The sequence below is a fragment of the Lissotriton vulgaris genome, chromosome 1_2 (assembly GCF_964263255.1).
Source record: "Lissotriton vulgaris chromosome 1_2, aLisVul1.2, whole genome shotgun sequence".
In the NCBI taxonomy this organism is placed as follows: domain Eukaryota; kingdom Metazoa; phylum Chordata; class Amphibia; order Caudata; family Salamandridae; genus Lissotriton; species Lissotriton vulgaris.
Genome location: NC_141686.1, coordinates 262,914,981 through 262,987,069, shown reverse-complemented (window position 1 = coordinate 262,987,069; position 72,089 = coordinate 262,914,981).

Sequence of the window (72,089 nt, the reverse complement as noted above, 5' to 3'; positions counted from 1 at the left end):
GCAACGTTTTACAACTTTGCCTGATTAGAAGTAAAAATGTTTCAGATTCACCGGCCGCTACGTAATACACTTAAACAGCAGTGAGAGGACTAGTTACTTATGACTAAACCGCACTAAAGATTACCAGACAATTAGGATCTCACTTGTTTAACCTTCTCAACGTTTTAGAAATGTGTAGTTGTATTTGTGTAGTAGAAAGATAGTACTTGTCTTAGTGCTACTTTCAATAGCAGTAATTTCAGATGCCAACAGATAACAATTATATTTTTATTTTTTATTTTTTAGGTCTTCCTTAACCGCACTGTTATTGCACCGAGTGATCAATTTTGTAGTTTTTACCGGAATTTTTGATGCAACATGTTCAATATACCATGTAAATTACTTGTGTTGATTATTACCCCGTTAATAATTGCTTTGGAGTTATGTTTTTGGAATGTGATATGTGATTTATCATATGCATAACATCCATTGCGTTATTAAAAATAGTAGAATGTTTAATGAGAAATTACTGGAGTGTAAAATACAGGTGATTATTTGATAGATGATTGATCTTTTTGCATATAATTGATTATTACACTTCAAGTTTTCTCTTTGAATTATGAATTTTCCGCGATGATGGAATAACTGTATACTTGAAAATGCAATTAGGAGTTAAGGGAATTCTTAATCAGGGAGCAATAACAAATTATAAATTGCATTTTTTTTTTCCTAACAACAACCTTCATTCAATACATTGTTTGACCCTCACCTAGTCCTGACTCCTGACGATGGCCCCGAAGAATAAGAATACCTAAACCGGAGTTTGAGGAACTAGCCCCTTTTTTCCATGACCTTTGGATGTGAAGTCCCCCTTTTGCCAATTGATGACCTCGGGCCCGATTCACAGAACTAACTTAAGACAAAATCCTAAACTTACTACTTTTGCTATTCACAGAAGTTAGGATTTTGTCTTAAATTTGTCTTAAGACAGACTTAAGACAGACTTAAGTTAGGATTTTGTCTTAAGTCTGTCTTAAGTCTGGGGCAATATTCCCCCCTCCTGGGGCCAATCGGTTATCATCCCCTTATTTAAAAAAGGTAGCAAATCCGAGGCCTCCAATTATCGACCCATTTCTTTATTGGACGCCTCAGTAAAGGTCATGAGCAGAATTCTGCTCAAAAGACTAGAAACTTGGGCTGAAGATATGAATATTTTAACTAAAGTGCAATATGGTTTTAGGAAAGGCATGGGTACACTTGAGCAATGTGTAAATTTGGATCTTTTAATTAATAAATACACAGTAGCTAAAAAGGGCAACCTTTTCTTATGTTTTGCTGACTTGAGCAGCGCATTTGATTTAGTTGATCACTGTATTCTTTGGCAGGTCTTATTGGAGTTAGGGGCACCGAAAGAAATAGTTCACTTTTTGGCAAGGCTCTACGAGAAACTTTCTTGTAAAGTTCGATATGGTACCCTAGGCGAATGTACACCGTTTCTTAAAGTTGCAAGGGGCATCCGCCAGGGATGCGTGTTAGCCCCTCTTTTATTTTCCCTTTTTATCAATTGTATTGACCGCACTTTGGCCGCTATACCAGCAGACGCTCCGCTGATTGGAGGCAAACCTGTCACAATCCTACTATATGCGGATGACGCTGTCCTTTTATCCCGCACTCAGATAGGTTTACAGCGTCTCATTGACAGCTTCATGCTGTTTATTCAAAACAGGAGACTCTGCGTGAATAAATCTAAGACGTATGTAATGTTATGTGGCCAGTCAGCTAACAAATTGAAGTCCAGTTTTTATCTAGATAGTGACAAAATGTTACAAGTCAAATCATTTTGTTACTTGGGAATCACCTATGCCAATGACGGGTCTTGGAAACCCAAGCTTGATAATATCAGGATGAAAATGTTGCGAACCACCAGCAGCGTATTCCGATTTGCTTCCAAGCTCGGATCGAGAAGCATCCGAGATATGATTAACATATACAACATACGCTTTGTTCCCTCTGCACTGTATGGGGCAGGTGTGTGGGGTCACATTGATGGCCCTTCCTTACAAAAAGATGAAAATAAGTTTTTAAAAAGAGTGTTATGTGTCCCCCATTCTGCTTCCGTTCAACTAATCCATGACGAGGTCGGGATCGAGTTTATTTCTGACTTAGCAGCCGTTCGTCCACTCTTATTGTGGCGCTCTATTTGGGCTAAGTCAGAGACTTGATTCACTCAAGAAATTATTCTTGACTGTATAGGATTGGACTTCTCATCACGCATCCTTTGGTTGAAATACATTCACTTCTGGTATAAAACTCTATTTGAAATTGGCGTTTTCCTTGACCCCGATTTGGCGGTTGAAATCCCCAAAAAAGAAATCAAACAAACTTTTTTAAAGTATAAAAAGAAAGTGCGAGATGAGGTATATGGCAAGGTGGCCACTGTGAAGTTCTATAAGGAACTAAATCTACCATCGGGGTTCCAAGCCTACCTTTCGAAAGTTTCCCGTCCCTCTCATCAATTTGTCCTGACCCGTGTTAGGCTGGGTATTGTACATCATCTTGTTGCGTTCCCAGTACAGAAACTTAAATCAGAAACTCCCTGCCCTTGTGACAACATTTCACGCCAGAGTTGCTGTCATTTTCTACTTTTTTGCAAATGTTATCACTTTTTAAGAATAAGGTACCTAAAACCCATTTTTATTAAATATAACATACGGTCTTTTAAGAATGCCCTAGCGCTACTATCATCCCTTGAGAATGTGGATATTTGCTTTTTTGTTGCCACTTTTATTTTGAAATGTACAGCTGCCACGAAATGTATTCTACTGCCATAATTTCATATACTCCTGTCTGTACTTATTTGTCTTTTTAACAGTACTTTGCAACTAAATACGTAACATGCCTTTTTACTCTGGGTCTGATTTAAAATGTATAGCTGCCAGGAAGAGCACTTTGTGTGATAATTACTTTTATTCCTGTCTGTACATGTATCCCCCCCTGCCTTTTAGCCTTTTAAACGTTCTTATTACTATAAAACGTCGATATTTGTCCTTGCAGTTACTTTTATTTGAAATGTACAGCTGCCAGGAAGTGTCTAGTGCTGATATAATTCTACACTTTCCTGTCTGTACTTACTGTCCTTTAATTATACTTTGCAATTCACAACGTCCCATGCTTTTGGCTTGGTGTTTGCTTTAAAATGTACAGCTGCCAGGATAAGCACTATATGTGATAATCATTTTTATTCCTGTCTGTACATGTATGATCCCCTCACCTTCTAGCTTTTTATCATATCCTCAATCATGTATTGATCCCAGTGCCTGTCTATATATGTCACCCCCCTTATGAAATATTCCGGAGTTCATTTGAATAACTTTGTTTTTTAAAAATAATTTTAAATGTAATGAATTGTTTTATAAGTTTATGCTTGTATGATTTGTACTTTCAAATCGAATAAAAGCTTATGACTTGACTCTTCGACTGGGAAATATTCAGGCCTGGCCTGGCAGAGGTTCCCTGTCATCTGAGCATTTATTGTATTTTCATATGTTCTTTTGTCCTCAAAAGCAAGAGGAACAATGTTGGAATGACGTCTATGGATTGATTAGGTTGATAGCAATTTAAGCGACCTATTGATGACACCTCTGACTGAAGTCCCATCAGATTCTTGGAGTAATCGCCTCAGTTGACTTGCCAGAGTATATCCTTTATGCCACTCGTTTAAATGGACGGTCTCTTGAGCAGAGCTGGGCTCCAGGACGCCTCGTCTAGATTAACGCTTTTTCCATCTTTCCATTCACCGATCATTCTCTAATTCAGTTCTTGATATCTACGGATTTTAATAAATCATCCCATCTGACCTCTTCAGTTTCACATAATGAGAGGGCAATTACTTCCCTTTAGAAAGAGACCCAATCAGACCAGAAAGGTTTAGCTGTGTTTACAGACGTGACTTGATGTTTGGCACTTTTTTATTAGGACGCCTCTAAGTATTCTGGATCAAGAATTACCTGTAGAGATAGTTTTAGGATCCGTTGCATAAGTCTTATCCATCAGTGGTCCATGACTTCTTTAAGAGAAGCTAGACTCCTGGCAAGACCAGTGGAAAGGTAATGGGGGCCACCCAGGAGAATGACGCTGCTAACTATAAACATTTAGGGCCATATGTATGAAAGTTTGGTTTTGCGATTCTCAAAATGCAATTTTTTGGGAATCTCTGTTTGAGAATCGCAAAATGCTATGCATGTAGGATTTGCAAATAATTTTGCGAATCCTACATATTCCTTAATTGCGAATTGCAAATTGCAATTCGCAATTAAGGAATACCTCCCCATTCCTTCTTATGGGCCTATAGGAATGAATGGGAAGACATTCTCAATTTGCGATTCTCAATTAGAGAATCGCAAATTGAGAATGCAATTTCAAGGGTGCCAGGGTGTCAAAAGGACACCGTGTTGTATCCCTGAAATGTGCATGTGTGCACATGTGGTACACATTCATGCCCTGAGGGCACGTATGTGTGTCACATGGCACTTTGAAAAATGCAAAAAAAGTGCATTTTTCTGAGAAATCGCATGTTACTACCAACTTGAAGTTGGTGGTAATTTGCGATTCCTTAAGCCCAAATTGCACTTTTTCTGTGCCTCTTACATTGCATTTAAGGAATCGTAAAATTTACGATTCCTTAAATGCAATCGCAAAATACGGAATCAGAAATTTTGCAATTCCTTATTTTGCGATGCAGTTTTACCTTAATACATCCCACTTAGCTAAACTGCGATCGCAAACACCAAAATTCTGCGAATTTCGGCGTTTGCAATCACAATTTTGAATGATACATATGGCCCTTAAGGACTTTTAGAAAGAACTCTGCCCATCAAAAGAAAACGATTTGAGTCTTTTCATTCTAAGCTCTCACAACTCAGTTAGGGAACTCTTTCTTTCTCTAAAGTCATTTAAACAACCTAGCTGCGAGACACGTCGGAGTTTTGTAACGACAGCCCAGCCTTTAATGGGTAAAATTAGATATATCTATTTTAAAATCAAAGCAGTCAGCACTTTGTTGATCACTGGCCCTAGGATCATCTCTTCTTCAGCCCCTCTGTGTCTTTGCAGCTAGTTCAGGCAGATGAGGCCAGAGACAGGATGCTGAAGGCCAGGTCCAGATCGCCAGATGTTCTAATCCCCGGAGCTCTGCATCACAAGTGTGTCTCGGGTACGGTCCCTTTTGTAACAAAAGGCCCGATTCACAGAATGAACTTAAGACTCAATCCTAAACTTACTACTATTTTGGTATTCACAGAATGCACTTACTACTTTTGGCATTCACAGAATGAACCTACTACTTTTGGTATTCACAGAAGTTAGGATTTTGTCTTAAGTTTCTCTTAAGACATCCTAACTTCTTAAGACAAACTTAAGACAGACTTAAGACAGACTTAAGACAAAATCATAACTTCTGTGAATGCCAAAAGTAGTAAGTTAATTCTGTGAATGCCAAACATAGTAAGTGCATTCTGTGAATACCAAAATAGTAGTAAGTTTAGGATTGAGTCTTAAGTTCATTCTGTGAATCGGGCCCAAAGATTGTCCATCTGTCTTTAGTCACTGGGGGGAACTATTTATGAGAGGCTTGTGCCACGTTTGCACTATGCAAAGTGGTACTTGCGTGACGCAAGCCTAAAAGTCAAATTTATGAAGCCACGCAAAGTCCCTTTGGGGGGCTTTGAATAGCTTCATAAATATGGCGGAAGGCAACGCAGCACAGATCATTGCGATGCCTTGCCTTAAGCAGAGGTGGCATTCCATGGGCGTTGTGGTGGGTGTCCCCACACAAATCCCACGTTTTTTGATGCATTCACAGATCTACCAAGCCTGGCAAACCTGGGAACGCACACAAATTATACGCCCCCCAGATGTGGCATAACAAGGAGAAATATCTTTATTTCCCCTCATTTTCTCCTCTTTCTATGTGTGCTGCATTCTACAGCACACATAGAAAGAGAAAGACCCCTCTATGGATTGTTTTTGTGCAGGACGGTGCCCTTTTCTTTACAAAAACAATCCTACCTACAACCCAGGCGCCCTTGCACTATAGTGTAAGGGGGCCTGCGTTGGCGCTAGGCTGCTGAAACGGTGCCTGTGCAGGGGGAAAGTTTGGGATTGCACTCTAGTGCTTAAATATGGCACTTTCCCACCCTTTCCCTCCGGCACAGCCTGGTGCAGCAATGTCAGTATCTCATAAATACGCCCCTGGGTTCTTCCAAGTGATTGGAGGAAAGATGGCTTCAAGCCTCTCTGAAATAAGAGTAATTTAGATACTTCCAGTGTGGATACATGCAGACCAATCACCTTGTCACCTGCTATGAGTAAAGTCACAGACACAGTGGTCTAACAAGGGTCCATGAGGTTTTGGGTGGGGAAGAGGGCCAGAGACCACACTGACTCTCACACTGGGTGAGTTGTGTATAGTTGTGGACAAGGGTGACACTGCTCCCTGGTCCTATGGATTTGTCTGCAGCATTCGACACAGTCAATCACGATACTTTGTTCAGGCTCTGTGTTGATTCAGGATTAGCAGACACTCTGCTGGCCTAGTTAACTTCTTTTCTGAAAATTATCTCCAATCAGTGGTGCGACCCAGAGAGGGCTGTGAAGTGGAGGAGTGTAAAATTATTGCTTTTATTCTTAGCAAGTGAGGACATTTTTTCAGAGTGAGGAGCAGCTGAAGATGTTTCTCTTTGTGAAGCACTGTTCTCAACGGCTGTAGCCCGAACAAGCATCTCAGTGGCGGCTCCTCCGCTAAGGCGGAGGAGCGTCACCCCCCCTGCCAGCAGCCTTAAAAAATGAAAAATCTGAATATAATAACCCAGAAACACGATTTATTATAAAAAAAAATTCTACCAGCCGAGTTTTGGGGTCGGGCTATCATGGGGGTGGGATTGTGGGAGGCAGGCACTGCAGGAAGTGTTTTGCACTGGTATCAGTGCAAATGTGGGTGTTGGCCGGCCATTTCAGGACGTCCGACATGCGCACTGCAGCTGTCTCCAACTTGAGCTGCGTTGCCGGGTTAGAGACAGCAGACCCAGTCTCCCAGTCTTACTGGGAGTGCAAATTCAGCAGACAGGGCATTTGTTGATGGGTAATCCTGCTGCCAAATACAACAATAACATCTTGCTAGTTCATTAACTCCCTCTCTTTCGTCCTCTGAAATGGTTATGTCCTTTGGTGTGCTTATGGACAGGGCCACTAGATTTATGTGATTGTGCGTCCGCAGCATTTTTTTCCGCATACTTATAGATGTGCCACATTTGCCACATAATCCATCATCTGTAGCATGATCAGTAGATTTTACCCCCCAAAAACTGTTCCTTCGAGCTCAAGCAGCTAAAAAGTTACTAAAAGTGCAGCAACACGTGTTGCAGCGCAGTTGAAGGCTCTTTGCAAAGCTTGAGTGGTCACCTTTCTGTTGCTTTTTGATATATTTGGGTTTTAAACTGGTACTAATGAGGTGCAGTCAATGCCTTGGCAGTGTTAAGAAGTGTAAAAATGAATATATAATGAAGTATTGCAATCATAAAATATTCCACATTCTTTGCCTATTTTGCTGCATGATTTACTCAACTCTCCTGCCTAATTTAACACTTCCCTGCCACATAATTCCAGTGCTCCCTGCTTATAGAGGACAATCTTTAAGTGAATCTGCAGATCAGAGCCCATAACCATTTGACTGTCCTCTCTGACAGCCTTGAGTAGAATTCTAGGGGCATATTACCAACAGTTAGCGATATTTATCGATAACTGAGCTTAGCGTTCGTTTTTTTAACGCCGCACTTCGCCCAATATTATCGCTGAGATAACGTCCTATTACCAACTTTTATCTCAAAAGCGATAATATTGCAGGCGGTAGCGTTAATATCGCTGGGAAACCCGCGGTGTTCACGCATTAGCGTGCAAATGCTGTTAGCCATGTTATCCACCTACCATTGGATAACATGGCTAAGAACTGGTATTTGCAGGCATTAGCGTTTGGCGATATTCGCGCTCAGCGCGAATATTTCCATCGCTTCGCCTTTCTTTGTAATAGGCGATAGCGATGTTAGCTACTGCTGTCAATCGCTAACGGGTTGGGTACGCCCACTTTGCATGTCATTAGCGATAAATATCGCTGGCATGCAAAGCGGTCCCCTAACCGCCTGCTATCGCTTACAAGCTGTCGCTAACTGATGTTAGCGACAGCTTGGTAATAGGGCGATGGAATTATCGTCGCTTAGCGGCTGAAAGGCGAGAATTCATTATCGCCACCCTTTGTAATATGCCCCCTAGAGAGATGGGGTAAAAAAAATTCCTGTTTTTCCAGCAAGAATAATCTTACATTGCCCGAGTGCCAAAAAAATGGTTGTCTTCAAAGCAAGGTTTTCAAATGCTTAGAAAAAAAACCCTAACAGCTGCAGCATGTTGTCACTATTCAATTGTTACCTACCATTTGCTTTGTAACACTTACCAACACTGCTTTGGAATGGACAACCAGTTGAAACAAATCTGGCAGTTGCTGGACTTAATTACTGCACCCACAACCAAATAATAATACAACTTTACCTTTACATGCAAAAAAGCATATAACCAACTCATAAAAGTGAACTTGGAAAACTATCAGGCAATCAGAGAGGTGATGATTTTGGGGTCCCCTCTAACCTAGGGGGAGGACCAAGCAGATGTCTTGAACACAAAGAGCATATCATGCTGAACAATTCGGTTGTGGTCCCACCCCCCTAGGACCACCCCAAGCAAAGTTATGGGCAAAAATACAAGCCCAACCAAAGACCCTGCAAAGCATTATGGGCCGATATTCTGGAGTGCAGTGAATATTGTAGTATTAGCTCTTACTGAGCCCCAGAGCCTGCCTCTAGATGAATGTTTTGATATTGGATACTATAATATTCACTGCACTATCCCATAATGCTTTGCTGGGCCTTTGGTTGGCATTGTATTTTTGCCTATAACTGTGCTGGAGGTGGTCTCAGGAGGATGGGACCACCACTGAATCGTTGAGCATGATGTGCTCTTTGTGTTCAAGGCATCTGCTTGGTTCTCCCCCTACGTTAGCGAGGACTCCAAAATCATCACCTTTCTCACTGGTTTAATTTTTGTGAGATGATTTTTATGTATTTTAGCATGTGAAGATAGAGTTATTTTTTGTTTAACTAAATACTGCTTCCTAAGTTTTCATGTTCACTTTTGTGAGTTGACAATATGCATATTTGTTGGTTTACGTAAGGTATGTGAGATTTCTGATTTTTTATTTGAGATGAGGGAAGTTTCACACAAGTGGTAAAACACAGAGTACATGCAAAAACTCTAGAGTTAGCTACTGCAACCACAACCCTTTGATAAAACATCTTTACCTTTACATTCTAAAAAGCATATAATCAATCACCTCTCTCACTTCTTGCTGTATTTTCATTTTCACTCTTGTGAGATGACTGTATGCATTTTTGCTTGTAAAAATAGAGTTGCTTGTTGTTTTATCAAAAGTATGTGTGTTTTCTGTTTTATTAATTGGGATAAGATGGAACAGAGTTCCCAGAGTGTTTGTTCTTAGTGGTACTCAACCAACTATGCCCCCCCTTACAATTGTCCCTTTCAGCACCTTTATTACTGGTGGCATCATGAGAGGTACAGAGATGCTGCTTGAGAAACTACAAATGGCTTCATGAGAGGGTATAGAGGGGCTTCATGAGAGGTACAGATATGCTTCTTGAGAGACTACAAAGGGCCCTCATGAGAGGGTACCAAGGGACTTATAGAGAAGGTACAGAGAGGCTTCTTGAGAGACTACAAAGGGGATTCATGAGAGGGTACAGAAGGGCTTCTTGAGAAGGTACAGAGATAGTCATTTAAAAAGCCATCAACGCCCAGCTCACTGACTTTATCGACACCAACCACATCCTGGACATCTCCCAATCTGGATTCTGAAGCAATCATAGCACAAGACCAGCCTCCTCGCCGCCACTGAGCACATCGACTCCCTCCTCAACCAGGATGAAACCGCTGCCCTTGTCCTACTGGACATCTCAGCGGCCTTTGACATCGTCTTCCATCACACCCTAGCCACAAGACTCTACCATGCTGGTATCCAAGACAAGGTCTCCCACCATACCGTTCAAAACCGGCAGAGATCAGCTGTGGAGTACCCCAGGACTCCTCCCTCAGCCCCACTCTCTTCAACATCTATATGGCCCCCCTTGGTGCCATCGTCAGGAACCATGGGCTCAACATTGTCTCCTACACAGACGACACTCAGCTGATCCTCTCCCTCACCAACAAGCCCACTATTGTCAGGAACAACTTCCATGAAGAGATAAAAGCTGTTGCCGCTTGGCTGAAGGACAGCTGTCTAAATCTCAACTCGGACATGACAAAAGTCTCATCCTAGGAGCCTCCCCCTCCACTTGGATTGACTTATGGTGGCCCTCTGCTTTAGGAAGTCCCCCTATAACCACAAATCATGCACGAAACCTCGGCATCATACTGGCTTCCTCGCTCACAATGGACACCAGACAAATACCTATTTCAAACACAATCTGCCTGCTTTGACCTTCAGATGGATCCCCACCGAATCCAGGAAGACAGTCATCCATGCTGTCATCAGTAGCAGACTCGACTACAGCAACGCACTCTATGACTGCATCACCGAGAAACTCCTCTGAATACTCCAGAATGTCCACAATGACGCAGCAAGACTAATCCTCAGCATCCACCGTCACAGCCACATCACTCAACCCCTCCACACCTCCACTGGGTCCCAGTCGACATAAGAATAACCTTCAGAATCCTCACTCACGCATACCAGTCCCTTTGAAACACCAGGCCCGTATACCTGAATCACCGCCTCACATTCCACATACCTAACAGACACCTCCTCTCCACCCAGCTTTCACTGGCTACCGGACCACGAATGGGCAAGACCAGAACCCGAGGAATGTCCTTCTCCTACCTTGCCTCCAAGACATGGAGCACCTTGTCCATCCACTTCAGGAAATCACCCTTGCTGATGCAATTCAGGACGGACCTTTGGATAAACTCGGCACTTAGTCTGATCTGTTGTGGCCCCTACCTCTCACATTGCCTTGAGACCTTCACAGATGAGTAGCTGTGCTTTACAAACCCTGATTAATTAATTGACTTATTGAGGGCGCAGGGAGGCCTTTTGTACAGGGTACAGAGGGGCATCTTTTTTTTTTTTGCAGAGTTTTATATAGCACGAAATTGACCCGAATCGGGTATTAAAACGCTTTACATAGCACCAGTTACGTTACATGAGGAAACACATTCATTTTTGTTAGGCACGGGGAGATTAAGGGTCCGATACACAGAATGGACTTAAGACTCAATCCTAAACTTACTACTATTTTGGTATTCACAGAATGCACTTACTACTTTTGGCATTCACAGAAGGAACTTAAGACTCAATCCTAAACTTACTACTATTTTGGTATTCACAGAATGCACTTACTACTTTTGGCATTCACAGAAGAAACTTAAAACTCAATCCTAACTTTACTACTATTTTGGTATTCACAGAATGCACTTACTACTTTTGGCATTCACAGAAGGAACTTAAGACTCAATCCTAAACTTACTACTATTTTGGTATTCACAGAATACACTTACTACTTTTGGTATTCACAGAAGTTAGGATTTTGTCTTAAGTTTGTCTTAAGACAGACTTAAGTTAGGATTTTGTCTTAAGTCTGTCTTAAGACAAACTCAAGACAAAATCCTAACTTCTGTGAATACCAAAAGTAGTAAGTTAATTCTGTGAATGCCAAAAGTAGTAAGTGCATTCTGTGAATATCAAAATAGTAGTAAGTTTAGGATTGAGTCTTAAGTTCATATGGCTGAGATACCCGCCACCCCCTCTCAACACAATCCCCAAGGATGGGACACCGGAAACGGTTCTGAACTTTTGGAAGACGGGAGGGAGTGACCCTCCCGGCCGTATTTATTAAAATATGAAACAAAATTAAAACATTAAAATAACAGTTTCATATTAATGTACAATTTCATTTCCACATTGCGATGTTTGGCTAACCTTAACATATTCTCTAATACAAAGGTTCTCCTAGCCGAACTAACATCCTACAAAACATTTAACTTGAAATTGTACATCCTAACGTTTAAGGGCCAACGGCAAGGTCGTAACCGGTGTCAAGATCCCTAAACCAGACATATCCCCCTCACTTGTGAGGGGCGACCGCACAGAGGTGTACCTCAAGTGCATTTTCCAATTTCCCTTGACTTGACGGGGGCCCCAATAAACTCGACGCCATTTAAAGGTCGTCCGAGGACTCGTGTGAGGTATCTAGAAGGTAGCGTAGACCCCCTCCCAAACCCCACACAACTTACCACATCTGCCGTCGCAGATGACCTGGCCCCGGGAAATTCCCCAGGAGGGGGCTGTAGCCCCTCCTACCCAGGAAGGGGCCTTGACCGCCTTTCCTTTTCTTTCGGCGGCCCATCCTTAGAAGGGACCGCCTCCCCGTTGAGGGGCCAATGGCCACCTCCCTTGAGCGCTCCCATCCGTAATGGGTGACGCCCACCCATAGGGATCTTCCAATTACTGCTCACCGATCATGACCTTACCGCCCGACCAAAATAAATACGACAATTCTAACTAAAGTACTAAAACTAAATTACTAAAAGACAGTAATAATTACAACTTATTAAAAGGCATGATTACTGATCAATACTATTGCAACATTACTTTATTTGCAAAACAAACTACAATTTGACCATTCTTTATTGCATATTCAAAGTTATCACGACAATCATCACAACCTGCAAAAAATTAGCGTTACCACATCAAACTTTATTCAAAACCACTTGCTGTCCTCAGGGGCTGGTGGGTGGGTCAAAATTGGCTCTTCGTTCCGTCTCGAGCTCACGTGCAGCGAGGAGGTGCAGCTTTAGAGCACAGGAACAAGAGGATGCTTTCTTGGCTTGTTGCTCCTTTTATCCGTCTTCAGGGCGGGCGTAAACCCGCCCCTGCCTGCCCCAAAGGGCGTGGCCGGCCACGTCAGTGTCTAGGCCAGCCCACTCCAGGGCGGGAAAAGAGCGCGCCCCGGCTACGCCGCTTCGGGCATACCAGCCGAGACTCGCCTCCCGCCCAAGATGGCTTCCCGGGGGGATCGTGGTACTCCGCCATACGTTCGGGGGGACCGAATGGTCGCCCCTTTCCATATGGCTGAGATACCCGCCACCCCCTCTCAACACAATCCCCAAGGATGGGACACCGGAAACGGTTCTGAACTTTTGGAAGACGGGAGGGAGTGACCCTCCCGGCCGTATTTATTAAAATATGAAACAAAATTAAAACATTAAAATAACAGTTTCATATTAATGTACAATTTCATTTCCACATTGCGATGTTTGGCTAACCTTAACATATTCTCTAATACAAAGGTTCTCCTAGCCGAACTAACATCCTACAAAACATTTAACTTGAAATTGTACATCCTAACGTTTAAGGGCCAACGGCAAGGTCGTAACCGGTGTCAAGATCCCTAAACCAGACATATCCCCCTCACTTGTGAGGGGCGACCGCACAGAGGTGTACCTCAAGTGCATTTTCCAATTTCCCTTGACTTGACGGGGGCCCCACTAAACTCGACGCCATTTAAAGGTCGTCCGAGGACTCGTGTGAGGTATCTAGAAGGTAGCGTAGACCCCCTCCCAAACCCCACACAACTTACCACATTTGCCGTCGCAGATGACCTGGCCCCGGGAAATTCCCCAGGAGGGGGCTGTAGCCCCTCCTACCCAGGAAGGGGCCTTGACCGCCTTTCCTTTTCTTTCGGCGGCCCATCCTTAGAAGGGACCGCCTCCCCGTTGAGGGGCCAATGGCCACCTCCCTTGAGCGCTCCCATCCGTAATGGGTGACGCCCACCCATAGGGATCTTCCAATTACTGCTCACCGATCATGACCTTACCGCCACAGGCCGGATAGTTGACCGGCTATCCGGACCCCCCACAACACTCCTGCCTAAAGGTCATGTAATAAAGTTTTTAACCAAGCTATCAGGTCTCCTATGAGCAACTCGTTCCCCATCCGAGACAAATGAACACCATCCCCCAAATACATACTGTCCCCTTTAATACAACCATGCGAAATAGAATGCAGTGTACTTGAACGGAACAGTCTACTCACTTTATTATTAATTTTCCTTACTGAATGATTCAGAGAAGAGACCGAAAGAGCCCCCCGCCACACTTTCCGTGGGATCATATGGGACCATGCAATTGTGCACCCTGGAACTCTTCTTGCTAACCAACTTACCGTGGAAAGCATTGCCTCAAGAAGAAGTCGTCTACCAGTGGTCACCAAATCATTGCCCCCAAGATGTACTATGACTACAGACGGCGGTGACCTTGTCCGCCCTAACAAACCCTCGAAAAATGATCGAAACTGGTCAATACAGAGCCCGCCCTTTCCGTAGAAGGACACTCTGTACCCGTATTCCCCAGCCACGTGAATCATGTCACCTGCTTTGAATACGTCCGCGGCACGCCTCACGTATGAGTGGCCCACGACCCACACCTCTTTTGTCGCAGCTGGTGATGTCTGACCGCTGGCCCGGCGTTGGGTCGACTGCACAGTCCGCCCCGCCTCGTAGGCTTGCGTAACTGAAACCAAACAAAAACAAGAAGCGTGAGTACATCATTACAGCTTCACAACATGTGCAACCGCACATACTTTTTATAACAATTCGAGGACCAACGCCCCACACGTTTTACTTGATCGACATTCAGACCCCTGGCTGTAGCCTCGGTAGCAGCCCCTATCCGAAAGGAATGGGTCCCAAACTCGCCGGGGTTCATGCCCGCGGCAGAAATCGACATCGCAAGCACCCGCTGAAACTGAAACCTCGTCAGTGGGGTGGCGTCAGCGTGTCTCAACAAGGTCCCCCCCCATGATGCCACCCTTTGCGCTAAATATTCCTCAACGCAACCCACCGGGCACATGGACGACCCGGGAATCCTTTGTATCATTATGCAGTCCCCCATCGAACCCTGATCGGTCTTGGACCTGACAAATGAGACAGTCATTGTCTCCCCCCTGACCTGAACGTGCTCTCGGCACAGTCCCCCCATGGTATCCTGCTTGTTCCTTGCCACTAGTTCGCTTACCCGCATAGCCCCATGGAATGCTAGCACAAAAGCGGCTCGGAATAACACTGCTTCATACTGGGATGAACACGTTGCAGGAAGTACAGATAACAACAAAGCCAACCTATCCAGACCTATCGGGCGCCTTTCATCTACTCTGCGACCCTCAAGGCGTTGCCACCCACGTAGCGCTTTTTGCACAACGAAAGACGCAGTCGGGTCCTGGATCCCATGAGCCCTTGCCATAAAGGAAATGGCGGCCCGATGCCTCTGGGCCGTAGCCACAGATTTACCTGCCTGATGTAAGGACAGCAGAAAATCCACTACTAGCTCCTCCTGGCCCCACAGCTCCCTCCTAGCATCTCCCACAAAGGCCCAGTAGGATCGGAATGCCCCTTGGTATGCCTTCCTCGTCCTGGGTGCTAAACTCTCTCCCACGAGGTTCTGTAGTTCGGGGCACCGAGAGACCAGAGAGCTTCGGGGAAGGGTGCCGCCACCGGGTCCGCTGTGGGCAGAAAACCCCAGAAGGCCTGCATACGAAAACGAGAAAGCGCATCAGCCGCTTTATTCATTACTCCTGGCACATGTCTTGCTTTGAATAGTACGTTCAACTGCATACACAATAACACAATTTCTTTGAGCAATCTCAGAATCCATTTGCATCGTGCTGCCTGGCTGTTGATACACTCAACCACGGTCATGTTATCTGACCAAAACACCACAGAGTGATCTCTGAACCCTTCGGGCCAAGTTTTCAGGGCCACAAGAATGGGAAAAAGTTCCAAAAAGGCAATGTTACTTGTCAATCCACACTCATGCCACCATAACGGCCTTTTTTGAGCCGTCCATCGTGTGCCGAATATGGCACCAAAACCAGCGCTCCCTGCCGAATCTGTCCACAACCCCAGCTCCTCGGAGGACACCGCCGGTTTGTTCCAGACAATTCGACCATGAAATCCGCCAGGAATGCCAACCAAATGCGCATGTCCTGACGAACCTCCGCCGATAACCGTGTGCGATGATGACCCTCCTTCAGGCCGACCATGGCTTGAGCGATCGAGCGGGAAAAGGGGCGGGCCATCGGCATGACTCTCAGGGCAAAATTCAGCTGTCCCACCAATTGTTGCAACTGATGCAGCCTGACTTTGGACTCGCTAATACAAGCTTCCAGGGCAGCCCTGAATCTTATCACCTTCTCTTTAGGTAATCTAAAACAACCTTCCACAGAGTCGAGTTCGATCCCCAGGAACTCGAGGCAAGTCGAGGGACCCACAGTCTTACCTGGTGCCAATGGCACACCGAAATGCTTCATTAAAGTACAAAATTCATTCAAAGCCTGTCCGCATTCCGGACCCCCGGCCGCCCCCAGAAACAAAAAAATCATCGAGATAATGCATGACATGCTGTAAACCCGTCTTCCTTGTGAAGACCCATTGCAGAAAACAACTGAACTGTTCAAAATATGCACAAGAAATAGAGCAACCCATTGGCATACATCTATCCATGTAATACTGACCCTGAAACATGAAACCAAGGAGACGCTGATCGTCTGGGTATACCGGGAGCAACCGGAACGCTGACTCAATATCTGACTTTGCCATCAGCGCCCCGGGCCCTAGGCGATTCAACATGGCCACGGCCTCATCGAAAGATGCGTACCGCACCGAACACACATCCGGGTCTATTGCATCATTTACGGACCGACCACGTGGGGCTGATAAATTATGTATCAGTCGAAACTCACCCGGGTCCTTCTTAGGGACCACCCCCAAAGGAGAACAAACAAAGTTAGCACACGGTGGCTCATCAAATGGACCGGCGACTCGACCTCGAGTAACCTCTTTCACAATCTTTTCCTGTACCACGGTCGTATGTTGCAAGACCGATATTTGATTTTTACATTGTCCTACACCCTGAAACTCCCCCACTGGGATGCGGAAACCATATGAAAACCCGTTCCGCAACACCCCAGCGGAGGCGTGATCCGGGTATTCGCTGAGCCAAGGAATCATTGCCATGGTATCAACCGGAGTAGGTAAAGGCGCCCCTCGGACTATTTTAGACCTGTTTGGCGCCTCCTCTCCCCCCGTTATCACCCGTTTTGGCTCTGCACATGGACTCCGGATGGGATGGCTGCCCACACCCTCCACATTCGTGACGGAATTTACATGACCCCTGGGGCCTCGTACATTTACCTCTGTTGAAGTTCCAACAAATCCCCCTTTTACCTGTGTTGCCGTTCGGCCTCGAGTTGTATTCGTTACCTGTACTTGATCGAAAGGGGGTCCCGACATATTGGCGGGAGGATTCACCCCCGCTACTCCCTACTAATGGTACTTTTAACGGTGTGCACCTGTTACAACGCATTTTTTACAACGCACTACTGTTACAACGCATCCATTACAACGCGGATACTGTTACAACTCATGTTTTTACAACGCATTTTTTTACAACGCAGGTACCTTTACAACGCATACCATTACAACGTAAGTATTGGTAAGTATATAGTTATTTTTTAAATGTTATATGTTTGGGGCAAAGGGGTATTTTTAGGGGTTAGGGTCAGTTTTGGGTTTTTGGGTAAAGGGGTATTTTTAGGGTTCAGGGTCATTTTTCAGTTTTTGGGTAAAGGGGTATTTTTAGGGTTCAGGGTCAGTTTTCAGTTTTTGGGTAAAGGGGTATTTTTAGGGTTCAGGGTCAGTTTTCAGTTTTTGGGTAAAGGGGTATTTTTAGGGTTCAGGGTCAGTTTTCAGTTTTTGGGTAAAGGGGTATTTTTAGGGTTCAGGGTCAGTTTTCAGTTTTTGGGTAAAGGGGTATTTTTAGGGTTCAGGGTCAGTTTTCAGTTTTTGGGTAAAGGGGTATTTTTAGGGTTTAGGGTCAGTTTTCAGTTTTTGGGTAAAGGGGTATTTTTAGGGTTCAGGGTCAGTTTTCAGTTTTTGGGTAAAGGGGTACTTTTAGGGTTCAGGGTCAGTTTTCAGTTTTTGGGTAAAGGGGTATTTTTAGGGTTTAGGGTCAGTTTTCAGTTTTTGGGTAAAGGGGTGTTTTTAGGGTTCAGGGTCAGTTTTCAGTTTTTGGGTAAAGGGGTATTTTTAGGGTTCAGGGTCAGTTTTCAGTTTTTGGGTAAAGGGGTATTTTTAGGGTTTAGGGTCAGTTTTCAGTTTTTGGGTAAAGGGGTATTTTTAGGGTTCAGGGTCAGTTTTCAGTTTTTGGGTAAAGGGGTATTTTTAGGGTTGAGGGTCAGTTTTCAGTTTTTGGGTAAAGGGGTATTTTTAGGGTTTAGGGTCAGTTTTCAGTTTTTGGGTAAAGGGGTATTTTTATGGTTCAGGGTCAGTTTTCAGTTTTTGGGTAAAGGGGTATTTTTAGGGTTTAGGGTCAGTTTTCAGTTTTTGGGTAAAGGGGTATTTTTAGGGTTCAGGGTCAGTTTTCAGTTTTTGGGTAAAGGGGTATTTTTAGGGTTCAGGGTCAGTTTTTAGTTTTTGGGTAAAGGGGTATTTTTAGGGTTCAGGGTCCGTTTTCAGTTTTTGGGGTACAGGGTAAAAATAAATTAAATTTAATTTTAAATTAAATTATTTAATAGTAAATAAATTAAATTAAATTACATTGCATTATTTTTGGGGTTGAGGGTCAGTTTTGAGTTTTTGGGGTACAGGGGTACAGGGTAAAAATAAAGATATATTTTTTTAATTTTCAATAATTAATTTAAATTATATTTCATAAAATTACTTTAATTTATTTTTGGGGTTTAGGGTCAGTTTTCAGTTTTTGGGGTACAGGGGTACATGGTAATAATAAAGTAATATTAATTTAAATTTAAAATAATTAACGGAAATTAAATTATTTAAAATTACATTAAATTATATTTTAAAAATTAAGTTACTATTATATTATTAATATTAACATATACTTACCAATACTTACGTTGTAATGGTCTGCGTTGTAAAGGTACCTGCGTTGTAAAAAAATGCGTTGTAAATACATGCGTTGTTACAGTATCCGCGTTGTAAAAACCGCGTTGTAACGGTATGCGGAGTAAAAGTCCGCGTTGTAACATCATATATCCACTTTTAACATACCAGTACTCTCCATTTTTGACCATGAAACAGAATCGTAACAATCCCAAGTTAAGTTTTTATCGTGTTCCTTTGCTTTTCTAAAAATATTATCGTAACAGAACCACTGATTGCCCCCATATGATACGGAATATTCCATGATCCGTGTCTGGTATATCGGCAATTCGGACAGCAACTCGGGTCTACGTTCGCCCATGATGGAGGTAAAAATTCCCCACGCCTTCCCCCAAGTGCCAATGTTTTCATCAACTTTAAAGGCGGCCATCTTTGCGCGCCAAACACTCGGATGCATGAGCTCCTTTTGGCTCTTAACATGCTCCATCTCATAATGATCGGTAAGCAACGAGAAGATGTTTACATACTCATTTGCCCATATCTTCTCCTTAATAGCCAGAGGGACATGTTGACCCAACTTTTCCCTTCGTGAAGGTGCAGACTCATCCCTCGCAATCGGCAATGGCTGCTTACCTGAACCTGAAGCAGTATCTGCGGCTGGACCTGTTCCTGGTGGTTTTTCTACTGCCGCAGCCGGCGTGATAACTGGCGATGATGCCTTCGCCGCCTCCCTCGTTTCACGCAGTTGCTTCATCAACACCCGTGCGTCGTCAGCCGTGGCGCCCTCGCTTTCTTTCCCCAACCACGCTGCTAATTGTGCTGCCAGCTCGAGCGGCATATCCCCCCCGGGAATCGGATTCCCCTCTGCCGGCACCGGAGTTGGCTCTTCGAGTGGGGTACAGGGAACCGGGATGTCCCCCTCAGCTGCTCCCCTTCTGGGCCTCTTGCCTTTTCCTCCCGGAGCAGCTCCTGCCAAAGGTCGTTTCGGCCCCCCTTCCCCGTCTCTATCCGCCACCCGCTTCTTCAGATCGGTCACTTCTTTCATGAGTACACGCAGCATCTGGTCGGTAGTCATTCGCTTTCCGACTTTCTTAGGCATTCTCCGACAGAGTATCTGTAAGACAAAAAGAAAGATTACCACGTTCAAAATTGGCTCTTCGTTCCGTCTCGAGCTCACGTGCAGCGAGGAGGTGCAGCTTTAGAGCACAGGAACAAGAGGATGCTTTCTTGGCTTGTTGCTCCTTTTATCCGTCTTCAGGGCGGGCGTAAACCCGCCCCTGCCTGCCCCAAAGGGCGTGGCCGGCCACGTCAGTGTCTAGGACAGCCCAGTCCAGGGCGGGAAAAGAGCGCGCCCCGGCTACGCCGCTTCGGGCATACCAGCCGAGACTCGCCTCCCGCCCAAGATGGCTTCCCGGGGGGATCGTGGTACTCCACCATACGTTCGGGGGGACCGAATGGTCGCCCCTTTCCATTCAGTGAATCGGGCCCTAAGTGATTTGCCAAGAATCACAGGATGTTTTAGAGTCATTACCGATACTCGAACCAAGTTCCCCAGGCCCGAGGTCGAGCGCCCTAGCCGTTAGGTGCTTCATTAGCCGGTATAGAGGGGCTTATTGACAGGCACATAGAAATGTTGTGAGAGTAATTTTGAACAGGTGGGCTTCTTGAGAAGTACAGATAGGCATTCTTGAGTGGGTACAGAGCAGGTTTTTGAATGGTTGCAGAGGGGCTTGATGATGGGTACAGATGGGCTTCTTGAGAGGGTATTGAGGAACTTTATGCACAGTTACTTAAGAAGTATTGGAGTGGGTATGAGGGGCTTCTTGAGGGAGGTACATAGGGACATCCTGAGAGGGTACTGAGGGGCTTCTTGTGCAAGTAAAAAGGGGTGCCTTGAGCAGGTGCAGAGGATCTTCTTACAGAGAAATTTCTTGAGAGCGTTCTTGAACAAGTACAGAGGAGCTCCATGAGTGGTATAGAGGGGCTTCTGGAGAGGGCACAGAGAGGCCTTCTTGAGGAGGATATAGAAAGGCCTTCTTGAGAGGATACAGAGAGTCCTCCTTGAGAGGGTATAGATGACATCTTGAGGATCTCATCTTGAACAGATACAGAGGAGCTTCTTGAGAAGGTACAGAGGGGTTTCATGAGGAGGTACATATGGGCATACTGAGAGAGTACTAAGGGGCCTCTTGAGCCAGTACAAATGGAATTCTTGAGAAGACCTGAGGATCGTCTAGAGCAGGTACAGAGGGGCTTCGTGAGCAGGTAAAGAGGGGCTTCCAGAGCAGGTACAGGGGGCTTCTAGAGCAGGTACAGAGGGGCTTCTAGAGCAGGTACAGAGGGGCTTCTAGAGCAGGTACAGAGGGGCTTCTTGAGCAGGTACAGAGGGGATTCTTGAGCAGCGATATAGGGATTTCTTAAGAGGGTACAGAGGGGTATCTTGACAGGGTACAGAGGGTATTGTTGAAGGGATACAGAGAAGCCTTATCAAGAGGGTACAGAGGGGCTTCTTGAATAGGTACAGAGGGGCTTCTTAATGGGGTGGAGAGGGGCTTCTTGAGGGGGTACAGAGGGGCTTCTTGAGGGGGTGCAGACAGAGGGGCTTCTTGTGAAGGTGCTGAGGGGCTGCTTTATCCAGTACAAATGGCATTCTTGAGAAGGCCTGAGGAGCATCTAGAGCAGGTACAGAGGGGCTTCTCAAGGGGGTGCAGAGGGGCATCTATGGGGGGTGCTGAGGGGCTGCTTTAGCCAGTACAAATGGCCTTCTTGAGAAGGCCTGAGGAGCATCTAGAGCAGGTACAGAGGGGCTTCTTGAGCAGGGATACAGGGACTTCTTGTGAGGGTACAGAGGGGCATCTTGACAGGGTACAGGCAGTATTCTTCAGGGGATACAGAAGGGCCTTATCAAGAGGGTACAGAGCCTCTTCTTAAGCCACATTCAAATGGGCTTCTTGAGAGGTGTTTGGACAGGATGGTCCTCTGCATGATAAGAGATGTGTACCCCTGCCCTGCGTACCCAACTGTACTGTTGTCTGGATCCCTAATGCAGATTTTTTTGTTATAGGCGAACACAGATTTTGCGTGTGCACCATGAGATAGGCATGTCTCATGGATTGCAGTGTTGTTGGACTGAGAGGGGGCCCAAAGCGCTACCCCCATAGTGGTGGAAGACGACCGCCTTCACTAGGAGTTAAGCAGGACAAGTGTGGTGGTGGTAGCATACTGTGCAGTGATCAGTAGTGAACAGGGACTTTTTACCCTATGTCACTACAGGCTCACTTACCTTCTTAAATGGTCTGCTGCCGTGTGCTTAACTTACACTCGGGCTTCATCAGGAAGATGTGGAGTGCTGCTTAGTGCAGTAGTGACTCTGCTTTAGTTGTATGTGTGCCTGGGAAGTGTACAGTACAAGGATGGAGTAGTACTGTGCAGGTTAGTAAATGTACTGGGTGTATGTATGCCTGAGAGGAATACATTACATGAGAGATGTAGTTCTGTGCAGCGTGTGTGCAGGGAAAACATGTGCTGGACGTGTGTCTGCTTGCATGAAGGACAAAACATGAAGGGGGAAGAGTTGTGCAGCAGTGTGTGTTCTGGCAGTGGTGTGTTTTGAAATACCACACCCTGGTTAAAGATAGAAAAGCTTCAGTGCTGAACAGTGTGTGCTGAATGCATGTGTGCATGTGAGAGTACGATGTACAGATTTATCAGTGTTGAACAGAAAAGTGTGCTATGAATGTATACTGAGTGAGTGTGCCTGCAATGGTGCATTGTATGGAGGACCCTGGTTTCCATTTTGAGAAGCGGAGGCCTTCCTGGTAAAGACATGAGGAGGAGAGAAATTCCCCCAGACAGATTAGTTTAGTGCTGCATTCCTGTGAACTGAGTGGAGATACACTAGAGGGAAGAGGTGGGGTGAGGATGTAGCCTTACGACGAGAGTGGTCGACCTCAAAGCTTGGGAATCGGGTTTGAGTCTTGGCAATGACGCTCAACATCCTGTGATTCTGGGCAAATCGCTTAATCTTGCCCGCTCAACATCCTGTGATTCTGGGCAAATCGTTTAATCTTGCCATGCCAAACAAAAATGAATGTGTACTTGTGTAACAAAACTGGTGCTCATGTAAAGCGCTCTGATACCCAATATCGTCGGGTCTAGTTTGTGCTATATAAAACTAAAAAAAACAAGCATTTACAATGCAATAGGTCTTGCATTAATTAAGTTTGAGCTACTGGCATTGCTAAATATTGCAACACCAATTGCAACAAAAGTCTATAAATTGTAGGCCAAAAAATGTGTATTTATTTTTGAAGCAATGGTGGCATGCTGCGCTTTAAATGAATATGTTTAAATGTAAAGTGCGCCATACTGCTATTGTTACAATAGTTAATTGTGGATGTGTTAACAATTGATGTGTGCACTGGTGGCTGGTGGTGTGTGTGTCTGTAGAAATTGTGCACTGATGGCTGGTAGTGTGTCTGCCTGGTAGAAGCCTGCACTGACGTCTGATGGTGTGTGTGCCTGGTGAAAGCGTACACTGACAGCTGGTGGTGTGTGTCTAATGAATGCGTGCACTGATAGCTGTGGGTGTGTGTGTGTGCTTGGTGAAAGTGTGCACTGATGGCTGGTGGTGTGTGTGTGTGCCTGGTGAAAGCGTGCACTGACGGCTGGTGGTGTGTGTGTGCCTGGTGTAAGCATGCACTGACGGCTGGTGGTGTGTGTATGCCTCCTGAAAAGTGTGCATTGACAGCTGGTGGTGTGTGAGTGCCTGGTGAAAACGCGCACTGACGTCTGGTGGTGTGTGCCTGGTAAGAGCATGCACTAATGGCTGGTGGTGTTTGTGTCCGGTGAAAGCGTGCACTGATGGCTGGTGGTGTTTGTGCCCGGTGAAAGCATGCACTGATGACTGATGGTGTCTGTGCTTTGTGAAAGTGTGCACTGACGGTTGGTTCTGTGTGTGGTTGTGTGAGTGGGGTTGTGTGTGTTTGTATGTGTGGTTGTATGTATGGTTGTGTGTCTGGTTGTGTATGTGTGTGTGGCTGTGTGTGTGTGTGGGGGGCGGGTGAGGGGGCAGATAAGCGTAATGTCGTCAGCTCTGAGGAGCACAAAGTTTATGCTCATATCCTGAAGCATGTGCTTCCAGACTCCCTGCTCCCCCTTGACGGTCGGTCCGAGTTATAACTTGCACTGCTGTTAAGCCTCAATAAATCCCAGGCACACTTTTGCTTTGCATCTATCTCCACTGGGAAAACGCAGTGTACCAGTACATTGATTAATTAGCCGGCTGATGGAGACCCTCCTGTGAAATCTAAAGCATTTAATAAAATAACCCTCATGTTAGCTCTTAAAGTGATCCTCACATTATATCCTCAAATGACCTTCATGTGAGATAATAAAGCGACCCTCCGGTGAGACCCGAGAGTTAGCCTCTGGAGATCCAAGGGTGATTATACCTGAGACGCCAAAAGAAGCTGCTGCGACATGTCCAGGAGCCACCTAAATGACCCAACTGTATTTACAAAAACTACCGAAATGTGAGAAAATAGATGCAAAATAGGTCATGTGCAAGACCATGACACGCCGCCCCTACGCTAGACGATTACAAAAGTATGCACATGTCAATTTCTGAGCTTTTAAACTCTCCTGACATAGAAATAGAGGTCTAACTAGAACATTATATCTAGGACCACTGGGACTATGTGGCAGTGATGGACCAAAGTATGCCGCTAAATTATATGGCAAGAAAAGGCAAATTATGTGGCATAATGCAACACATTTTGTTATATTACTAAACTATTCTGTCTTTTGTACTCACGGTAACACCATCTGGGCAAAGATTTCACCTTATTAGCAGTACCGGTTTAACATCCAAATGCACCAATAAACAAATGAAAGATAACTAGTCAACTATTGTAAACGGTCTTCTACTGCGCTTGAACTCATCGTCAAGCTTTAGTGAGGCTTTAGTGAGCTAAAAGCATAAAGCACTAGGAGAAAGCAGCTGTGTGCAGAGCGAGGCGCTACGGGAGATAGATGTACAGAGAAGGAGAAGGGAAGCCATGTGCGCAGAGCCATCAGGAAGGAAGCAAGGACTTTGGTATCACCCTACAGTACACTCTTCATTTCATGCCATCCACATTAGCAGAGCAGAGGCCGGTAGAGAGGTCCTGGCAGGCTCGGCTCAGCTCCCTGAATACTGAAGGGGGGGGATGCCTTGCTCTGGCTCAGCCCGAGGTCCTGTTGGCACCTCAAGCCCATGACGAGCTGAGCCTCCATGTGGCATTGCCTGCCCCTCTCCCCTTACCCCAGGATGCGGTGTAATGGCCAGACCTGCTGACTTTAGAACTGGGAATTGGGTTCGAGTCACGGAGTCGCTCATCATCATATAGTTCTGGACGAATAAGCTAATATTCCCGGGACAATAAAAATGAATGTGATCTTGTGTAAGGTAACTGGAATGAATGACGCCCCTCAACAGAAGACACGCCCATCCAATACCTGCCCTCTCTGAAGAGAGCACGCAGCGATGGTCCGCTATGTCCAAGTGTGTGAAGGGGTGCACAGCGCTGAAGGAGGTTACAATGGGTTGAGAGGGGGTGAAGGGTGAAAAACTTGCAATACCACCTACCATCGTCCTGCCCTAACAGCCCAACCCAATAAAGGGTTTGGTCTCTTTCTCCCCGAGTGCGTTGACTAAGATGCCTCGATAGTAACTTTGCCGAGAAGCCTATCTATACCCATGGACCCGGGAATCCGAGACTGCCTTCCTGATATTTGTTTTGCCTGGCTCCTTGATGCCCTTGGGCTAAGTTGCGCCCTATAAATTGTTTTCATTCATTCATTCATAGTGTGCTGCCCCACTTGTATTTTGGCTGTTTCTGTCATTGCATCCAGATATATGATACAACGAGTAGCAGCATATTGACAATAAGTCGGGTCTATTGGCTTTGTCAATGGTTGTTAGTTGCATAAGATAAATAAGCAGCAACAATGGCTTGGGCTATAGTATGCGGCAGGAAAGGGTATACAAAAATAAAATTTTAAAAAAGAGGCAAAATTATGCGGTATAATGCAGCACATTGCACCACCTACCATCGTCCTGCCCTAACAGCCCCACATAACGCCTTAATTTTCTAAAATGTGAGGTACAGTACAGCAGCAAAAGTGGATTGAAAGGATAACGCCAGCAGCGTGGGTAATGTAATAAAGGGAGTGGCTTAAATAACGTGCAAAAAAAAAACGTGATTAACTTAGTGTGCTGCCCCACTTGAATTTTGGCTGTTTATGTCATTGCATCCAGATATATGATACAACGAGTAGCAGCATACTGACAATAGGTCGGGTCTATTGGCTTTGTCAATGGTTGTTAGTTGCATAAAATAAATAAGCAGCAACGATGGTTGGGCTATAGTATGCGGCAGTGTTGGGTTTAAAAAAATAAAATTAAAAAAGCCACCAAATTATGCGGTATAATGCAGCACATTTGGGTGCATGGGGGGACTAAACAGGCGCAAGCTGCGGAAAGATAGTGGGAACACAAGTCACTTGGGGGACATTACCTGGCCTGTAGTCACATCACACGGCTGATGTACACCCATCCAATACCTGGCCTCTCTGAAGAGAGCACACAGCGATGGTCAGCTATGTACGAGAGTGTGAAGGGGTGCACAGCGCTGAAGGAGGTTACAATGGGTTGAGAGGGGGTGAAGGATGAAATAACTTGCAATACCACCTACGATCGTCCTGCCCTAACAGCCCCACATAACGCCTTAATTCGCTAAAATGTGAGGTACAGTACAGCAGCAAAAAGTGAATTGAAAGGATAACACCAGCAGCGTGGGTAATGTAATAAAGGGAGTGGCTTAAATAACGTACAAAAAAAATAATAATCGTGCTTAGCTTAGTGTGCTGCCCCAATTGTATTTTGGCTGTTTCTGTCATTGCATCCAGATATATGATACAAAGAGTAGCAGCATACTGACAATAAGTCGGGTCTATTGGCTTTGTCAATAGTTGTTAATTGCATAAGATAAATAAGCAGCAACAATGGCTTGGGCTATAATATGGAGAGTGGGCTTGGACACAAGAGAAAAGGGTGGAACATTACCTACAGGATGAGTGAGGTGCAAACAACATGCTGCAGGCGGAGGAAAAGGAGGCATTCTTCAGTAAAGAGGTACATTCCATACGCCCCCCAAAATGAGTGCAGTCCACAAGAACGGGAAAAGGATGCTGCTGACATAAACAACAAGTGATGCGCGCTCTGTGCTGGGGGAAGGGGAGGACCATTAAAGTAAGGGGGCAGAGAGGAGCCTGTGAGAACTCGCCCCGAAAGTTAAAAGAAAAGCGGAGATCAAAGGAAGGGTGGGAGGGACATTGACGAGGGAGCATATGTCGAGTGGAGATGTAGGTGCTTTAGCAAGCTCTCAACATTGCGTTGTGGGGGTGGGGGAACAGATTGCTTTGAAGTCTAATGTGGAGGCTCACAGGCTGCCAAATGGTGTACGATGTGAACGTGCCCGGCGCACATGCACTGTAGGCAATCTGCTTGGAAAAGCCTTTGGTAGCATTTTTTTTGAAAGCCATTTTACTTAAGTCTCGGAAACAACGCAAACAAACTCAGCGAGACCTAAAAAGAGACTCCCCTGGCATCTCAAAAGACTGCTCTTTGTTTCAGTGATATATAACAAGGAAGGGGCCTGAACATATCTCAGGAAGGGAGATGGGGCTGATAAGAGGATCATAAAGAGTAGATCTGGAGGTTTGGTATTAACCCTTTGATCCACATATCACTGTGGGTGATATCCAGGTGAAACTTTGGTCACTTCCATGAATTATCTTGAGTACAATCTGCTTCAGAGTTATTCCTGCTGTGACAGACCGCTTTCATGATAGAAGATGAAAAGGAGAAGTGCCCACTTGAACAGGAGCAGAACCCCAACATTAAACTTGAAAGACCCAGACCGAAATCGGATTTGGTGTCTGGAAAAGGACTATAAGAAGGAGAGGTTGAGTCCCAAAACTTTGACATCTGCCAAAGCAGTCAGATGTGCTGTGTGAGAAGGGTAAGCTCTGCAGACATCTGCCTGTAACCAGGACAGGTGTAAATGGCCTGCTAGTCTCCCTGCTGGTTTGAGAGGACCCAGGACACCAAGATTACCAGCCCTGAAGCTGGGAACATCTTCGCCCGGCTGCTTGCCAAGACTAGTGTGCCCTGTAAGGGAGAAGAGAGAATTGGAGAAAGAGAGGTCCTATGGGGAGTCATTCACTAGGATTCCCAGAGCGGAGTGTGAGGCTGTGCACCGTTCGGCCATTGCCTGTTTGAAGTTTCGGCTATGCTACCCTCGTATGCCAGGAGATGGCCATGTTGTTTGAAGTTGTATTGGAAGCGCTAGGTGGGGAGCACACCACATCGCACCGCCATGGTGACCCCCCCGTATGCCAGCGGGGTCAGCGGTGAACTACGTCGGGGCAGGTGTGTTGGACTTTTGACTGCAAGATTAGCAACACCCATGTGCCAGGAAGAGGCACCGTAGTGAGGGCGATCATTTAAGGAGAGTCTGCTCCCTGATCGTGAGTACCGCGGCAACCCCATAAGCCAGGAGGGGCCACCAGGACCACTTTGGCCCAGGGTTCAGACCGTCACCCTCGATCGAAGTAGAACTGTTTTGACCAGCGGGTCGAGGCCATGCGACGTGATCTGCACCTGGCAAAGTCCCCAAAGTTTACTGAGTAGCTTCCAAGGATGTTGCACCATCATCGGAGCTCCGGTCGGAAGCTGGAGGATCGCACCAGCACCCATCCTGTTAAGGGGAAGAGCAACTTAACTTTTGTGTCTGCCAAGCGGCAACAGATCTGGTCACTGGCAACCAACCAGCTGTACTGTTTGACAAGAAGAGCCTGCACTGCTTGGAGCTGCCTCATCCATCGCGCACAGCCTGACTTTGTCTTACAGGATCCAGACTTGGGAACGCTCGAGGAGAGGGTTCACTCGCTGCACCACTGAACACTGCCATACCACCAGAGAGGGTAGGACTAAAACTGCGACTTGCTGCTAACAGTGCTACGGCACCAGAGACACTTTTGACTTAATTCCTAAAAGATGAAAAGGGAGACCTCGTGACTACACCTCAAAGTTGTCAGTCCCTGATTCAGCCACCAGTGAATGGGGAAGAACACTGAACACATTACGCGAACAGGGTGAGACAATGATTTGCCTGACAACTACTAGAGCTCCAGTTTCAAGACGGACCGTGTCATAGCATTTGAATGTTGCATGTATAGAATTAATAATAAAATACTCCTTGCTCATATAAAAGCAAGCATTGGGCTGGACATTGATTTATTGTCAATACTGCTTGAATGTTGGCTAGATATGAGTCGGGTTCACTCACCTGTATCTACATCCCCTGAGGGAGCCTTGACTGCGTATCCACAGCTACCACTGGGAGTCAAGGGCAGAAGGGATACTTGGCCCAGTTTAGTGGGGTCCATAGTAGGTCGGGGCCCGGGAGATCAGGAGTAAAATACGTCAACCTCCCTGGCTGGGCACAGTAGATCTGCATGCCCGTGGCCCTCTGAAAAGGGTTCTGACAAGAAGGCACTGACAAACTTCTTGAGCAGGTACAGAGTGGCTTCTTGAGGGGGTACTGAGGGGCTTCTTGAGTGAGTACTGAGGGGCTTCTTGAGTGGGTACTGAGGGGCTTCTTGAGTGGGTACTGAGGGGCTTCTTGAGATGGGACAGAGCGACATCCTGAGAGCGTACATAGATGCATGGCATCTTGACCCGGTACAGAGAGGTCTTCTTGAGTGGGTACTGAGGGGCTTCTTGAGTGGGTACTGAGGGGCTTCTTGAGATGGGACAGAGCGACATCCTGAGAGCGTACATAGATGCATGGCATCTTGACCCGGTACAGAGAGGCCTTCTTGAGTGGGTACTGAGGGGCTTCTTGAGTGGGTACTGAGGGGCTTCTTGAGGTGGGACAGAGGGACATCTTGAAAGGGTACATAGATGCATGGCATCTTGACCCGGTACAGAGAGGCCTTCTTTAGAGGGTCCGGTGGCTTCTTGAGTGGGTACTGAAAGTGTTTCTTCAGGGGTAAGAGAGGGGCAATGTGAGAGGTTACTTAGGGGCAGGGCATCTTGACAGGGTACAGAGAGGCATTCTTGAGAGGGTGAAGCGGGTAGAAAGGAGCATCTTTAGAATGAACCTGCTTATGCCTGTTCTGTGGCTGCCGACCTTAGGGTAAGGGTTGCTTCCAGTAGTCTAGTCACAGAGATAGACTCCAAAATTCACTCCAGGGAAAGTATTTGAGACCAATGCTAGGTTTAAAAAAATTGAATGATCTTGAAATGGTAAATGGTGTATGAAACCTGGGGATACGTTTCTACCTAGTAGCGCAAGAGCTCTCTCTTAATCTTTTCACAAATTTAGGGGCATATATTAGCAAGGGCAATATATATTTTTATTGCCCTAATAGCAAGCTGTCGCTAACAGCAGTTAGCAAAAGCTTTTAGGCGATAGCTAGAGGTTTGAACCCGCTTTGCATGTCAGCGATATTTATCGTTTATGACATGCAAAGTGGGCGTACCCAAACTGTCAGCGACTGAAAACAGTCGCTAGCATAGCTATCACCTATTAGCAAGGCAGGCGAAGCGATAAAAAAATTGCGCTAAGTGCGAATATTGCTACAAACTAGCGCCTGCTAAAAAGTTGACTTACTTGTATAGTCAATGGGGGGTGGATTATCAGATTAAGCCCCCATTGGCGTTAATGCGAGAATATCGCTGGATTTCCAGCGATATTCTCACATTTCGCCACTATCGCTGCATATTTTAGCCCAATGGAGAAATGTTGTATCAGCTAAAATATCCAGCAATAGCCAGCGATAACAAAAAAGTCGCTAACCACGTTTAGCGATAAATAATGCTATTTCTTGATAATAGGCCCCTTAGAGACTATTATTGTCCAATTCTCAGAAGGTGAGTCAGGCAGTTTTTTGTCTAGTGTGACTTCAGTCACTTAAGAATCTAGATTTACCCTCCTATGAATGATTGAAAATAGCATACTGTGTATTAAAAGCGCTAAAAGTGCAGGTCTAGTATCCTGTATCCCCGCAGACTGTAGCTTACATTTGTAAAATTTGAATTGCTCACAATCATTGCTTGTTGCAGAAGGGATATAATTAGTACACTGTAGATGCTCAGCAGCTGCTATGGATTTTTGCTATTCAGCATCTGAAGATCTCCAGGGTGCCCATTCAAACCCTGCGTTACTGTAATATCTGCTGGTGAGATAATGAGAAGTATTGAATATTCAACACTCTGGGGTTGCATTGTGTTTTAAAGACCTCCATTGCTATTCTTAGCCATCATTCTGTGACCCTCCAAATGTTTTCCATTCAATTCTGAAGGCTGTGGGCTGGCATAAATGGCTCCATGCGAGCTGTGGTTTGCCACAAGCCTGCACACATTTGAATAAAGAGACCTTGGTTTCATCCTGGCTGCTCTACTTATCACCTTTTATATTTTGGTTCAAAATGATTGATTCCCCTGTGCTTCAGTTTCCATGTCTGAAAACATAATTGGAGGCACCTGGAGTAAAATCAATTTGCATCCAGTGCTTTCCAAGAAAATGTACTCATTCAAACTGAACCAATGTAAAGCTCCTGACTTCCTTGACTAAGGGCAACCACTCACCTATGACCCTATTAACTGCCATGTATGTAAAGCTGTAGCAGATCATGAACAGACTTTGCAGCCTGGGCCTTTCATTGAAATGAACCAGACTTGAGTGATAATAGGGGAAACATCGGTTACATCGCGGTGTTCACACTGCAATACCTTTACAACCCGGGCATTACAACGCAAGTCATTACAATGACTTGCGCTGGATGGCGCTCTAAGGTAAGGAATAGTATGATTTACTATCCAACACTTTCCCTACTGTAGCGTAGACTGGAGTTGGAAGGGTAAATCATAATATTCCGAAGTCTAGCGCCCTCCAGCGCAAGTCGTTGTAACGACTTGCGTTGTAATGCCTGCGTTGTAAAGGTATCGTGGTGTGAACACCGCGATGTAACATCGTATATTCGATATTAGGGTTCTTGATAGTTTAACTCTTACTTGATATCAGTTCTTCAGCTACACTAGCCTTTCTCTGTGCAGTGGTCTGAAAACCTGGCTTTTTACTCTTTAGATATGAGTCTTGATTTCTGTTCATGGTCTTTTATTCTCTGCTTTTTTTCTTTGTTATGTTTGGCACAGGTCTGCAATAAAGTGCTGGGAAACTCTCTGAGTAGCCGTGCGCTATACAAGACAAATATAACATAACATAACAGTGGTGTCAACAAAAATGACCCGTTCACCTGCAAAATATGGTGCATCTCTGCTAAAGCATTAGTAGCCCCCGAAGTGTCCTGTCCATCAGTTTTAATGGCAGCGGGTTTCTGAGGCACTGTCAGTATCTTAGCCCTCAGTTACACAGAAGGGAGAGTTGTGGTGCTCTCAGTTTTATAAATCTTTGAATTTCCACCAGTTGCACACTTTGTTATGGCCAACGTTAATCAATTCTCTTGTTTTTGTGCAACTGCCTCATTAAAGTGTTTTGTCTAGGAACACTATTCAGTAACTTAACATAGATGAGAGCAGAGGTACTGCTCGCGATTTCGAGGAGTGCACACTCTTCTGTGGACCACAAAAGGTCCTAATATTTAAATCATTTTTGTTTCAATAAAGATATCCATACACATCTTTTTCTTGTACCATCTTGTGATTCACTTTTTAATGATATTTTCTCATTAAACTTTTTTCCAAATATTGGCAAATTCCATTTTTTTTAACGCATTTCACATTTAACCCAATGCATTTCGGGTACAAATGGACCCTTCGTCGGGGGTCTCTATGGAAAAGAATAAAAAACAATTTTGAGCCCAGAGCTATGTTCATGATATAAACAACATAATCACTTAAACGTAAAACTGTGTCATAGGTCACATGAAACAAACGTAATTGTCCATATACAATTCAAAGCGATGTCAATTTCGTATAATAGATGCACTCTGCCTCAGCGATTTTTCTTAAATCAATCTATGCCACCATAACCTCTATGCAACGAGTAACGGTACATTTATATATACACTGCAATTTTTCTGTGCCACCATGACCTCTATGCAACGAGTAACGGTACATTTATATATACACAGTTGGTTATCAAAACGGAGCGACCAGCGTTCCGTGTCAGTTACTCACTGAAATGCTATCTTTCAACGCCGCTACTCCTCTCCTCCAATAGCTGCCAGGTTAAGATCGCGCACTACGTGTAGGTCTTATATCTAATCTCATTGGTTAGTTGCGCGGTCATGTGATCGCTACTGTTACATATATGCCGATATTTGATGTGTATGGATATCTTTATTGAAACAAAAATGATTTAAATATTAGGACCTTTTGTGGTCCACAGAAGAGTGTGCACTCCTCGAAATCGCGAGCAGTACCTCTGCTCTCATCTATGTTAAGCTCTCAGTTTTATAGACATGAAGGGCCAGATTTTGTAACATTTGACGCAACACAGCAGACAACTTTCTGCGCTGAGCAAATGGAGAGAGCAGGAATGTGCCATATTTATTACGATATGGTGTTATGCCATTTGCATTTAGCTTCCATTTTAGTTCTTGTGTTAATTTAGACTCATTTTCTAATGGTGCTTTGTGCCTGTTTTTCTATTGTGTGAATGGCCCTTGCACACATTTCTTCCTTATAGTCATTGTTGCAGGTGGCACAGTGAGGTCCAGGGACACACAATTCAGAACATTAGCCATTGTTTTATTTTTGTGCTCTGCTTCAGTCTAACACCCTGTCCTGCAGCTTTGACACAACTTGATTAGCTTGCTCTTCTATTATTTAAAGCACGTCCATGCTGAAGTCGGTGAGAGGTGTGCTTCCACTGGAGTCATTAAGGAACGCTGTTGACCCCCGGGCTGATTCACAGAACTAACTTAAGACAAATCCTAAACTTACTACTTTTGGTATTCACAGAAGTTACGATTTTGTCTTAAGACAGACTTAAGACAGACTTAAGACAGAATCCTAACTTAAGTCTGTCTTAAGTCTGTCTTGAGAAAAAATCCTAACTTCTGTGAATACCAAAAGTAGTAAGTTTAAGATTTTGTCTTAAGTTAGTTCTGTGAATCGGGCCCCTGTGTCCCCGACCTTCATCCTGAGAAGGAAGATAGCTGTACACTCGGAGGTGCATCAGTGGATGAACTGAGCCTCGGTTCTTGACATACACTATCAAGGTATGGGGATAGGTGATTCCAACAGACCGGGCAGATGAGTACTCCCGATATGCTCTCTTTAGCATAGAGCAGAGGTCTTCAAACATTTTGATGCCGAGACCCCCCCCCTGTCAAAAACCTTTAGGCATTAAGACCCCCTCCTGACAAAAATGTCTAGAACTTGGGCCTCCTCATTATTGCCAGCTATCGACAATCATAAACATCCCCAATTCCCACAGCAAATCATTTATACATTGGGGAAATAAATTAAACAGTGTTTAGCAAACCAAAGGTCAGTGGTTGGGGCGTGGTCAAAGGTGTGGCTAAAAACAAAGGGCCTCATTTATGAGGTAGAGGCGTAGGGCAGCTCAGAGAGTCTTTTTGCTGCGCTGCCCTCCGCCAATGTAAAGGCAAGAATGCACCTTATTTATGAAATATGGTGCATTCTTGTTCTTTTCCCCATATATTTTTTTGTACAAATCTGTTTTGATTTATTTTAGTTTGTCAAAGGTCAAAAAAGGCAACTTACAGGAGAACGTACAGTTGTGCATGAGGTCATTTACCAACGTCCAAAGCTATAATGCTGTTCGAGTTCACATGTATACTAAATACCCCTGAAATTGGCGAGGGGAGCACTCACACAGAGCAAAATTGACTTCGATAGAGGAGTCATCTTACAACACACAGGGGTTACAATTCAATAGCAGTGGGTCACCATCATGTCAGAGTGAAAGGTCCATTCCATTTCTCTCACCTTGGGCAATAAAACAGATGATATTAAAAAGGACAAAGTAAACCTGAACAAAACCTGAACAAAAGCAGCATTGACCAGTATATATAGATTTAACTCCCTCACCCCCTCCCCACACCCCGCACCCAGCACCCCCCATTTACATAGTAAGTGTAACTATACATTAGCGGTGACTTACTCGTGTGCAGGAGCTTAACCAACTGGTGAGGCCGTACTGGAATATCACGGCAGTGTGTTAATGGTGGGGTCATCCTCTCCTGCGTGCTCATCATTCGTGTACTTATGTTGTCTCCCTGGTCCCTCCCTCTCTATCCGTAGTAGCGCACCAAGCATCCCTTTCCGTCGCCCCAGTGTTTCTCCCCACAGAATGGCAATTCCCTCCACCTTGGCCCAAGCCAAAAGTGAATGGCTCCACGCTCGCGTGTGGAAAGGGGCGACCACTCGGTCCCCCCGAACGTATGGCAGAGTGCCTCGATCCCCCCGGGAAGCCATTTTGGGCGGGAGGCGCGTCTCGGCTGGTATGCCCGAAGCGGCGTAGCCGGGGCGCGCTTTTTCCCGCCCTAGAGTGGGCTGGCCTAGACACTGACGCGGCCGGCCACGCCCTCGGGGCAGGCAGGGTCGGGTTTACGCCCGCCCTGAAGATGGATAAAAAGGGACGCAAGACCAGAAGACATCCTCTTGTTCCTGTGCTCTGAAGCTGCACCTCCTCGCTGCACGTGAGCTCGAGACGGAACGAAGAGCCAATTTTGAGCGTTTTAATCGTTCTTGTTTGTTTTGCAGTTACTCTGTTGGAGAATGCCGAAGAAGGCGGGAAAACGCATGACTACTGAACAGATGCTGCGTGTTCTCATGAAGGAGATGTCCGAACTAAAGAAGCGGGTTGATAAGAACGAGTAAGGGGGACCAAAGCATCCTTTGGCGGGAGCAGCCCCGGGAGGGAAAAACAAGAGGCCCAGGAGGGGAGCAGCGGGAGAAGACATCCCGGGTCCCAGTGCCCCGCTCGAGGCACCAACTCCCGTGCCGGAGGAGGGGAATCCGATTCCCGTTGTGGTCACCCCCGTGTCCAATGAGGATATGCCGCCCGAGCTGGCAGCACAGCTCGCAGCGTGGTTGGGCGACAGTAGCGAGGGCGCCACGGCTGCCGAGGCACAGGCGCTGATGAAACAATTGCGCGAGAAACGGGATGCAGCCAAGGTGTCCGCGCCGGCTGCAGTAGTAGACAAGCCGCAAGGGACGATTGCGACCACAGAGGCAGCGTCCGGTGCAGGTAAGCGGCCATTGCCGATTGCGAGGGATGAGTCAACACCCTCTCGTAGAGAAAAGTTGGGTCAACATGTTCCTTTGGCAATTAAGGAAAAGATTTGGGCGGGGGAGTATGAGATATATTTTCTCGTTGCTTGTTGATCATTATGAGGTGGAGCATGTTAAGAGTCAGAAGGATCTCATGCATCCGAGTGTTTGGCGCGCAAAAATGGCCGCCTTTAAAGTGAATGAGAATATTGGCAATTGGGGCAATGCTTGGGGAATTTTTACGTCAATCTTGGGGGAACGTAGGCCTGAGTTGCTTTCCGAGTTTCCAATCTATCAATCACGAATCATGGGGTACTCGACATCGCACCAGGGTAACCATTGGTTCTGTTACGATAATCTTTTCAGAAAGGCAAAGGAGCATAATAAAAGTTTAACCTGGGATTGTTATGATTCTTTGACTTGGGATAAAATGAAGGAGACAGGAATGTTAAAAATGCCGTTGGTAGGAAGTAATGTTGGCGAATCCTCCCGCCAATATGCGGGGACGCCCTTTCGATCAGGTACGGGTACCGACGATTACTCGAGACCTGCCGGCAATACAGGAAAAAGGGGTTTCTGCTTTAATTTCAACAGAGGTAAATGTACTAGACCCCAGGGATCGTGTAAATTCAAACATGAATGTAGTGGTTGCGGGTCGTCCCATCCTGAGTCCACGTGCAGAGCCAGAACGGGTGATAATGGGGGGAGAGGAGGCGCCAAACAGGTCTAACGTAGTCCGAGGGGCGCCTTTACCAACCCCGATTGATACCTTGGCGATGATTCCCTGGCTCAGTGAATACCCGGATCGTACTTCTGCTGGGGTGCTGCGGAACGGATTTTCGTATGGTTTCCGCATCCCGGTAGGGGACTTTCAGGGTGTGGAGAAGTGCAAAAATCAACTTTCCGTCCTGCAGCATACGCCCGTAGTACAGGATAAGATCCGGAAAGAGGTTGCTCGAGGTCGGGTCGCCGGCCCGTTTAGTGTACCCCCGGTGCAGAATTTTGTTTGTTCTCCTTTAGGGGTAGTCCCCAAGAAGGACCCAGGTGAGTTCCGACTGATTCATAATTTGTCAGCTCCACGAGGTCTTTCTGTAAACGAGGCAATCGATCCAGAAGTGTGTTCGGTGCGGTACGCATCCTTCGATGAGGCCGTAGCCATTTTGAATCGCCTGGGGCCCGGGGCGCTGATGGCGAAGTCAGATATCGAGTCAGCGTTCCGATTGCTCCCGGTACACCCAGACGACCAGCGTCTCCTGGGATTCATGTTTCAGGGTTGTTATTACATGGATAGGTGTATGCCGATGGGGTGCTCTATATCCTGTGCCTATTTCGAGAAATTCAGTAGTTTTCTACAATGGGTCTTCACAAAGAAAACGGGTTTCCAATATGTAATGCATTACCTTGATGATTTTCTGTTTCTTGGGGCAGCCGGGGATCTTGAATGTGGCCGGGCCTTGGCCGAATTTTGTGTGTTAATGAACCAGTTTGGTGTGCCATTGGCGCCGGGGAAAACAGTGGGTCCTACGACTTGCCTCGAGTTTCTGGGGATCGAGTTGGACTCCAGTGAGGGTTGTTTCCGTTTGCCAGCTGACAAAGTGTTGAAGTTCAGGGCAGCACTGCAAGTGTGTATAAATGCATCTAAAGTTACGCTGCAACAGTTACAGCAGTTGGTGGGACAGTTGAATTTTGCCCTGAGGGTGATACCAATGGCCCGCCCCTTTTCCCGTTCAATTGCCCAGGCGATGGTTGGCCTAAAAGAGGGCCATCATCGCACGAGACTATCGGCTGAGGTCCGCCAGGACATGCGAATTTGGTTAGCATTTCTGGCGGACTTTAATGGTCGAGTCGTCTGGAATAAACCAGCCGTGTCCTCTGAAGAGCTGGGGCTATGGACAGATTCAGCAGGAAGCATAGGTTTTGGCGCCATCTTCGGCACAAAATGGTCGGCACGAAGATGGCCGACATGGTGGCATGAGAATGGTCTGACGAGTAATATTGCTTTCCTGGAACTGTTTCCCATCTTGGTGGCCCTGAGAACATGGCCCGAAGGGTTCAAAGATCACTCTGTCATATTTTGGTCTGACAATATGACCGTGGTCGAGTGTATAAATAGTCAGGCAGCACGTTGTAAACTGATTTTAAGACTGCTCAAGGAAATTGTTTTACTGTGTATGCAATTGAACGTGCTATTCAGAGCAAAGCATGTCCCAGGGGTGATGAATCAGGCGGCTGACGCACTGTCTCGTTTTCAAATGCAGGCTTTCTCGGGTTTCCTCCCCTCAGCGGACCCAGAGCCGGCACCCTTTCCCGAAGCTCTCTGGTCTCTCGGTGCCCCGAACTTCGTCACCTCGTGGGAGAGAGTCTAGCACCAAGGACGAGGAAGGCATACGAAGGGGCGTTTCGGGCCTATTTAGCCTTTTTGGGGACTGATAGAGAGCGGCTTTGGGGTCACGAGGAATGGGTAGTGAATTTTCTGATGTCCTTACGTAGGGCTGGGAAATCGGTGGCTACGGCCCAGAGGCATCGTGCTGCCATTTCCTTTGTTGCCAGAGCACACGCTATCCAGGACCCGACAGCGTCTTTCGTTGTACAGAAAGCGCTGCGTGGGTGGCAACGCCTTGAGGGTCGCAGAGTAGATGAAAGGCGCCCGATAGGTTTGGATAGATTGTCCCAGTTGTTGGCCACACTCCCGGCCACATGTTCATCTCAGTTTGAGACAGCATTGTTCCGAGCCGCTTTTACGCTTGCATTTCACGGGGCGATGAGGGTGAGCGAACTGGTAGCAAGGAACAAACTGGATGTGGCGGGGGGTTTGTGCCAGGAACACGTTCAGATCAGAGGTGAGACGATGACTGTCTCCTTTGTCAGGTCCAAGACCGATCAAGATGGGATGGGTGACTGCATAATCATACGCAGGATTCCCGGGTCCTCCATGTGTCCGGTAAAGTGTTTAGAAGACTACCTAGCACGAAGGGTGGCATCATGGGGGGGGACTTTGTTGAGACACGCGGACGCCACCCCACTGACGAAATTTCAGTTTCAGCGGGTGCTTGCGATGTCAATTGCCGCTGCGGGCTTGAACCCGGGCGAATTTGGGACCCATTCCTTTCGTATAGGGGCTGCTACAGAAGCTACAGCCAGGGGTCTTAATGTAGAACAAGTGAAACGAGTGGGGCGTTGGTCCTCCAATTGTTATAAGAGATATGTGCGGTTGCACATGTTGTGAAGCTGTAATAATGTACTCACGCTTCTTGTTTTTCTTTGGTTTTCAGTTGCGCAAGCCTACGAGGCGGGGCGGACTATGCAGTCGACCCAACACCGGGCCAGCGGTCAGACATCACCGGCTGTGAAAAAGGAGGTGTGGGTCGTGGGCCACTCATACGTGAGGCGTGCCGCAGACGTATTCAAAGCAGGTGACATGATTCACGTAGCTGGGGAATACGGGTACAGGGTGTCCTTCTACGGAAGAGGCGGTCTCTGTATTGACCAGTTTCAAACATTTTTCGAGGGTTTGTTAGGGCGGACGAGGTCACCGCCGTCTATAGTTATAGTACATGTAGGGGGCAATGATTTGGTCACCACCGGTAGACGACTTCTCCTGGAGGCAATGCTTTCCACTGTAAGTTGGTTGGCGAGGAGAGTTCCGGGGTGCACAATTGCGTGGTCCCATTTGATTCCACGAAAGGTGTGGCGGGGGGCTATTTCTATTCCTGCTTTGAATCATTCTGTTAGAAAACTTAACAACAAAGTGAGTAGGTTGTTCCGTTCCAGGACATTGCATTCTATTTCTCATGGCTGTATTAATGATGACAGTATGTATTTGGGGGATGGTGTGCATTTGTCTCGGGTGGGGAAGGAGTTACTCATAGGAGACTTCTTAGCAGGGTTAAAAACGTTGAAACATGACCTTTAGGTAGGAGTTTTGTGGGGGGTCCGGATAGCCGGTCAACTATCCGGCCTGTGGCGGTAAGGTCATGATCGGTGAGCACTAATTGGAAGATCCCTATGAGTGGGCGTCACCCAACACGGATGGGAGCGCTCGGGAGAGGTGGCCTTTGGCCCCTCAACGGGGAGGCGGTCCCTTCTAAGGATGGGTCGCCGAAAGAAAAGGAAAGGCGGTCAAGGCCCCTTCTTGTGTAGGAGGGGTTACAGCCCCCTCCTGGGGAATTTCCCGGGGCCAGTGACATCTGCGACGGCAGATGCGGTAAGTGTGTGGGGTTGGGGGGAGGTCTACGATACCTTCTAGATACCTCACACGAGTCTTCGAACGACCGTTAACTGGCGTCGAGTTTATAGGTGCCCCCGTCAAGTCAAGGGAAATTGGTAGTAGTTGCACTTGAGTACGCCTCAGTGCTGTCGCCCCTCCCAAGTGGGGGGGGTATGTCTGGTTAGGGATCTTGACACCGGTTACGACCTTGCCGTTGGCCCTTAAACGTTAGGATGTACAATTTCAATATTTCAAGAAAATGTTTTGTAGGATGTTAGTTCGGCTAGGAGAACCTCTGTATTAGAGAATCTGTTAAGGTTAGCCAAACATCGCAATGTGGTAATGAAATTGTACATTAATATGAAACTGTTTAATGTTTTAATTTTTGTTTTAATAAATACGGCCGGGAGGGTCACTCCCTCCCACTTCCAAAAACTTCAAGAACTGTTTCCGGTTTCCCTCCTTTGGGGATTGTGTTGAGAGGGGGTGGCGGGTATCTCAGCCATATGGAAAGGGGCGACCACTCGGTCCCCCCGAACGTATGGCAGAGTGCCTCGATCCCCCCGGGAAGCCATTTTGGGCGGGAGGCGCGTCTCGGCTGGTATGCCCGAAGCGGCGTAGCCGGGGCGCGCTTTTTCCCGCCCTAGAGTGGGCTGGCCTAGACACTGACGCGGCCGGCCACGCCCTCGGGGCAGGCAGGGGCGGGTTTACGCCCGCCCTGAAGATGGATAAAAAGGGACGCAAGACCAGAAGACATCCTCTTGTTCCTGTGCTCTGAAGCTGCACCTCCTCGCTGCACGTGAGCTCGAGACGGAACGAAGAGCCAATTTTGACCCACCCACCAGCCCCTGAAGACAGCCAGTTGTTTTAATAAAATTGATCGATAATTCTATTTCGTTTACAGGTTGTGTTAGTATCGTGTTGATGTTGAATGTGTAATAAAGATTGGTCTAATTTCGTAAGTTTGGTGATTAAAGAAATTCGGATTTAACGTCCATTTATAAACATGCTTGTCGGTCATAGTGGCCAATGTATTTTTAGTTTAGTTAGCATTTGTCGTATTTATTTTGGTCGGGCGGTAAGGTCATGATCGGTGAGCACTAATTGGAAGATCCCTATGAGTGGGCGTCACCCAACACGGATGGGAGCGCTCGGGAGAGGTGGCCTTTGGCCCCTCAACGGGGTGGCGGTCCCTTCTAAGGATGGGTCGCCGAAAGAAAAGGAAAGGCGGTCAAGGCCCCTTCCTGTGTAGGAGGGGTTACAGCCCCCTCCTGGGGAATTTCCCGGGGCCAGTGACATCTGCGACGGCAGATGCGGTAAGTGTGTGGGGTTGGGGGGAGGTCTACGATACCTTCTAGATACCTCACACGAGTCTTCGAACGACCGTTAACTGGCGTCGAGTTTATAGGTGCCCCCGTCAAGTCAAGGGAAATTGGTAGTAGTTGCACTTGAGTACGCCTTAGTGCTGTCGCCCCTCCCAAGTGGGGGGGGTATGTCTGGTTAGGGATCTTGACACCGGTTACGACCTTGCCGTTGGCCCTTAAACGTTAGGATGTACAATTTCAATATTTCAAGAAAATGTTTTGTAGGATGTTAGTTCGGCTAGGAGAACCTCTGTATTAGAGAATCTGTTAAGGTTAGCCAAACATCGCAATGTGGTAATGAAATTGTACATTAATATGAAACTGTTTAATGTTTTAATTTTTGTTTTAATAAATACGGCCGGGAGGGTCACTCCCTCCCACTTCCAAAAACTTCAAGAACTGTTTCCGGTTTCCCTCCTTTGGGGATTGTGTTGAGAGGGGGTGGCGGGTATCTCAGCCATATTTATTTATTTATTTATTTATTTTTATTTTATTTTCTGACATTTATAGAGCGCGAACAATTACCCTTGGGTGTCTCGGCGCTAGACTGCAGTAATGTCATTCCCTAGAGGTAAGGATGCGGCTGGTGTGCTACATTTATTGGTTAAATAACCACGTCTTCAGCTTTTTCCTAAACTGTAGGAGCGATGGACTGGCTTTAATGTGATATGGTAAGGTGTTCCAGATCTTGGGGGCCGCAACTAGGAAACGGCGGTCACCCCAAGTCACAGTTCTGGTACGTGGGACCACTAATTGGTTAAGTGCTGAGGATCGTAGCTTTCTAGCCGGACTATAGGGTATTAGGTGATCTTTAAGGAAGCGAGGCCCCTGATCCTGCATTACTTTGTAAACTATGCACATCGCTTTAAACTTTATCCTGTTTTGAATGGACAACCAATGGTAGGACCTTAGAGTATCTGAGATGGGTGCGAATTTTGGTTTCTTGGACAGCAAGCGTGCTGCCGCATTTTGTACCATCTGCAACTTCTTTGCGACTCTAGATTGTACATTCAGAAAGAGTCCGTTGCAGTAGTCTAGTGAACTTAAAACCAATGACGTGACCAGGGTCTTGGCGGCTGTGTCAGGCAGAAAAGGCAAGATTTTCCTAATTATTCTAAGTTTAAAGTGGGCCGTGGACGCTACCTTATTGGCATGAGCCATGAAGTTCAGCTGATTGTCAAAGGTGACTCCCAGATTCCTCACCTTGGGGGTCGGGCAAGGTGGGGTGCCAGATGTTGATGGCCACCAGATATCGGGCCACGGTGGCAAGAGACTGCCAAAGATTACGACCTCCGTTTTCTCGGAGTTGAGCTTCAGGCAGTTTCCTGCCATCCACTCACCGATAGCTATCATGCCACTTTGGAACCTTTCTGCCACCTCCTGTCCGTCACCCTTAATGGCCAACACCAACTGTGTGTCGTCTGCGTACGAGGTTAGGCTCATCCCATGTGCCTTGATGACACTGGCAAGGTCCGACACATAGATGTTAAAAAGTGTCGGACTAAGGGATGAGCCTTGAGGAACCCCACACGGCAGCGACAATTTGGCAGATCGAAATGGTCCAAGGGTTACCGCCTGAGTTCTATTAGCCAGGAAGGAGGCAAGCAGGTCTCTCGCTGCGGAGTGGATCCCCATTTTTTCGACACGGTCGACCAAGGTCTTATGGTCAACCGTGTCGAATGCTGCCGAGAGGTCCAAGAGCACCAGTAAAGCTGTCCCTCCTTGGTCCCGGATGAGTCTAATATCATCCGCTGCCTTGATGAGGGCAGTTTCGGTTCCATGATATTTACGGAACCCAAACTGGGTATCATCAAGCAGATTATTTCTCTCAATATATTCTGACAGCTGCTGGTTCATGGCTTTCTCTGTCAGTTTGGCCAGAAATGGAAGATTTGCTATGGGCCGGTAATTTTTCAAATCATTCCTGTCAAGATTTGGTTTTTTAAGCAAAGGCTTAATCAATGTGTTTTTTAAAGAGTCCGGATAGGTCCCAGAACTCAATATTATATTGCAAACGTGGGTGATAATGGGATTAACTGTGTCTGAAACCATGGCTAACACCGAAGTGGGGCATGGGTCCAGGGCAGAGCCTGATTTAATGGACTTCAGTATGGATTTAGTTTGATCGGTCGTTAGAGGTTTAAAACTCGTCATGGTGTTACTCGGAACTATCCGCGAAGATGGAACAACAGTAGTATTGGGTTCCGAGGTGAACGCTTGATATATATTGTTCACCTTTGTGAAGAAGAACTCAGACAAGGCATCACATAGTAATTGTGATGGGGGAGGGTTTAGGTCTGGTGTGTTACCCGATAGGGTTTTAGCTAAGTTATACAGCTGTTTGGTAGAATTTTTAGCTTGCTCTATATGTAGAGTAAAGAAGTGCTTCTTTGCTGTCGTGATCATGGTTTTATAAGTGGCTAGCGCTTCTTTATATCTAATCTTGCTTTCACTGTCGTAAGTTCGTCGCCAGTACCTTTCCCTGTTTCTCGTTAATTGTTTCTGTAATTTTAGTTCTTCTGTGTACCATTGAGCAGTCGGCATACTTCTGTTCCTTGAGTGGGACTTAGTGGGTGCCAATTGAGACGTGGCATCACTCAGCCATTCATGAAATTGGGAAGTAGCCGTACAGGGATCATTAGATAGTTCAGGCTTAGTATTGTGGGGGTTCCCGCGCTTTCCACCTCTGAGTTAAAAGGCGTTTTGCAACCACTAGCCCCAGGTCTCGGAATCGGGACGTCGCCTTTTCCCCAGGGGTCCTCCGGAAGTAGTGCAAGAGGTGCACCGGCCATTCAAGTGGAATAGTGTGGCCTGTACAGCCTTGCATTAGCCTGTTGATCGTGTGCCACTATGTGCCTATTCTAGGGCAATTCCATAGCATGTGTAGTAGGCCTGCCCCTTGGTCACTACACCTGGGGCACGCCGCGTCGTTGTGGTGAAAAAGTCTGTTGATCAGCTCGGGTGTAAGTTATACCCTATGTACATTGAATAACTGTATTTAGCGGAATCTCATGTTCCTGGGGATGCGCACTGGGCTTTTTAATATCCTCTACCATTCCTTATCTGCTAACTGCCGTCCCAGATCTAGTTCCCATTTGTGGGGGAGTGGTGCTAGGCTTGTTGCTGTGTGTGTTCGGAGCGACGCAGCAAACCAGCGGACTAAATGCCTTCTTCTTCCCATAACATGCAAATACTGTATGGTTAGGTGTTGGGTTGGCTCCGTGGCCACATCCCCCCATTTAGCTGTCAGCTTTGCCATCAAGGAGCGGTGCACTAAAAACTTCCCAGTTAGAAGCCCCTCTTCCGCCACTAGGGACTCGTATGGCATGAGCGTGCCATCGCGGTATAAATTCCCGAGGGTTTGTATATCAGCCTCTCGCCACTCTGCAAGTTTGGAAGGAAGCACTCCTTCTCCGCTAGGGGATCCCTCCAGTAGTATTGCAGGTGCGTAGGAGATAGTGTTTTTGGTTAGATAGAGGGCCCTGCGGTAGCACTTGTAGGCCACCGCTAATAGAAGCGGTGCTGGCAGCGTGACACTGGCGGCAGGGTGAAAGAGTCTGGTTATATGGTCTAGCGAGTATGGCGGCAGCATTGTTGCTGTATCCTCCCGGCCCCTGTCCGCTAGCCAGCGGGCAACCCACTGCAGCTGGGCGGCAAGGTAATAGTGTTCAAAACAGGGCGCAGCTAGGCCCCCCTGATCTGTAGGGAAATATAAATTTGCTAATGCCAGTCTATGCTGAGTGTCGCCCCAGATAAAATGTCTTAGTAGCTTAGTGAGGGTAGTAAAGAAGGCCGCTGGAATAAATAGGGGTAAATTGGTGAAATAATACAGGAGTCGGGGGAGCATGAGCATCTTAGCGAGCGCCACCCTGCCAGTGGTCGTCAGCGGAAGCGTGTTCCAGAAGCGCACCTGCAATTTAATTGCCATTATAGCCCTCCTCAGATTTCCATCGAAAGGTCCTTCGGCTGGCGGTATATCTGTATCCCCAGGTAGCAAAATTTACACTCCTTCCAATGCACTTGTCTACTGTTGAGGGTGTACCCCGGATCCAGGTTACCCTCACCGAACGCATAAATGCAGGACTTGCCCGCGTTCACTCGGAGCACCGATACAGTTGCGAAGTTCTGCAGTAGGAGAGCCAGCTGGTCAGATATGTTCTCTATGTCCTTCACATATACCAACAGGTCGTCGACATAGACCGACACTTGATGGACCGCGTCCCCTAGTGGTATCCCATCACCTAGCCTTGCACGTATCGCTTCAGCTAGGGTCTCAATCGCCAGCGCGAACAGTAACGGGGACCAGGTCCACCCCTGCCAGGTGCCCCGACTTACCGGTATGGCATTGGAAATGTATGGGCCCAACTGCACTCTAAGGGCCCGATTCACAGAATGAACTTAAGACTCAATCCTAAACTTACTACTATTTTGGTATTCACAGAATGCACTTACTACTTTTGGCATTCACAGAATGAACTTACTACTTTTGGTATTCACAGAAGTTTGGATTTTGTCTTAAGCTTGTCTTAAGACAGACTTAAGACAGACTTAAGACAGACTTAAGACAAAATCCTAACTTAAGTCTGTCTTAAGTCTGTCTTAAGTTTGTCTTAAGAAAAACTTAAGACAAAATCCTAACTTCTGTGAATACCAAAAGTAGTAGGTTTATTCTGTGAATACCAAAAGTAGTAAGTGCATTCTGTGAATGCCAAAAGTAGTAAGTGCATTCTGTGAATATTAAAATAGTAGTAAGTTTAGGATTGAGTCTTAAGTTCATTCTGTGAATCGGGCCCAAAGTGTGGGGTTTTTGTACAGTAAATCGACCATTTGGAGGAACCCCATGTCCAGTCCGTATCGCAGCAGCACCGCCAACAGGTAACCCCATTCTAAGCAGTCAAAAGCTTTTTCCAGTTCTAGGATAAGACATCCCGCTCTGGGCCACTCCCGTGTGGCCTCAGTCGCCACCCTGAAGTATCTCCGCAGGTTCAGCGACGGTCACCATGCGGGAACAAACCCATTTGGGTCAGTGTGATCCAACTGGGGGCCCACTAGTGCTAACCTTTCAACCAGCACTTTAGCAAGGATTTTATAGTATACATTGAGCATCGCCAAGGGTCAATATGAGCCTAGGGCTGTGGAGTCTCTGTCCGGATTTATCAGGGAGACCAAGTCACTTCCCGCATCGAGGGGGGTAGTGTGCCCTCCTCTAGCGCCGTGCTGGATAGCGTGTGAAGGAATGGGATCAATGATTCGCGATACGCTTTGTAGTATTCGGCAGGCAGACCATCTGGCCCTGGTGTCTTCCCAGAAGCCATGGATTTTATCGCCTCCCAGATCTCTTCCAGGGAAAGGGGCCCGTTAAGTGCCTCTTTGTGTTCCTCCAGCACCGTGGGCAATTGGACAGAGTCCTAGAAACTTTCCAGGGCATGTCTGGGGCCACTTCCTCTAGATCTGTACAGTTGGGCGTAATGGTCGGTCATAGCTTGGTGTATCTCACGCTGTGTGTACACCAGGGTTCCCTCCGCTGTACGTATTGCTCCTATCGGGGCATGGCTTCCCCCTTGCCTTAGCAGCCAGACTAGCAGTTGGCCCACTCTGTGAGCTTTAGCGTGCGTCCAGGCCGTGTGCGCCGTATAGTTGTGACACTCAGACGCTCCATTAGCTTTGCGCGCTGGATACTGAGCTCCTCCAGTCGACACGAGCGTCTGCCACTCTTCTCCCCTTCACGCTTGTATTGTAACAGCTTGTTTTCCAGCTGTGTGGGAGAGTTTGATAGTGACTTATGTATATTCCACGTGACTCCCAGGCAGTGTCCCCTGGCTGCCACTTTGTGGGCATTCCACTCCACTAGCGCGCTGCTTTCAGTCCCTTCATTAACGTCAAAGTACTCAAGAATAGCTGTCTCCAGCGATGAACGGAACTCCAGGTCCTCCAGTGCACTCGGCTGGAGCCACCACGTGGGCACAGGGGGACGGTCAGCTTCCTAACTAAGCTGGAACCACAGGGCGTTATGATCGGAGTGTGTTTGCCGTAGGTATTCTGATTTTGCCACCAGCAGGAGCAGGGACTGGGAACCCACCAACCTGTCCAGTCGTACATGCAGATTTTGTACTGCGGAGTAATAGGAGTGGATTCGCTCGTTCGGGTGGAGGTCACGCCACAGGACTCGCAATGTCCAGTTCAAGAGCCAGTCTCCGAGCGCTTGCACGTTGAACACCGCCGTTGTTGTGCGAAGAGGGGAAAAAGACCTGTAAAAATGAACATCAAGTACCATATTAAAATTCCCACCCAGCAGCCAAGGGAGCCCGTTGTAGGGGGTCAGGTCTTGTGACAATTGTATTAAGAATGACGGTTGATCTATATTGGGGGCATAGATCGACCCTAGCAGTACTATTTGGCCATTCAACTTCCAACGCACGAAGGTATGCCTCCCCTCCCGGTCTGTCACCACCTCTTCACAGATGAATGGGGTACCCGCCCGCACCCAGATCAGTGTACCCCGCACGTGCTCTGAAAAGGTGATGCCATATATCTGTCCTCCCCAGCGTCTGCGAAGCTTATCAAGCTCCGTCTGTGTCATGTGTGTCTCCTGTAAAAGGGCAATACCCACTGAGTGTCGTTGGAGGTAGAAAAATATAGAGTAGCACCTCGTGGGTGTGTGCATGCCGTGTATATTCCAAGTTACTATATTAGTTCGCGTCATCGCTAAGCTGGTTAGGTAACTGCAGTTTCGGGTGTGTGGGTCGCGCCGGCAAACATGTGCTGCCATCAGGGTAGGGTATGTCTATTTGCTGCAATGAGAACAACATACCAACTACATACAGTATAACAATTGGGGCGTACCCCTAGTCAGGTGTCCGTCCAAACATTTGTAACTATAGTGGAGTGTGAGCTAGTCCAGTGTGATGCCTGATGGGGTATGTGCGCTAGTGGCGCCTTATCTGTATGCCCCTCCCCCCTCCCCTAGTATCTCCAGCACGCTTGGGAGATGCATCATCATTCTGGTAAACTAAGACGGCATACATTTCTGACGTGGGATACTATGGAATGCTTCCATCTTGGGTTTGTCGCAGTGTAAAGGGCGGTACAGTCAGGCCTACGTGCAGTGATCACCCAATTGCTTCCCGGTGTATCAAGTGTGCGGTGCAGCCTTACTACACGTGTAAAGAAACAAGGAAACAAAACTCTACTTGCGTAAATTGACTACAACGGAGTCTGGCACAACGTTATGAGATCACATAATATAATCGGCAGCTTGTGGGGTTACTACTGGCAGGTTCATGTCCTTGTAAATGGCAGTCGACGGAGAGGATGGGCCACTAGTTCCTGATGCGACTCGTATGTAGCCCTCCACGTGTTCCCCACCGCACGTAGTTCCAAGAGTTGCCACTGCCTCTAAGACATCTTGTCGCTCCATCCTAATTTTCTCAGGACTTGGCGCCGCACGGCCTGGAACGTAGCTTCACGTAGCATAGCTGATAGCACAGTATACTTGTCTGCACTGTGATATAATTACAAAGAGCATCCTGCACAGTACCAGTTATGATAAAATAAGTATCTCTAGGCCCGATTCACAGAATGAACTTAAGACTCATTCCTCAACTTACTACTATTTTGGTATTCACAGAATGCACTTACTACTTTTGGCATTCACAGAATGAACTTACTACTTTTGGTATTCACAGAAGTGAGGATTTTGTCTTAAGTTTGTCTTAAGACAAACTTAAGACAGACTTAAGACAGACTTAAGTCAAAATCCTAACTTCTGTGAATACCAAAAGTAGTAAGTTCATTCTGTGAATACCAAAAGTAGTACGTACATTCTGTGAATGCCAAAAGTAGTAAGTGCATTCTGTGAATACCAAAATAGTAGTAAGTTTAGGAATGAGTCTTAAGTTCATTCTGTGAATCGGGCCCTCTATCTTTATGTGCCAAAGAGCATACAGTACTTTCACAAAAGTGAAACTGAAAAATTAGCAAGCAGTGAGAGAGGTGATGATTTTGGGATCCTCCCTAACCTAGGGAGAGTACCAAGCAGATGCCTTGATACCAAAAAGCACATCTTATTGAACGATTTGGTGGTGGTCCCATCCTCTTAAGACCACCCCTAACACAGTTATTAGATGTCCCTCACGAGTCAAATGCAAATGCTTCATGAAAGGGTTTCAATGGTTTTGCATTTGACTCATGAGGGACATCTAGTAACGACTAGTGGAACTGCAGCTTGATGTAAGAATAATTTCAATGCTTTGCATTTGACTCCTGAGGGACATCTAAGTAATGACTAGTTGAACTGCAGCTCTTTGTAGAATTATTTTGATATTGGATACTATATTATTCACTGCCCACTACTAATCTCGTCCCGTAATGCTTTGCAGGGCCTTTGGTTGGAATTGTTTTTTTGCCAATAACTGTGCTTGGGGTGGTCCTAAGAGGATGGGACCACCACCAAATCTTTCAATAAGATGTGCTTTTTTTGTTTTCAAGTCATCTGTTTGGTACTCCCCCTAGGTTAGGGAGGATCCCAAAATCATCACTTCTCTCACTGCTTGCTAATTTTTAATTTTCTCTTTTGGGAAAGTACTATATGCGCTTTAGTATATAAAGATATAGAAACTTATTTTATTTTAACTGGCATTGTGCAGGGTGCCATTTCCAATTATTTTGCATTTTATCGCAGTGTAGACAAGTACACAGTGTCATCAGCTACCCTATATGTGAAGTTCAAAGTATACTACATGAAGCTACGTGTAGTGCTGTTACGCAAACTACACCCTGGGTTAGTACATGTACGTGGTCTATCATGCCTTGTAGGGCGGCGGCATGGCTCTGGGTGGCAGGCTGAAGCTCTTGGATGGTTTATTCTTGTATCTTAACCGTCTCGGCCAGTTTAAGACGGTCTGCGTGGAGGAGGGTGAAGTCCGAGGTGAACCTACCAATCCTCGTTTCCAGGGACGCCTTGGTCTGGTCTAGGGTGGCGCCGATCTTCTCCACCGCCGCGAGCACTGAATCCATTTTGGCCGCCAGGACCGCCGCCTGCGATTCCATCTCTCCGCCCTGTCATGCTTGTGGAGGGTCTAAACTTCCCGCACGCTGCTGCCTCTGCTGCGACTTGTCTCTTAGCCGGCCCATTACCAGCTGCTGCACTGTTGGCATTCACGAGCAGTCCGTTGTGGGGTTAATTAGCTGTGTAGTCAGTGGGTGTCCGTCCCTGCGGGCAACGCCGTGGCCCAGGCATAGGCCCCCAAGGAGCAGGCTATATGGTTGTGCAGCGGGTAGGGCCAGACGCAGTCCACCAGCCGGTAGGATTGTCACCAGTGAGCCTCTGCAGCAGGCCCACCCCCTTGTTTCAGGGCTTTGGGCTCCACACCACCCCAGGGGCGTCCCAGCAGTGCCCCTGCAGTTTTACCCTGTGCTTTACGTGGGCTGCCCACCGCTCGTCCTGTCTGTCCGTTGTCGCCCTATCTGGCCCAGGGTTCCTGCGGCCATGTAGGAGAGTGCTGGCATCGTTCTCCCAACAGCCTTGTTCACACTGAAGCAGCGACTAGTCCCCCAGTGCACCTCCTCCTCTCACGTGGGTTTCAGGCCTGCGTCAGTTCTCTATTTCCCCAGTCTGCCAGGCGGGCAAGCAGCCTCCATTGCAACAGCAAAGAAAAATCCGTGGAGGCCCAAGTCGGTACCAGCTCGCTCTGTTATCTGCCCCTGTAATGTGTCATTCGCCAGACTCTTAGATCTCCACTGGGGGGTTTTGTGGTCCCTATGATTTGCAACTGGACCGTATCGGGTCCCACCGCTGGGGGTCGAACCGTAGTCTCGTCACCTCTCGCCAGCACCAGTTCAGCTCCGTGCACGCAGCAGCAACACAGGGAGCACATCAGGCTCAGAGCCAGGGGCACCGCGGTATGATCCTGCCAGGCTTCTTGCCCAGTGTTTCAGGGGTTACAGGCCTGTGCCCTGTGGGACGCCTCTCCTCAGCACTGTGGTTGTCTTCTGTGGGGTGTCTAAGCCTGCCGTCTATATGTGTCTGTCTATTTGTGTCTGTGCTTGGAGCTTTATTGGTCTTGTTCCCAGCTAGGGTCGCAGTGGAGGCCTGGGACCTGTTGATGTGCTTCACCTGAACCCCACCTATGGCAGCTGTCCCGGTAGGTGGGGTCAGGGAGGCAGGCTGTCTACCTCCTCACATGCACAGTTGGCCCTCTTAATTGACGCAGTGGCCCCGTCCCCGAGTGCACGTCTGCGGCGGTAAGGGGGCCAGCCTCAGGGTATCAGCAGCCCTCCCCCCGCCGGGTCCGCTTTCTCCCACAGCAGGGTACTCAGGCACTCACTTGCTGGTGTAGTGTAGGGCTCCCGGAGTCAAAGGGCAGAGGGGCCCAGCAGTCTGCCTCTTCCCACAGGCAGCACCGAACAGCCGCACAAATGTAGTCCTGTGCCTCATAGGCCGCCGCCACAGGCCGCTGCACTTCCTCCAACAACGGCAGAACACCCGCCAGATGCAGGTTCAGACTCAATTCAGCAGCTCCACGGCCCGCCACCTGTCGCTCCTCACCTCATCTTGACGGCCGGAGCGCGACGGGCCTGCCCAGCACCTCCTCACAGCCCATCGGCACTACCGCCTCCGGGCACCGCCAGTTACCCGCAGGTACCCCCAGGGGATTTGCCACTATCCGGCAGGGTGTCGCAGAGGTCTGTCTTTTGCGTGCGGGTCTCGGGGGCCCCCACCACCTCAGAGCCGCGCCGGCCATCCTCCCCAGCACAGGCAGTCCTGTCTAACACCGGCTGCTAGGCTCACAGTCGAGATGGCCTCCTCTTCTGGCTGCGCGCCACCTCACAGCATGGCCTCGCATCTCAGGCCTCACTGGCTCTCCGCGCCTCGGCCACGCCCAACAAGTATTAAAACAAGATGGATATTAGTGGAGATAGACTACGTCTCCAATATCCAGTGCGGTTTGAGTCATAGTCTATCTCCATTAATATCCACTTTGTTTTAATACTGCCAAGGGCCCACAAATTACATTTCCAAATACCAGGGACCCTTCGGACAGCTAACTCACACACTTCCACTGTCACTGCACACTCACTGCACACAACCCGCTGTAATCAGTTGAAGCACACCCAAGGCGCATTCTGTGCCTTGAGTGGGACCCGATGATGAAGCATGCCACCAACTAGGTTGGTGAGTTAGGGTCTTCCAAACAAACACATGTTTTTTTCCCCAAGACATAAACATGGAGCTTCTACCACTTAGCTGTAACCAGAGGGCCACAAAATTAAATTTAGTTGGTGCAGTGAAAAATAGTGACTTGTGTATTTTTAGTGCTATGATGTCACAGCCTGTGACAGAAAGCACTGTGAATGTTTTAGGATAAATTATTTAATGCTTGCATTACACACATTATAAGATAGACTGCTACAAAATATGCATAGAGTTTTAGTATAAAATGGAGCTTACAAAATGTAGATTTGTGTAATATGAGACCATAAGTAATTCATTTTTTTGTGTGCATAACTGTCCCTTCAACCCCTCCTCACGACTACTAAGTGCTGTGTAAATACAGTTATCCTTACAAGCACACACTTCACAGCCCAGTTTCTAACCACCACACAACAAAACACATCTTTGCCATCACAATGCTTGACATGACTCTAGCAATTATAGCCAGAACCACTCCCAAGCATCCTTTACATTTGCAAATTAACTCCTAGCGTACATTTGCATTTCATTCAGGCAAGCAGGCACCCTGGCATGAAGGCTTATTTGAAAGATTGTTGGCCTGTCTGCCGGGCCTCTACGCTTTACAGCACAAGACTCAATCAACTTCAGCTGAAGCATTTTAACGATCGGGGCTGACTTTGTCCCAAAGGAAGAGCACATTTTGTATGCCAGGCAGAAGTTAGGCCCGGAAATGTATGCACACCTTCCCAGGACTCCCGTCCCCCCTGGGGGTCACGCCCCACAGATTGAAGACTAACCCTGGTCATGAACTCCGCTTTGCGGATTTTTGCATACTCCGCGTCCTGCAGAGAACACAAAGTTCCTGCAAAACTTCCAACACCATTGTGGAGCTGAGTTCAGGCCTGTACCCTCCCGCCTTCACCCCCCTCAATAAATATTTCTTTAAAAAAAGACAATTAAGGTAAATAAAAGTACATGCACAGTCCTACCATGACGTACTTCTGACATACATGATTCTGCAGGACCACGGCGAGGAGGAAGAGGGTAGCCAGGAGATGCCAGGATAAAGTTAAGTGTGCTTTTATTTACCTTAATTGTTATTTTTATTTGATAAATATTTATTGAAGGAGGTGGGAGGCATGGAGCGGTGCTCCACAGTGTTTTTACCCAACTCTATAGAGCTCTGAGTAGTGCAACTCCGCCCGGGGTCATTGAAGACCTCTGGCATAGAGGATAGCAATAGATAGGAGTAACATTGGCAATGGTATGTACAATTACCATGAATGCATTGTTTATATTTTTCACTATTCCAATAATGTTATTACGATGTGTCTCCTCTTTCTTACAATTGCAGTTCATGTTTTATTTGCAAAGAGAAGAGCTTTTCAATAAATGTTTGAAAATGCAAAAATATGTCGTATCTTTTCTTTGCGACACTATGGGCATGAAAAAATGACAACCGAAAGGGTTAGATCTGTTTCCATGATTTCCTTGGGAGTCTTAATCTAGATTACTAAGAGTAGGAGAGTAGGATCTGCTTACTATGGTTACCCCCACTTTGTGCTGGTCTTTCGCTGTTTCTCAAATTTAGTCTGGCTGGGGCCCTGCTAACCAGTCAAGTCAAGTCAAGTCAGAAAATTTATATAGCGCGCTACATACCCAGAGGGTCTCAAGGCGCTTGAAGAGGGGTGGGGAATTACTGGTCAAATATCCACGTTTTAAGTTGCTTTCTGAATGCTAGGTGGTTCTGAGTAAGGCGAAGGTGAGTGGGAAGTGAGTTCCAGGTTTTAGCTGCCAGGTAGGAAAAGGATCTACCTCCCATGGTGGTTTTGTTGATGCGAGGTACAGTGGCCAGGGCTTGGTTGGATGATCGTAGCTGGCGAGAGGGGGTGTAGAAGGACAGTCGAGTGTTGAGGCATTCGGGTCCGGTTTCGTAGAGTGCTTTGTGTGCGTGGGTTAGGAGCCGGAAAGGGATCCTCTTATTGACGGGGAGCCAGTGGACGTTTTTCAGGCGACCAGAGATATGTTCTTTGCGTGGGATGTCTAATATGAGCCTGGCTGAAGCGTTCTGGATTCGTTGGAGTTTTTTCTGGAGTTTAGCGGTAGTACCGGCGTATAGGGTGTTTCCGTAGTCCAGTCGGCTCGTGACCAGAGCGTGGGTGACCGTTTTCCTAGTTTCGGTGGGGATCCAACGAAATGTTTTTTTGAGCATGCGAAGAATGTTGAAGCAGGATGAAGAGACGGCGTTGACTTGTCTATTCATTGAAAGTGAGGAATCCAGGATGACGCCCAGGTTCCGTGCGTGGTCCGTCGGGATGGGTGCTTCTCCAAGGGCTTCTGGCCACCAAGAGTCGTCCCAGGCAGAGGGGGAGGTGCTTAAGATAAGGACTTCTGTTTTATCTGAGTTCAGTTTCAGACGGCTGTGTTTCATCCATTCGGCTACTTCTTTCATTCCTTCGTGTAGGTTAGTTTTTGCGGTGCTAGGGTCGTTGGTGAGTGAAAGGATCAGTTGAGTGTCATCCGCGTAGGAGATGATGTTGAGGTTGTGTTGGCGTGCGATGGCCGCGAGGGGGCTCATGTATACGTTGAAGAGGGTGGGACTGAGTGAGGATCCTTGGGGTACGCCGCAGATGACTTCAGTGGCCTCTGAGATGAATGGTGGGAGGCGGACTCTCTGGGTTCTTCCGGTGAGGAACGAGGTGATCCATTCCAATGCTTTTCCTTGTATTCCGATGTTTTTGAGTCGCTGTAGAAGGGGGCTATGGCAGACTGTGTCGGAGGCTGCGGAGAGGTCAAGGAGGATGAGGGCGACTGTGTCTCCATTGTCCAGGAGAGTTCGAATGTCGTCTGTTGCTGCGATGAGGGCGGTTTCAGTGCTGTGTTTGGCTCGGAAGCCGGATTGTGAGGAGTCGAGGGATTTGTTTGTTTCAAGGAAGGCGGCGAGCTAGTTGTTGACCGCTTTCTCAATGACTTTGGCCGGGAATGGAAGGAGCGAGATGGGGCGGTAGTTTTTGAGTTCGGTGGGGTCAGCTGTGGGTTTCTTCAGGAGGGCGCTGAGTTCGGCATGTTTCCAGCTTTCCGGGAAGGTGGCGGAGTTGAGTGAGCAGTTGATGACATCTCGAAGGTGTGGTGCTATGATGGAGTCTGCTTTGTTGAAGATGTGGTGAGGGCATGGGTCAGTTGGGGATCCTGAGTGGATGGAGTTCATCAAGCGGATGGTGTCCTCAGTGGAGATTGGGTTCCAGTCGTTGAGGGTGTTCAAGGGAGGTGGGGGTCCTGCAGGGGGTTGGGTGGGTTGGTCTTCGGCTCGGTTGTCGAAGCTGTTGTGGATATCTGCGATTTTGTTGTGGAAGAATGAGGCTAGGGAGTCGCAGAGGGCTTGGGAGGGGGTGATGTCGTTGGAGTTAGCCGTGGGGTTGGTAAATTCCTTGACGATGTTGAATAATTCCTTGCTGTTGTTGGCGTTGTTATCTAGTCGGTCTTTCAAGGCGGCTTTCTTGGCATTCCGGATCAGTTGGTGGTGTAATCGGGTGGCGTTTTTGAAGGCGTCCTTGGTGTTGGTGGTTGGGTCTTTTTTCCAGGCCTTCTCAAGGGATCGACAGAGTTTCTTGGATTTCTTAAGATCCTCGTTGAACCAGGAGGTCCTCTTGCTGCCTAGTTTGATTTGTCGTTTTTTCAATGGTGCTAGGATGTCGGCGCTGTTGGATAACCATTGGGTGAGGTTGGTGGCTGCTTGGTCTGGGTTTGGGGAGTGGGCTGGGGGGTTTAGACGAAGTGATGAGGAGATCTGGTCGATGGTGACTTTGTTCCAGTTTTTTTGCAGAGTGGGTTGGGGGTGGTTGTTGGATGTGGGCTTGTTGTAGGTAAAGTGAACGCAGCTGTGGTCAGTCCAAAGGAGAGCTGTGGTGTGGCTGAAGGAGACATGTTTGCTGGAGGTGAAGATAGGGTCGAGTGTGTGACCTGCGATGTGGGTGGGAGTAGTGACAAGTTGTTTAAGTCCGAGGTTGGCGAGGTTGTCCAGAAGGGTGGTGGTGTTGTGGTCGTTAATCTTTTCAAGGTGAAAGTTGAGGTCTCCCAAAAGGATGTAATCCTCGGAGGGGAGCGCGTGTGGAGTGATGAAGTCCGTGATGTCTTCACTAAATTGTGCGCGGGGTCCTGGTGGCCTGTAAAGGAGGGTGCCTCTAAGTGTGGTCTTGGGGTCGATGTGGATCTGGAAGTGAAGGTGTTCAGAGTTGGCGAGATTGACGTCTGAGCTGGTTGAGATGCGGATAGATTTCTTATGGACGATAGCGATGCCTCCTCCTGTGTGGCCGGTACGGTCCTTGCGAGTGATCTTATAGCCTTCCGGGATGGCAATGGTGATGTCTGGGGCTGAAGAGGCGTTCATCCATGTTTCTGTTCGGAAGGCGACGTCCGGCGAGATGGTGTCTAGTAGATTCCAGAGGTCAATGGCGTGCCTGTGGACCGAGCGGGTGTTGAGCAGGATGCATTGTAGGTGGTTGGGGTCGGATATCTGTTGTGTGTTCGTAGATGAGGAGTTGTTCTTGGTGCCGTCGAATTTGCATGAGTTGCAGGAAAAGGGTCCATGGGTGTGTCCAGGAGCGGCTTGGACGCAGTTGGGGGAACGGCCGGGGTTAAGGGCTAGGAGGGTGGAGGCATCGTAAGTAATGCGGGAGGGGTGGACATTACGAGGACCAGGGGCTCTGGCGCTGGGCGCGGTCCAGGCGCGGACGGGCGTAGACGGGCTTACCTTTGGCGCACCTTCGGCACGAATGGGGCGCGGTCGCTGCGCGTGAATGCTGCGCGCGGGAGCAACTGTCATTAATACACTTCGAGGGGGGGGAGGGGCGTGGGAGGGGCAGCAGGGAGGCGGGAGCGGTGCAAGGAGGAAGGGCTCAGGGCAACAACAACAAACAAAATGGAGGTAGGGACAAGTCGAGTGAGGCTGGGGCACAGAAAAAGGTCACTGGCGCTTTAAACATGCAGATTGAGATTGAAGTAGACAGGTAGAGCGCAGCTCCGTTTCCGTCGCGCTAGTTAAATTGCCTGATTAATGTTGCGCTGCAGACTACCTGAAACGTGCCACGAACTGAGCGGACTGGCAAGTGAAGCACTAGCGCTGAAACAGGATCACAATTACAAGCGCTAAGGCAGAAAAACAAATCACCAATCCCAAATCACAAGCGCTAATGCAGGACAACAAACACAAATTGCAAGCGCTAATGTAGATGCGCAGGAACACAGAAGGTTTGAGGTAAGGTAACAATACCGTCAGGAGCCAGGGAGCGTGGGAGCGACCGTATCTGATGAAGGACCCCAGCCTAGCTGCTTCCTCTCTAAATTGATTGCATGTACATTAGGTACACTCCAGATTGGTTACTGGGTTACCCCTGTGAGTCCCTAGTATATAGTACCTTAGGTACCAAGAGCATAGGTACCCCAGAGGCCTACCAGGGACTGAAGCATGTATTATGCCACCCCTGGGAAGCCTTCCAAAATTGCACCAAAGGTGCCATTTTGGAAGCCCTGGCTACCCATACCTACCCTTAATCACTGACACATATAAACCTATAAGTTACTCCTATGGCAGGCCTTACCAATCCTGAAGGCAGAGAGGTTTTGTGTAAGAGGGTGCCCATGCATGAGCAGGACCCCTCTGCAACCTTCGGAATCTATTCTCTGTAGCTGTTCTGTGATGCAGCCAGACCACATACTCTTAAGTGCATTATAACCTTGCGGTAAATGCTAACTTTGAAATGGCTACATGGAAACATGTTGTGTTTGGTGTGAAACAGTTTGAAATCCTATCCCCCCCGCCTGTTTTGGCAGCGGGGGTAGAATTCCACCCTTCTAGAGGGAGAAGACACACTTACCTGACCGGTAATAGTTTAAAAGAGCCCCAGCATCACAAAATGGATGCTGCAGCCACAGACACGAGTCTGACCTCCTGCTGCTGGACGAAACTCCGCCAGGGAAGGCCTGGACAATAGGTTACCTGTCACAGGGAGGTGTAACAACATCCCCAGACAGGCCTTAGTGTATTGGGGCTGGGTGGGTGCATTCAGTGAATGCTTTTCAAACAGTGTTGGGGGCCCACTTGGTGTCCCTGTGCATACCCCAGTTCCAACCGGTTGCAGGGGCGCTCAGCCCCTGCTCTGGCGTGAAACTGGACAAAGGGAAAGGGGTGTAACCACCCTCTCCCTGAATCCACCCACAGGTGGGTCCCTAGAGTAAGTCCAACCCCTAAACTTAGTATAAGTATGGGAACCCAGTCCTTAGGACATTAGATTACCCTGGACAAAACTCTGCAACATATATTCTGGAACATCGACATTCTATTTCAACTAGAAGACGGAAAAATCTCCCTTGGGGTCAAGGAGTGACTGCCCTGTTCAAACAGGCACCAAAGAAGCATCTTTCCGGTCTGCATTTCCAAGGCTCCCGCTGGATCCCTATGGATTTGCGACACAGGACATGGACTTCCAGACATCTCCGAGGCCGACACGAGATCCCAGCAAAGCTGAGACCCGCAGCCATCATGCGAGAAGTGGGACCAGAACTCCTGGACACCGTGCACATTTGCAAGTGCATCAACTTCCCGAGTTTTCCCGAAGTTGTGCATTGGGCTACTCGTAGTCCAAGCCCTGAGCACCATTTGCACAGAAGATTGTAGGCCTACACTCAAAGAGTGTTCCGTGGGCTCGCTTCTAGCATTTCTGCTCGAGGCTCCTACGCGATCCCTTGTCCGGTAACTCTGGACCAGGCCCTGGCCCTCGTTACTCCAGGGCGATAATGTTCCAGGGAAATGGGCCAACATCGCTGGAAAACCAGCGATGTTGCACCCAAAACAGAGATAGCCTTGGTGATACGACCCTGTGGTCGTATCACCATAATCCACCTCCCATGTTAACTATGCCTTAGTCAGGAATTTAACAGACATTAAATTACTGCGTTAAGGTATAGTTAACAGGATTTAAAATATTGCTAACCCTCGTTGATGATATCATGAAGCTGGTGTAGCGATATTTTCCCAAGGTGTTTTGAATAAAAACTGCTTAAAATTGAATGGAGCCAAAACCGAGGTGATAGTGGTTGGCAGAGACAAATCTTGCTGGACTACAGACTGGTGGCCACAATGTTTAGGCCGGATGTATGTTGTTAGCACGCATACTTTTAGCACGCATACCATTAGCACACAATTTTTACAACGCAAGATCCCTTACAACGCATACCTTTACAACGCAAAACATTACAAAGCATATACTATTACAACGCATACCATTACAACGTAAGTATAGGTAAGTATATAATTTTTTTAAATAATGTAATTAATAATAAATAATAATTATTAAAATAGTTTAATTATTTAAATTACATTTTATTAAAGAATATGTTAATATATATGTTAAAAATACATGTTAAAAATTTTAAAAATACCCCTGTACCCCATAACCCAAACCCAGCCCTGAACCCTAAAAATACTCCTGTACCCCATAACCCAAACCCAGCCCTGAACCCTAAAAATACCCCTGTACCCCAAAACCCAAACCCAACCCTGAAACCAAAAAATACCCCTGTACCCCAAAACCCAAACCCAGCCCTGAAACCTAAAAATACCCCTGTACCCCAAAACCCAAACCCAACCCTGAAACCTAAAAATACCCGTGTACCCCAAAACCCAAACCCAGCCCTGAAACCTAAAAATACCCCTGTACCCCAAAACCCAAACCCAATACCCCTAATAAATGTTTTAAAAAAAAGATAAACTTACCTATACTTACGTTGTAATGGTATGCGTTGTAATAGTATCTGCGTTGTAGTGTAATGCGTTGTAAAGGTATTCGTTGTAAAGGGTCCTGCGTTGTAATAGATTCGTTGTAACAGTATTTCCTGCTAAAAGATGCGTGGTAACAGTTACATACCGTTTAGGCCCCACCCCTACACCATGTCTAGAGGCCAAGAATCTAGGAGTCTGGGTGGATTCGGCCCTCTCTTACGAAGGCCACATCCGCCGGCTAGTAGGGAAATGTTTCGGTGTTTTAAAAACCCTCAACAAAACACTTGATTTGCTTCCATTAGAGGCCAGGCGGACCATGACGCTGCTCTCATTACTTCCTGATTAGATTACAGGAATGTCCTATATCTGGGTGCTCCAGAAAAGAATCTCAGACGGCTACAAGTCCTGCAGAATGCGGCAGCTCGTCTGATCTTGAGACTACCCAGAAGGGCAGTGTCTAAATCAGCCCTTGAAGCTCTTCATTGGCTTCCAGTCAAGAAAAGGGTGCTGTTTAAATCCCTTCTCATTTGTCATCGCATCCTCTGGCATAAGGCTCCAATGTACCTGGGAAATCTGATCACTAGGTATGTACCGGGCAGAACGTTGAGGTCAGGCGGGACAGGGCAGCTTGAAATCCCTAGGATTAAGAAAGCAAGAATGTGCGGCCGCTCATTTAGCCTTCTAGCTGCGCAAAACTGGAATAAACTCCCGTTATGTCTGAGGATGGAACAATCCGAAACCAGATTTAGGAGTCTTCTCAAAACACACCTGTTTGCTAAATAGTTCTCTGAGATTAGCTTGGCCTGTGGCTTTTTCCTCTATATTAGACTAGCCTCTTCTCCACAGCGCGGGGACACACCGGGAAGGTGTAACCAGGCGCTATATAAACTTCTTTATTATTATTATTATTATTATTATTATTATTATTATTATTATTATTATTATTATTATTATTATTATTATTTGGCACGCCTCCCTTGCATCTCATTAGAGATGCAGAGCACGGCGTGAAGAAAACGGGAGCTGAGTCAAGGAAACACTTGCTAGCGTGTCCTTGCAAATGATGCAAATATAATTATCGCCGCTTTTCGGCCGAAATCGGCAATAATTATATCTGTAGCCCTTAATGATATGCCCCTGTGTGATTATCCTCTAGTGGTGTCTAAGCTAGCACTTTTAATGATGGAAAGACTTTGGTCTGCTACCTCTCACCCTTCCCTCATCTATCAACTCACCTCAGACCTCGTGGTGGTTCTCGGCTAGGAGTCAGTGAACTGCTGCGGGCAGAAAGCCAGGCTCAGGCCAGCAGCCAAGCCTGGGCCAGCCACGACCAGCCATTACAATCAGCCACCGACAGTCACAGGCACCTAGCTACCAATGGTAAGTGCTGACTGGTGCAGGTGCAACCTGTTTCAGTTTTTACGCCAAGCCCAAGCGTACGACGTCTTGTATGCTTTAGTATACTTCCCTTGTGGGTTTAAAACCATCCCCCTGCTTTTGATTTGTATGTTTCAGTGTCCTTTAAAAAAATCCTTGCTTGCTAGGGAATAGTCCTGCCTCTTTCTCCCTCCTTTTCTCTTCCGTTCCTCCCATAGAGCAGGGACTAAGTTCTGTCTCATTCTGCTAAGGTTCTTTATCTGATCTTTGAGGGACTATTTTTTTCTTAGTTTCCTGATCTGTTACTGTTTGACTGTGCTGATGGTGCATACGCCAACCAAGATAGGTTAACGCAATTTATCATATCGCGGGAAAATAACTCTGGGGAATATTATCAAGAAACAGCGTTAACATTATCGCTGCTTTAGTGGCAGGAAACTGCTGCTAAAGCGGTATTAATAGGTTTGATAATATGCCCTTGTGAATTCCCATAGATGCCCATGTATGTTCTGGTGTGAATATAGGCTTCTAGCGGCAGTTTTCTGTTAACGCTGTGCTTGCTAATATGCCCCTCTGTGTTAAAATCGTATTCACAACACTGCTGTAATATGCTGTAGTTTCCCGATAACGTGTCAAATGTCTGTGACAAAATTACTGGCAATAAAAATCTAAACCCTAACGTGAAAAAAGTGTTGATGGGCCCAACTGCGTTAAAAAATTCTGCGATAAGCAGCGCCACGCCTGCAAGTCCCACAAGTCAGGCGGGAAAAATCACAATAAAAGTTGCAACAAAAATCACAAGCAAAACACAAACAACTGCAAAGCACCGTGGAGGTGGCCGGAGCAAGTACAGAGGACAAATAGAACCCCGCAAGCCCTACAGAGGACCAGCCTGGGACTTCGGGGTCAGGAAGGGCAATTGTGTGGTTGAGAAGCCATGCATTTTCGGAAGGTCAGCTGTCTTGTTCGGCGCTGCCTCAGTGGTAGTCCGGGGTGGGGTCTGGGTGGGAGGGCCTGGGGGAGGTGGCGGTGGGTGTTGTGGCCCTCTTGGGTCTCCGAGCTGTATGATCAGTAGCTCCATGACATGTGTTGGTTTTCAGATGTGGCTCTGGTCTGGGCTTCCTTTTATACTGCAGGTTGTTGTACTGCTTTACCCCAATAAAAGGCAGGTGTTAAATCCCTGCTGCTAATGCGCCTTATCTCCTGTTTTGGGATCTCATCGCAGATCTGGCTGGTCGTTGAGAATATCGCGAAGTGGGGTTTTCGTGTGTTTTTGCACGGGAATGCCTACTCTGCATATCATTAGCGTTAGTTGCCATCCATGGCAATGCTTTTTGCAGCAGCTATTGCTGGAAAAATGGTGATATCGGCAGTTTGCACCAGCTTGAGAATAGGGCGATAAATCTATTGCCACCTTTGCGGTGCTAAAGTGTCGATAAATCGTCGATAAGTCCTTGAGAATATGACCCAGGTTCTTTCTTTGGACATGGCGCTATCTGGTATTTTCAAAAAGTAGCTCAGACTCTGCACTCCTTCAGTCTATGACCACATTGGTGGGAATCCTACCAAGGAGTATGGTGTGCAAATTGCTCTAGCAGTACTTCTTTGCAACAGATACCCGGTGCCTTAGAACTTTGCACCAGATACCCGGGCCTTAGAAATAGAGAGCAAGATCTGAATTCACACGTGTCACCAAACACTTTGATAATTTCATAGAGAACGTGTTCCGCACCTAACAGCCAGTTACCTCAAGGAATTTAACGCTCACTGCTGATATCGGCCTATCACTAACTTCAGTTTCAAGACACACGCAGCCTTCCAAGGTTGGAAAAGCTAGGGTTAGTTCCGATTCAGGGACCCACAACTGTAAGACTCTGCATAAAGGTTCAGCCCTTATGCGCTGACAACAAATACATTCTGAAATAGCCTAACAGATTTATGCTCGAGTTGGAAGACTAACTGCTGCTGTTCGATTAGCAACTCGTGAACAGTGAGTGCTCATTGCACTTAATGCTTGGAAAAGAGGCCTATAACCAGAAATCTACAGTACATACATTAAGGGAGAACGCTATGTCCAACCAAGCACAACCAGCTCCTAGAGGTACTTTGATATGTAGTGGGCCCCTGAAGAGCCTCTGAGCAAGAGTTTACCTTTCACTTGCAGCTATTCACTTAGCTACACATGAAAGGCCCGCTGTACAGTGAGAAGGGGAATAGAAGCAATGGCGACTTGACCCATATTGTTGCCTTCTTCTACTCCTTGGCCATGTCCCGTCCCTCACACTCATTCCTTGTACCTTTAGCTCCATGGCTCACCTAATGCTTTCACTGAACTCCATATTTCACGTGACAGTGAAGGACGGGCCGTCATAGCAGCAGCACTAACCAGTGATCTAGTATGTGAAACAGAACCCAACACTTTCTCTGGGGGAGAGCAGGTCGCCAGCCCACTCGTTCCCATGAGCAGCTTGGCCCCTAATATACTTGGGGGTTATTTACAAGCCCCTTGCGCCATTTTTGCATCATTTTCCCCCATGTTAAAAATGACGCAAAAGTGGCGCAAGGGGCTTGTAAATAACCGCCATAGTACTTGCAGCACAGCTCGAAAGCAGAGCAAGAGGGTGGCATTTTATCTTCAGCACTACGGTTACGGGAGCATGGCTTACACCTACCATGTAATCAGTCTCAGGTGTTGTTGTACGGTGAGGGCGCCTCGCAGTTCAATGATTCAGGGCTGCTCAAAAAGGGCCGGGTAGCACAGAGCGCATCTGCTGGTTCAGACGCGCTCTATAAAGTTGTTTACAGGTTAAATGTAGCATGACCTCACGAATTCCGCGAATGAAAGCAATTGGAATGCAAAAAACAAAACTCCTGAAGAGAAACAAAAAATAGTGCCATGTACTGGCAAGGTCGAGGAATTAAAGGAAAAGTAGTGCAGTTAAACAAAACATATTTACACAATATATCCCGAGCAAGTCTGTATCGTGTACAAAACAGTAGTTCAATAAAATGACGTATTCCAAACTTTTGTATCAAATTCTTCTTCTTTAATGTTCTTGTCAAATCACAAATATCTCCTCTGATCACTAGCCAACACGTGTTTCGTCTATTTACAGCAGTCTATGCAATTAGACTTCATCAGGGCAATTAAATCACTTGCGATATGGTGTTTATCATTGGCATTTTTCATCACAACGATAATATTTGTGTATTTAAAGACGTCGAAGAATGATCTCATCACACAAATTAACAGCACCTTAGTATATTCCAATGAACACGACCCGCGTCAGGGCTAGACGCCGCACTCGTGATTCTTCGTGGGCTTCAATACTCCAAACTTAACGGACGTGGAAACTGGACCAGCCCTGAAGCGGGTCGTGTTCATTAGAATATACTAAGGTGCTGTTAATTCGTGTGATGAGATCATTCTTCGACGTCTTTAAATACACAAATATTATCGTTGTGACGAAAAATGCCAATGATAAACACCATATCGCAAGTGATTTAATTGCCCTGATGAAGTCTAATTGCATAGACTGCTGTAAATAGACGAAACACGTGTTGGCTAGTGATCAGAGGAGATATTTGTGATTTGACAAGAACATTAAAGAAGAAGAATTTGATACAAAAGTTTGGAATACGTCATTTTATTGAACTACTGTTTTGTACACGATACAGACTTACTCGGGATATATTGTGTAAAAATGTTTTGTGTGTAATGTATTACACCATATATGACGCTAGTTAGACATCACTATTATCCCTGGTAGCAACTTTTGATAATTGTTCTTATACGTTTTGACATTTGGGCGCAAGGGAAAAACCTTCTATCTTTTGGTTCTGTTAAACAAAACATATGGCCCATAGAGAAAGGATCCACATAGTAGTGCCAGTCGCCAAGGTGGGAGCAAAATAGCCACAAGGTTGGACAAATGGACATTATATACAAACTAAAACAATGGAATTTGCAAAGGGAATACAGCTTGTCTTGCAGAGCAGCGCATATGCGCGGACTCTAGGCTCGACTTTGAAAAAATGAAGCACTTCTTTGTAATTCTGAAGTGTGCTGGAAACAGAAATGTTAGTTGGATCAAAACAAAACAAGACACTTACTTAGTTATGCACAGATGATAAATGCTCACAGATACCCAATTTCCACACATTATCATTTGCGTCTTATTAGGGCACAAGTCGGGGTACACACGGGAAGACGTCGTCTGCTCACTCTTTTCACAGGGTGAACGTCGTACAGCCTGCCAGTACGCTGGTTCTCGCTCAAATATGTCGACTTTTTCCCAGTGTTCAGACACGGGATACATTCAGCAGAGCCAGCATGTTGCCAACTTTGGTTCTGAGCAGCAACTTGCAGACAGCAAGGGGGCTCTGTTACTTAAAATTCCAGGTGGGTCCAAAACAAAGGCTGAAATTAAGGGGCCACCAGGCCTTAATTTGTTGAAGTATCCTAACTGGGATCTAGCTGGAGCCTCACACCTAAATGCAATGGAGGGGAAACAAAAGCATACAGCTTGTTATTGCTTCGCAAGTGTTTGAGAGGTGTGCTTTTGACTTTGTTTAGTCCCTGAATAGAAGGTGTGAATTCACTGTAAGAATGTCAGGTGTGTTGGTCTGTCCCAGCATTTACACAAATAACATTTTAAATGCTTCTATTCTTTTTTTTATAGCTCTACTCATTCCAATTATCGGTGTTAGAGTGCTTCACACATACACATTATAGATTGACAATAAATCATATAAGTGTGTAAATCAATGTTCAGGATGTATTACATAAGAAAGTGAGGGTTACAAGGTGTAGAAGTCAAATATCTTTCATAGCTCACTGTGCTATATTAGATAGATTACAATTTATGAGCTGCAAGTAACAAAAGCATCTCTTTGTTAAAAGAAGTAACCCATGTACCTATCTACATGAAATGAAAATATGTTATCTGCATGTTACTTCATGTGCTTAGCAGAAGACATAATAACCCTCAATGCTGCTTTGATTCAGAACTGGGTATAGACAAAACACAGGTCTCTTCCCATGGTGTTAATCTCCAGAGTTATTATCCAATTATTATTGTTCCCTGAGACTTACCGGACCCCCCTTCAACACCACCAGCTCAAACACCCGGAACGCTCCAAAAAACATCCACAACATCAGTGTGGAGAACAGCACCGTTTCAAACTGATCCCTGCAAACCGACGGTAAGCGCCCCACCAACTCTTCCAGCATCCCTTCCGTAATCGGCCGCCGCTGACTCACCCGCGCCCCTTCTCCCTCTCCCATCCTTCCAAGAGACGCGCCACCAACTCCCCCGCCGATGGTGACTAACCCCACCACAGCTTCCCCATGAGCACCACCGCCGACAGTTTTCCCGCAATCGTCACCCTCGACAGTCCTCTGTCCATCAAACCGAGCATGAACTGCACTACTTGTTCCTCCCGCCGCCACCTGTCCCCTTGCTTTACCGCTCCAAAGCTCAGAAACTCCTTCCAAGCCTGCTCGTACGCCTTCCATGTGGACGCTGCCACCGACGCCTTCACCAGTTGAATGACCCGCGGTCTCCCACCGACCAAAGCTCCGCTGGCACCGGCGTCTTGACCTCGTCCGCCTCCGTGGCTAGCCCATGGAACCTCTGACACTGTGAATGAGACAAAGCATCAGCAATGTCATTGTCCACCCCCGGCACGTGCGGGGCTTAAAAAAGAATGTCATGTTCCAAGCACTGCAACACGAAGACGCGCATCAACTTCAACACCTGCGGATCCCTAGCGGACTGCCTGTTCACCACCTGCACCACCGACATATTGTCCACACGGAACAACACCTGCTTGTGCGCCAAGTCCTGCGCCCACACCATCACGGCCACCACCAACGGGAACAATTCGAGGAAGGCAATACTCCTCCCCTGCCTGCCAGTGAGCCGGCCACTGGTCTGCGTTCCATCGCCCTGACCAGTAGAGGCCGAAGCCGCCGACTCCCGTCGCATCCAATGACATCGTAACGTCCCAGTCCCAGTCCTCCGGCGGCGCAATGGGCACCCCATTGTAGCGCCCCAGAAAAGCCAGCCACATGCGCAAGTCCTCCTTCGATCCTGCCGACAGGCGCACATGATGATGCGGCAGCGTCAAACCGGACAGCTCCAACCCCAACCGACGGCAGAACGTCCGCCCCGCTCGCACCACGCAAAATTCAAGTGGCCCAGTAAAACCTGCACCTCCCGCACTGTCACCTTCCGCTTACCAGCATGTCTCCCACCAGTGCCACCTTCACCGCCCGCTTGTCGCCTGACGCCAGGTATGCGTGCTTCCATGCACTCCGAGTCGAGCACTATACCGAGAAAGGACAGCACCGTGCTGGGACCATGCGTCTTCTCTGGTGCCAAGGGTAGCTCATGAGGTCCATAAAACTGTCCAACTGCCTCTGGCAGTCCGTCGAACTGGGCCGACTCACCAGGTAGAAGTCATCCAGGTAATGCGTCACTGCCTCTGAGCCTGTGCGCCAGGAAAAAGCCCACTGCAAGAAGGAACTGAGCCTCTCAAACAATGCACAGGAAACCGAGCACCCAATGGGAAGCGCTTTGTCCACAAAGATGAGACCCTCAAACTGGATCCCCAACAACTGGTGATCCGCCGGATGTACCGGCAGCAACCGAAACGCCAATTTAATGTCGCATTTTGCCATAAGGGCCCCCTGCCCTGCCGCCGTCACCAACCTCCTCGCCATGTCCACGGACGAGTAGGACACCGACGCCAAGTCCGCCCATATGTAGTCATTCACCGACGTGCCCGCCGGTCACGACAGGTGCTGAATCAATCGATATTGTCCCCGTTCCTTCTTGGGAACAACCCCGATCGGCGAGATGATCAAATTGGGCAGGGGCGGCTCTTGAAATGGGGCCCACCATCCTTGCCTCCTTTACCTCCTTAAACAGCTTATCCCGGACGATCCCTTTGTGCGTGTTCACGGACTTCAGGTTGTGAGCCCACCGAGCGATCTACAGACCCTCGTACCCCAACCGGAAACCCTCCCTGAAACCCCGGCAGCACGGCCCCATCGTCCGCCCAGGGGTAGGCCGCCAATAGAGGCTCGATTCGATCCAGCCTAACTGTTGTATGAGCCTTTGCCCATGTTACCGGCCACCCCTCTGCAACCCCCCCCCCTGCAGGAGCCGTCGCTTGCTGCTGCCCCTGTGCAGGTCCTCCTCCGACCCCCCAGCAGTGCACCACTGGGTGTCTCTTCCCGCACTTGGAACATTCGTGCTGGAACCGGCACACCTGCCTGGGGCAGGTGCCCTTATTAAAGTCCCAGCAGGCCCCAACGGTGGGTTGGCCAGCGGTGTCCCCAGACCCCACCCCCCCCCAGGGGTGGGACAGGCCGAAAAGGGGGTCGGCGCAAGCGGTAGTTCGCTAGCCGTGTAGATGGTGCGTCCAAACTTTGCACCACTCATTGTCTGCTGGTACAGATCCACATCCAGCTCCCCCCACTTAGCCTCCGGATCTGACGCCATGCGAGCCTGGAACTCTTCATCGTAATGAGACCACGCATATCCGCCATAGGTTACCTGGGCCCTCCGCGCCACATCCATATATTTGAATAAGGCGACCGACTGATCCGGATACTTCTCACAATACACGCTGGCATATATCAGAAAAGCTGCCGACCAATTCTCAATGGTCAAGGGCACCTTGGGTCGCCTGGCTAGCTCCTGCTCCTCCTCCGAACCCTCCTTGGCCATCAGCTCCCTGTGGAGCAATTTCAAGATTTCCACGTACTCTCCCTTCCAAGTCTTGTCCTTGGTTGCCAAGGACAGATGAGCCCCCAGCGGCTTCACCCCCCTCATATATGGGAGTTTCCGGAACAGCACCTCGCAACTCTCTTTGTCCCCGCGCAACTCGCCGTAACCCCCCCAGGCTTTGCCACGACAGTCGTCGCTACACCGACCCCCCCTGTCCAGGCGCTCGCCTACGCTGCATCCACTACCGCCCCCTCCTTGTCCGTATCCACCCCGGCATCTGTCACATACCTGCCCTTCACCAGCCTCACCAAGTCCTCCCCCTTGCATCCGTACCCACTGACACCTGGCCTCCATGAGGCGTGCCCAAGCCAGTCCCCATCCTGCCACCATCCTTACCTGGCGTCAAGGCTGGCGTCTGCATGGGATCCCGCCGCCTAACCAGTTCCGCCGGGGGGGCGTCACTCTTGGCGCTGTCTGCCAGGGGGGTACCTGTAAGACACTTTCAACAGCATTACTCCTCTCCCCCACCCTCTCCCGAATCTCCCCCTCCTCCTCTGTCTCTACTGTCCAATCCGCCCCCCCACTGCCTTGCCTGTCCACCCACAGTAGACATCCTGCTAAGCCCCGCCTTCTCCCTACACGTCCTCATCAACACCCCTAAATCCACACTCTCTCTCCGCCTGCACTCATCCTGTAAGTTGGCTTGGTACGGTACATTAACACTCCATCCCCAGCCCCCGGCGGCCGCCTCGACCCTTCTGGGTGGGGTTGGAGGGGACCTACCCCCGCCATCCGATGCGCTCTCGCGAGGGGTCCCTCATTGGAGCGCGACCGCCCGTACAGAGCTGAGCCGGCCCATCCACTCGGGGGGTTGGAGCTGCCTGCTGCTCACCCGAGCACCCAGCCAACTGCTCATGCCAAGAAAAAAGGGGGGAAGTCCAGCATGCTGGGGAAAATTTGCCACCCCTGAACCTCCACCCCTCAGTGCGCCCCTCCCCCATGCCGTGGAATTCCCCCTGCTTCGCTGGCCGCCCCCCCAGCTTCCCCCATCTCCCCATTCCTCCCTGCCCCCCCACGGCACTCGCCACCCACCCCCCACGCTCGCCCCCCCGCAGACCCAACACCCCTGCGCACCACCACCCCAGCTACTGTCCACCCCACCCTCCCCAAAACCAACACCCCCCGCCACCCCGGCTCCCCATGCCCCTCCGCCACCTCCCAATCCCCACCCCCCATCCGCCGACGCCCCCCGCAGTGACGGCGGTCTACTGGGCCCCACCACGCCCCCCTCCCCACCCAATGAGGACCCCCAGTCCAACTCGCTCTCCCCCCGACCGCTTCCCCCTCCACATCTGACTCCTCAATCAATAACGATGACCCCTCCCCCCTCTGGTCCACCCCCTGTGTTTCCTCCCCGCTCTCCTTCCCTCCCCTCCTCTGAACCAACAGCCACGTCCACCCCACCCTCCAGCCCCCCCTGCCCACTCCCCTCTCCATGAGTAACCCCTGTCAGCCCCCCTGGCCCCTGCCCTCCCTGCCACCTCCGCAGTATGCGCTCCATTTCCCCCCTCCAACCTCCCTCACAATCTCCTCACCCCCAGCCCCACTGGACGCACCCACCTGGCCCCCCGCACCCCACAAACCCCAGCGACTTCTTGTCCGCGCCCTTGCGCCTATTACCCTTTGCCTTCCCCACTGCCGCTCCCCTTCGCTGCCCACTTCCTCTTGCTCTCCCGCCCCGCCTCTCTGTACCTGCCTCACGCCGCGGGCGTGACCTAGGCGGCTCACAGCATGCGAGGACTGCCGCCGCCGCGCCATTGGCAGCGCGCCGCGGGGGCCTTACCCGTACGTCGTACCGCACGAGATTCAGGCGGCCGGCTTCATCCCGGAGGCGCAAGGCCTCCTACACACAAGGATCCGCCATCTCGTCGCCCGCCATGCTGCTCCAATCTACCACCGGTAAGCCTCGAAGAACAGCTCGATCCACCCTGCACCGTCGACGACCGAACCGCTCACTACCACAGATCAATGCTCCAAGCAAGCCCCTTTCACCACCCAAAACGCTCCCACTACTGCTAAACGCCCT